The 71,922-nt window shown below is 39.3% G+C and overlaps 4 protein-coding genes and 2 pseudogenes across 5 annotated transcripts; 2 read left to right on the top strand and 4 right to left on the bottom strand.

The window, feature by feature from the left end:
* The first annotated feature begins 24,894 nt into the window (after window positions 1-24,894).
* LOC143613455 (enoyl-[acyl-carrier-protein] reductase, mitochondrial-like) lies at window positions 24,895-28,208 on the top strand. Its single transcript, XM_077087152.1, has 10 exons — window positions 24,895-25,100; window positions 25,188-25,285; window positions 26,369-26,500; window positions 26,597-26,740; window positions 26,828-26,930; window positions 27,025-27,124; window positions 27,213-27,289; window positions 27,363-27,441; window positions 27,584-27,702; window positions 27,797-28,208. Exons 1-10 carry the CDS (start codon window positions 25,021-25,023, stop codon window positions 27,888-27,890), a joined length of 1,026 nt encoding a protein of 341 aa, XP_076943267.1. The 5' UTR covers window positions 24,895-25,020; the 3' UTR covers window positions 27,891-28,208.
* Window positions 28,209-29,402: 1,194 nt separating this feature from the next.
* LOC143613454 (enoyl-[acyl-carrier-protein] reductase, mitochondrial-like) lies at window positions 29,403-32,262 on the top strand. Its single transcript, XM_077087151.1, has 10 exons — window positions 29,403-29,660; window positions 29,746-29,843; window positions 30,615-30,746; window positions 30,849-30,992; window positions 31,080-31,182; window positions 31,262-31,361; window positions 31,436-31,512; window positions 31,590-31,668; window positions 31,743-31,861; window positions 31,974-32,262. The coding sequence occupies exons 1-10, from the start codon at window positions 29,491-29,493 to the stop codon at window positions 32,065-32,067; spliced, it is 1,116 nt and encodes a 371-aa protein (XP_076943266.1). The 5' UTR covers window positions 29,403-29,490; the 3' UTR covers window positions 32,068-32,262.
* Window positions 32,263-35,014: 2,752 nt separating this feature from the next.
* LOC143613464 (mitogen-activated protein kinase homolog NTF6-like) lies at window positions 35,015-37,610 on the bottom strand. 2 transcript variants are annotated; one of them, XM_077087157.1, is made up of 7 exons: window positions 37,391-37,610; window positions 36,508-36,637; window positions 36,287-36,424; window positions 35,870-36,202; window positions 35,610-35,793; window positions 35,287-35,514; window positions 35,015-35,220 (listed from the first exon to the last, which is right to left on the bottom strand). In XM_077087157.1, the coding sequence occupies exons 1-6, from the start codon at window positions 37,561-37,563 to the stop codon at window positions 35,330-35,332; spliced, it is 1,143 nt and encodes a 380-aa protein (XP_076943272.1). In that variant the 5' UTR covers window positions 37,564-37,610; the 3' UTR covers window positions 35,015-35,220; window positions 35,287-35,329. The 2 variants fall into 2 exon arrangements, with proteins under 2 accessions (XP_076943272.1, XP_076943271.1); XM_077087156.1 differs by having other exon boundaries at window positions 35,015-35,514.
* A 1,170-nt stretch (window positions 37,611-38,780) lies between these two features.
* LOC143613460 (serpin-ZX-like) lies at window positions 38,781-41,350 on the bottom strand (annotated as a pseudogene).
* Window positions 41,351-42,606: 1,256 nt separating this feature from the next.
* On the bottom strand, window positions 42,607-43,820 carry LOC143613458 (F-box protein AUF2-like). The gene has a single exon (XM_077087154.1). It carries the CDS (start codon window positions 43,801-43,803, stop codon window positions 42,817-42,819), a length of 987 nt encoding a protein of 328 aa, XP_076943269.1. The 5' UTR covers window positions 43,804-43,820; the 3' UTR covers window positions 42,607-42,816.
* A 24,508-nt stretch (window positions 43,821-68,328) lies between these two features.
* Window positions 68,329-69,571, bottom strand: LOC143613462 (vacuolar iron transporter homolog 2 pseudogene; annotated as a pseudogene).
* Window positions 69,572-71,922: the final 2,351 nt, after the last annotated feature.

The following is a 71,922-nucleotide window of genomic DNA, read 5'->3' as shown; positions in this document are numbered from 1 at the left end:
ATATGAATGTGTATGGTACGAGTCATCGTCCTCCACGACCTTATATCCTTCATGCGGGTCATAGACCCAACTCCACGTCATCCTGAGTTACCTACACACATAAGACACAAAAATACCAAGCGTAAAACTGACAAAAATAAAGTAGAATTAAAAGTAAACAAAACACTAAACTAGCACTTTGCGCGTTGATTCCCAGGCAACGGCGCCATTTTGATCGATGTCAAAAGGTCAATCAAAAATATTTATAAAATACCGTTACTAGCTAGGGCAAGTAAGGTGTCGAATCCACAGGGAATAAGTGGAAAGTGCAAGTGGAACTCAATTTCTATTATAAAAATACTTAATAGTGGACAAACGATGTCAAGAGGTTTAAAAGAGTAGTTTGTAAACAATGATGTGAAAATAACCAAACTCCAGGGTTCGGGTTTTGCAGCAAGTTAAGGAATTGATAAACTTCTTTGGACGGTTTCTTATAAAATATGTAAATCAAAAGACTTAACGATTGACTGTGTTGATCGTCAGAACTGAATCCGAACAATTGACACGGCTAAATGAAAATCTATTTGATAATCGTTTTTACTTATTGAAACACAAAATCAATAATATGGTTAACGATAAACGGGTCCATGATGAAAGAACTTAATCCTAATTGTTGATGACCACAAATCAATAAACTGACAAAAGATTAAGTAATCAATTAATAAAAACAGTTTAAGCACAAAAGCAAACACAAAGAATTGATCAACCGAATGATTGATCAATTACAAATCCAAAGTTAAAGTATAGAATAACAAAACCTAACAAGCAACTCAACCCTACACCTGGAGATAGTTATAAAGCCTTTAGCCTAGCATCTCGATCTTCATACTCTTGATGATCGTGTTGGAGAAAGAGTTCATGGATCAATCGTGTGATTAGGGTGTGTATTGGTGGTGTAAGATAGCCTCCAAGAAGTCCCAAAACTGATAATGATTGAATGAATTCGACTTTCGGGTTTTATGGCTTTAAATATAGAAGAAAACACCAAAATCCCCTTTCCCGTCAGACCCAACCGTAAGCTACGGTTGGGCAACCGTAAGCTACGGCTGAGCCGTAAGCTACGGTTGTTGGCTTCTGCTTTACGCCTCCATGCCATGCAAATACCGTTTTCATCATAAATCTCCATTTCAACTCCGTTTTCCTCCCCGTTTACGGCCACGTCTTCGTATTTCAATTCTCTATCCTATAACAGATCATTACTTTCATTTCCACTCCATCATGAATGCTCCAAATTCGCTCCTTTAAGCTCCGTTATGCTCCGCACACCTGTAAACATAAAACCTATCAAAGTATTTGTGTTCGATACATATAACAAGTAAAACACACAATATAAAATACTTAAAGCATGTTCTTTCATCCTTACATCACAAGGTATTTTGCATATATTTATATTTTGATTTTGTGATTCTTTTAAAAATATAATTATTGTTGAGCACCATCGATGTTCATTTGTTAGTTGCTTACTTTGATTATTTGAACCCTATATCGAATCTACTATAGTTGTTTCTTTAGTTGTTTAAATTCTACACTTATTTATACCTGTTAACAAGATTTTTGTGTATTTTGACAATGGACAACCTAGGCAACTGTAGAAATCTGATCATCCTGGTCTTCACAATAAATGCAGGACTAATGTTTGACTTTTGCATCATTTAAAGTTTAATTACATGGAAATTTCAATGTTTAGTTGTTTAGTTTTCTTATTGGTTTGTGTATAATAATATTGAATAGCATATAATGCACTTGCAGATTTTGATAAAAACTGCTTGACTCCGGTGACAAAAACTTATTGTAGTTCCTTAAATAAACTTTTTCTTCTTCCATGGGAGGTAATCCATCAAGATTGCATCCAGTCTTCGTCCTTCACTTTGGTTTGAACACCTTAGTATTCATAGTAAAGTGGTTTGTTTATTAATGTAACACTTACATTGTAAAAAAATGGATGGTGCTTTAGATCATATGCTTATTTTTCATTTTGCAAATTGACAAAATAACTGACCCAGTGGAATAATTGTGCCTGCTGCAGAGTACTACAAATTCGGGGTGGCCGATGTTTTAAACAATTGATGGTTCAAAACTGAAGTTTGTTATTAGTTATTTTGTGTCTGAGATTTTCAAATAAAGTCATGAAATATTTGAGTCTTTTTATGTTTGGTTTTTGGTATTATGGTAAGGATTAATTAAGATTGATTTACTTTCTTTAGTTAGTCGCATGAGGATTAATTAATATATGAATGTAGAAACAGGATCAAATACATTTTATTCTTATCATGAAAACTATAAGAACCAATTTGCTGTTATCATTATGTTTATTTTTATAGGTGTTTGCTGTTATTTTTTTCGTATTTGCTAATTTTCGATTATCAGATGTTATAAGTATTGTTATACGTATTTGCTGATTTATATTTTCTTGTTATTATAAGATTTTTTTTCTTTTGTTGTTATAATTGTTGTTATTATTTTGTTCTTGATTTTAATTCTTTTGTTGTAATTTTTAGGTTTTTTTCTTTGTTATTATAAATCATTGTTTATGTAGATTGGTATTATTTCTTACGTTCTCATTTTTTTATAAATTAGTATTATTTCCTACGTTCTCATGTTAAGATTAAAATGTACATGAACATTCCCCTATGAATGTAACAATATATATCAAATTATGTTTTGATTATATTATTGTAAAGGTGGCAAATATATAAGGTAAGTGTTCTTGATATACAACTTGAATATGAATGCAAATGAATTAACCGAAACAAAATGAATATGTGCATGTGATTCAATATCATTTAGTTCGTTTAAACTTGAATATGGATGCAAATGAATGAACTGAAACAAAATGAATATGTACATGTCATTCGATTTTATTTAGTTCGTTTATCCAAAATTTGTTGCCTTTAGGGTGTAAAAGACGTACTTTGGTAATTTAATTTTTTCTGATTTTCTCCATAGAATATGATACGCTTAACGTTTGCCTCAAATTTCTTTTATTAAATGTGTTGAGAGCCAATTTTGGTTTGTTTTGTTTCATTGGTTGGTCAGTTTCAAAAACAAATAAAAAATTTCAACCATAGTGAATGACTGAACAATATGTTTTTTTGCCGCTGATAGCGTAAACCAACCAAAGACCGTAAGGTTTGATTATATGTATCTTCGTTTGGTTAGACATTATCAATTTAGATTTTCATCATGTGTTATGTTTCACTCTTTGTAGCAAACGGGTCAGACATTTTAATAGGGATTCATGATAGGCAGAAATCACCCATAAAATTATAACAATAGTTACTCATAATCTATATGTACATAAAAATACCTATTAAATATTTCATTATGTATCATTTTCTTATTTATTGATTTATAACTAACAAAATTTTAATTGTTTCAACTCATGTAATACACAGGTTCTAAAACTAGTATAATAATATTTTAAAAAACATTTTGGATATCTGAATATCCATCCAAAATCACTATCCTAATTCAAAAATTCGAATATCAGAAATTTTCAAATAATTCATATTCAGATTTTTTTAACACTTCTAGAATACCCTGTTCGACCCGACTTAACATTTATCTTGTATACTTCTCAATAATTTCCAATAAGTTGTCCAAATTAATTGTCAAATAACCTATACAAACTAGTGTTTTACCCGTCCGGTGGACGGGAATATTAACGTAGGAATGTGATTAATTAATGTAGTCTCAATACTTTAAAACCAATTTACGATCTAACATCATATTAATCAAAAAGAGTTTGTATTCTAAACAATAAATATACGAGTTAACTAGCCCAAAGTCACCCACCACGGGTTGATCAACGTTTTCGGGTCACATTGCTCGTATAGATATAAGAAACCACATGCACCACCAGCCGCAATTCCTTTACGCATGTTCCAATCTAGTGTCGGTTAACCTGAAATTTAAACATTAATGTTTGAAAAGGAATCATACAAATACCATATGTTTAATCAACCCGAACCCATTTTAGCCATAACGAACGTGATATTTTTTCAAAGTGGCCCGTTTTGATCCGAACCAAATTGTAGCTTTTTTAATGTGGCTTGTTTTGACCCAAACCAAATGACTTTTTTTAAGTGGCTCGAATTGACCTGAACCAAACTGATTTTTTTATGTAGCCCACTTTGACCCGAACAAATTTTATTTTTTTTAAGTGGCTTGTTTGCAAACTTATTTCACTCGAACCCGTTTTGACCTTGCACCCAATCCGACCTTCCTATTTTGACCCAAACCTATTTTTTTAAGTGACTCTTTGACATGAACTAAATTGTTTTTTTAAGTGACCCATTTTGACTTAAACTCATTTTGACTTGAACTCATTTTGACTTGAACCTGCTTGGCCAAACCGAGTCCGACCGGAACTCGTTTCGACACATCACCCAACCCATTCACTATAGGGGTCTGCTAATATTATTTAGGGGTACTAATCGGACCAATTATCAGGTGTTTAAATCGGTATGAAGGTGCTTACTTTATTACTAATTATGCATTCTAGTTGTTCAAAGGTTAAGAACAATCAAAAAAAGAAAAACTTTCAGATAGTAAAACCTATTAAAGTTACATCCGTTTATAGATACATTTTGTGTGCTTATTATAAAGAAATTCATGTTTAAAACCATGTGGTGGCGTTGATAGCCGAAAGACAAGGGCACATGCACCAATCAGCCGGTGTCCCGATGATTGAGTGTTATGTGCCTTATGTCCAAGGCTTGATGCAAAACTACTATCGAGCCGGGGGTCTCACCGGAAGCAGTCTCTATATCCCTATGGGATAGAGGTAAGGCTGTCTACATCTTACCTTCCTCAAACCCTACCATAGCATTGCTATTGGTGGGATATACTGAGTACGATGATGATGATGATGTTTAAAACCAAATATAAGGGATTCCTTGCATATGAATAAACAGTAAGTATGTGCAACTTGTGAGACCGGATTGAACATCTAGCAGCCATTGTAAATGTAAACAATATTCATAATCTTAGTTCCTTGATTATTTATTGTAAATAAAAACATGATATCAAGTAACCCGGTGCCGGTATACGGACAACTCTGTGCCAATACACGCACGCGTAAGTAGCATTGAATGCGTGATCGGTGCCGATAAGCCCACAACACGCGTAACACGGCATCAGACGCATAACCGGTGCCGGGACCCACGTAACGTGGTAATCACCAAAGTAAATATTAGTTTCATCAAAAACTAAACACCAGAAGCAATGTACTTTCCTCTTTCTCACAGGGACTGCACAACAGCACATGTACCAAACTAAAATCCATGGTAAATATTATCATAATGCTAGTCAATATATATAGTTATAAAAACACAAACATCATATGAGTAACCCGGGCAATAATCAAAGAATATGATAGATCATTTGAAAGATACTATGTTTTCAGGGTATACACTGCCTAAACATTAATAAATAAAAAAGGTCTGGGCTTTATCTACATCTTTTATTTTTCAATCGCATATCATTATCAAAAACATGGTATACACATCCAATATTTCATAGAGAGTAAAAACTTACTGAAGAAACACTAACCGGACCCCGGGCAGATTACTGGTAACCTGGGGGTTAGATAGATGTTTCCCACGAGGGGTTAGACCCAGAGAAGATGGTTCTTCTGATAACCTGCAAAACAGACACCGTGAGCTTGTCACTGAGAAGGGGGGGGGGGGTTCCTCCTTGTGACCACCCTCCGGCGTGAGAATCAGACTAGATTGCTCTTTAAATATAAGTGTATATTAAGAGATTGCTAGAGCAGATATCAGGTATAATATGACGATACAAGATAAGATGAGATGATCATACCATTTGTGGTATTTATAGCCGAAGGTAGGTTTCCAAGGAGGTATGGCCGGCTGCAACAGTGTTCCTGTTCCACCAACAGTGGCCTACGCACGTGCCCTGCTTGTAGTTGGTGGGTAGGCAGCGGCTGATAGTGACCAGGCCTGCTGTGTACTATTCCTTTTCCACCAACTGCCGGCTATGCACGTGGTACGGCAGTAGTTGGTGAGTAGGCAGCGGCTAATAGTGACATACAGTACAGGAGCATGCTGCTCGCCATACTGTTGTCAATAAGCTGTCGTATCTTTAGTCAGATCTTTTTCCCATACCTCGTCAGGTACAGTACAGAAGATCTTCCCGTATCGTACGGACTGGCTTATTTGGGCGGGAGTATTCCCCCTCCCGCCCTTGTGCGGGATTGTTCCCGGCTTTGCTCATTCCTTCAGGTGACACTGAATGATTGAGAGCTAAGTGCCTTGTGCGTGTAGCCTTGCTGCGTGGGTGGCCTTCCCTGATGGCTTGTATCCGAAGCTGCGGGAACAGGCGGAGTCCTTCACCATCGGGAGGCATTTCCTGCGGGAACAGCTTGCGTACTGCGCGTAAGGACGTCACGTCTCTGAGCATGGTTGGTCCTGCGGATCCAGTTGGTTTCTGCGCAGACGTCCCTCTTCAAGGTGAGTCTTGCGGGTCCAACTGGGCTCTGCTGGGACCTACCTCTTCAAGTCCCCCCAGTCCAATGTTCTTCTCATGAGTGTTTAATAAAGTGAGGTGAACTTTTGGACTTAAGCAAAGGGTTTTGAAAAGGGTTTTTTAAGGTTTTCCATGGGGATTCCTCCCGCGGAAGTCCTTGTCACTTGCAGAAATTCCCGAGTTTCCTGCTTGGTCTTTGGGTATGATGCGGGTAGGTCTGTAACCTCCTCGCAAGTCAGGAGCGTTGAGTCCCACTTGTGTGGATTCTCCATGAGGTTTTGGTAGTTTTGAACATAGTGATCAATTATGTTAAAACCACCAATTCCATCCTGGAGCTTCAAACAACGTAGTTCTCGACGTTCCCGCTATGCGGGGATGTCATTTCCGTTTCCGCAAGCATTGCCCAGAAGATCCTTCTTGGTTTCAATTCCCAGCGGAGCGCTAGGTATGTGAAGGGTTTTGCCTTAACACTGTACCCGCGCTCGTCTTACGGTTACTTTACTTCCAAGGTATTCCTGGCGTCAATTCCCTGCGGGTACTAGGTATGTGAAGGGTTTTGCCTTTACACTGTACCCGCACCCGTCTTATAGTTACTTGGTTGCCGAGGTATACTTGGCTTCAATTCCCTGCGGGTGCTAGGTATGTGAAGGGTTTTGCCTTAACACTGTACCCGCATCCGTCTTACGGTTACTTGTTTGCCAAGGTTTTCTTGGCTTCAATTCCCTGCGGGTGCTAGGTATGTGAAGGGTTTTGCCTTAACACTGTACCCGCATCCGTCTTACGGTTACTTGTTTGCCAAGGTTTACTTGGCTTCAATTCCCTGCGGGTGCTAGGTATGTGAAGGGTTTTGCCTTAACACTGTACCCGCATCCGTCTTACGGTTACTTGTTTGCCAAGGTTTACTTGGCTTCAATTCCCAGCGGGTGCTAGGTATGTGAAGGGTTTTGCCTTAACACTGTACCCGCATCCGTCTTACGGTTACTTGTTTGCCAAGGTAAGGGGTATTTTCCCGCTTTTTTGAATTTTGAATTTTGAAATTCGAAGAGTTGGTGGAAAGATAAGAACAGTCCAAACCTCTGAAACGTCGTGCGACGGTTTCTTCTGACTGTGTCAGGACGTGCAGGAAGTTATGGTGACGTGACAGTACATGGTCATTCCAGACGCTTTTTCAGGCGCGTGGGCGCGATTTTTCGGGCGCGTGGACGCGAAATTAATGGTATGCGTCCTGTCAACAGCTGTTGCCAGCTTGCTTTTTGCCACGTGTCATAGTTTCATTGCACCTTCGTTTTCTCTCTCTTCCGCATTAATTTCATCGCATTAATTGCGATTAGTATATAAAGGGGGAGAGGGTTCTTTGTAATCCACACTTTCACTCTTCTCTTTATCTTCTTTGCGATTTCCGGCGAATACTCACCTTTTCAGGCAAGCATTCTCCCGAAATCGTTTTCTTCTTCTTTTACAAGATGTCTCGTGATCTCGAATCTACAGCTGATGACAAGAGTACTGCTGGCGAGTGCCAGTGTGCTCTGCCTGGCGATCTGTATCGGTACGTCGTCAGGAAGTTCATGCTCGAGTCTCTCGAGCCTGAGTTTCCTGAACCCCATCAGACGGTGTACGATGCCCCCAGAGGCAAGATCGGGGTTTATGCTGCATTCTTTGTTTATGGGAATCTTAGGTTCCCATTGACAAAGTTTGTTTACCGTGTCCTTGAGAGGCACGGTGTTCATTTGACCGAGTTGCACCCCATGGCGATCGCCAAGATTCGCCACTTCGAGTGGGTGTGCCGGATTTTGGGCATTGAGCCCTATGTTGACCGCCTGATGACCTTCTACACTTGGAGGTGCATCCAGGGGTGGTACACGTTGATAACCCGGATCAAGGGTTTGAAGATTTGCGCAACCGAGCGCAGTCTTCGCGCGTGGAAGCGGGAGTTCTTCTACATCTCCGCTCGCGCCATCCCCCTTGCCATGAAGTTTAAGAATGGGCAAGTACTTCCCAGCCTTCACGCCTCCAACTACGAGGAGGCGGAATGGTTTTCGAAGATATCCCGAGTCCAATCTCCGGTTTACCGGTTTGCGGAGTCCGGGATGGTGATGCTGGGGATGAGCCGGGTGTGGAAGGCTGCGGATGCGCATAAGGTCCCAATCGTCCTCGAATACGGTTCGAACTCTGTTCCTTACGGTATGCTTTGTATCTTTTTGTTGATTTTGAATTTCTTCTAACTTCTTTCCTGTTTATTTCAGAGGGGAACGACTTGCAGTCGCTCCTGAACCCGCGGGAGGCTGACGGTCCCGCTCGGATGGGTACTCGCGCTCTAGACGAGAACGAGTTGCCCATCCTAGAACAAACGGCGGATCGGTTCGTGGAGGTCTATCCGCTAGGCCATGAGATCCTTAGCGCCCGTCGACCAGGTAAGGCGCTATTCGACCCTCGACCCCTCAATGTTGAAACCTCTGCTGGAATTCCTCTAATCGTATGTTCTGATGAGGAATCCGCAGATGGTCCTCCGTTGGTGCGGAAGAAGAAGGCTGCCGGCGGGAAGAGGAAGGAGAAGGTGGCCTCCACTGCCGATCCAGCGCCTCGGTCTGATTCGGAGACCGAGAGCGAAGAGGTGGCGGGGAATCCCGGTGGTGATAAGACCACCGCTCCGGAGGTTGCGACTGTCACCTCCGGAGAGCCCAAGAAGACGACGGTGAGCGGCGCAAAGAGGCCGGCTCCATCGGGTTCGTCCCCGCCTCTCCGTACCTTTAGGCTCAAGAAAACCCGTAAGTACAACTTCCTTTAGCTTTTATCTTCATAGTTTAATATCGTTAACACTTATCTTCTTTACGCAGGCGTGGATGTTGACGCATTCCAGGGTGGAGTGCAGAGTAGTACTTCTCCGCCAATGACGGTAGGCTTGGTCAGCCTACCTGAGGCGACGACCCAGGCGCCTGCGCCTGCTTCCGCTGGTTCAGTTGCTCACTCCTTTGAGCCGACTGTTCCAGCTGTGATGACGTCACCGCCGGCTGTGAGTGCTATTTTTACAGCATCCTTCACCGAGCCGGCGGTTACTATTGCTGCGGATTCCGCGGCGGCGACCGCGGCGGCTGCTACCATGCCCCCGTCATCGACAACGACGGCCGATCCATCAGGTACGCATGGGGCTTCTCGCCAATCTCTGCCACCTTCCCATCTGCCTGACCTCTTGGATGGATTTCCCTTGGGTTCAGGTGATGGGTTCGGCGGCTATCGGCCTGTTATTGACCCTACAGGTGCGTAGGGTTCTTTTGGCCCTTTTCATATTTTTTCTTTATCATTTTTTCCTAACTGCTTTATGTTTTTTGCAGTGTCGGATTCCAATGAAGTGTATGTTCCACGATGGAACATTCGCCGAGGAACAACCCTTCGCACCCCTGTGGAGTGCGTGGAGTGGGCTCGTCACGCTGCTCCTAGTGGTGCGTTGGGGGAAGCCATGGCTAGCTACCAGGAGGGTAGGCTAAGCAATGAGCTTCGGGTTCTCCTGGCCCGGATGCAGCCGCGCGTCGAGCTGCTTTGTCGTGAAAACGACAAGTTAAAAGCAGCTCGCGTTAAAGAAGTAGCTCAGGCGCGGGCTGTCCGGGAGGAGAACCAAAAACTTACCGCAGTGGCTGCGGAGAAGGAGAAGGCCTTCAAGGCCCTCGAGGTTGAAGTTCAGGCCCGGCTCGAGGCCCGTTCCAAGGCTGCCCAAGCTGTTAATGAACAGCTTCGGCTGGCTAAGGAAACTGCAAGGAACGCAACCGAGAGGGCCACCAAGGCTGAAGCTGTTGCTGAGCCTCTACGCGTGGAGAATGAGGAGCTTAAAGCCAAATTAGAGGCTCTCCAGCAGGCTCATGATGCCTTGGCGATGGAAGATGCCAAAAAGCTCCAAGAAATCCTGGACTAGAGGGGGGTGCTTGACCATGCTGAGCGTAAGCTAAAGGGCGTCGAAGAGGCTGCGGCTAAAGAAGTGTTGCTTGCCAACCTCAACAAGAGTGAAGCCGATCGCGCCCGTAACGAAGCTCAAGCTGCCCTCCAAGAGGCTCTGGTTGCCAAGGAATGGCTTCTTCGAGAAGCGTTGTCTCAGGTATGTTTAATTTCGTTATATCTTTACGCTTTTCTTTGTAAATAGAAAAGGTTTTGACACTTGTATATTTTCTTGTAGGTTGTGCATCGGGTCTTCTCAGAGACCTCTTATGATGATGCTATGAGCGCAGCCCTCAACGCTTCTCACGAGGATGGGGAAAAGGTCGGCTTCCTGCTTGGTCTAGGGTTCGTTGAGAAAGGCATCCCGCCTTCCAACTTCCCTTTGTACAATGTTGATACTGAAGCTGTTTATGACCAAGCAGTGAATCAGTACGCCGCGTTCCCGCATCCGGTGGTGGAGAATGTGAATGAAGTTGCTGCTGCTGATGATGGGCTAGCTATCCTTAAAGCTTTCCTTGAACTGCCACGCTCTACTGACGGTGCTGGTCCAAGTGGAAGTGGCCCTGAAGCCTGATCCTGAAGATCCCTTCCCACTGCTAGGATAGATTTAGCTTGTATAGATTTATTTTCTTGAAGGCGGGTAGTTACCCGGCCATTCTTGTAATGAATCATTGTGAAATATAAATCTTTGTGCGGGTAAGGCCGCTACTTTCTCTGGATTCCTTGCTTTATAAACGTTATATGACTTGCATACTTTAGTTTAAATTAGCAATTTTCCAAGTATTTAGAATAAGTTAACCTTTGAACGTGGTAGATAATAGGTGTGAAGTTTTGCTTCCTCTTTCGTGATTGTGCGGGTAGGACCGTCACTTGCACTTAGTAGGATGGCTAAACTTTACCCATATCTGACCTGCGTGTAGGTTTTCCTCATCTTTTCTTGAGGATAAGTTAACCTTTGAACGTGGTAGATAATAGGTGTGAAGTTTTGCTTCCTCTTTCGTGATTGTGCGGGTAGGACCGTCACTTGCACTTAGTAGGATGGCTAAACTTTACCTGCGTCTAACCTGCGTGTAGGTTTTCCTCATCTTTTCTGAGGATAAGTTAACCTTTGAACGTGGTAGATAATAGGTGTGAAGTTTTGCTTCCTCTTTCGTGATTGTGCGGGTAGGACCGTCACTTGCACTTAGTAGGATGGCTAAACTTTACCTTTATCTGACCTGCGTGTAGGTTTTCCTCATCCTTTTGTTAGAAATTCTGTTTTGAACCGTTCGACGCGCGGTTGTCAATAGGTTAGTGTTCAGTTCCCTTTTTCATGATTCATTCGGATAGACCGGCACTTTCATTTAATGGGAGGACTGAACTTTTCCCCTTCAACTGACCTGCGTGAAGGTTTGTCGTTTTTTGGGTTTATGCGGGTTTTGCCGCCTTCCCCACGCAACGACTTTCCACGTATTTATGCGGTGAAAACCGGCATATCCGTGTTGAATAAATTAACCGTTCGACGCGCGGTTGTCAATAGGTTAGTGTTCAGTTCCCTTTTTCATGATTCATGCGGATAGACCGGCACTTTCATTTAATGGGAGGACTGAACTTTTCCCCTTCAACTGACCTGCGTGAAGGTTTGTCGTTTTTTGGGTTTATGCGGGTTTTGCCGCCTTCCCCACGCAACGACTTTCCACGTATTTATGCGGTGAAAACCGGCATATCCGTGTTGAATAAATTAACCGTTCGACGCGCGGTTGTCAATAGGTTAGTGTTCAGTTCCCTTTTTCATGATTCATGCGGATAGACCGGCACTTTCATTTAATGGGAGGACTGAACTTTTCCCCTTCAACTGACCTGCGTGAAGGTTTGTCGTTTTTTGGGTTTATGCGGGTTTTGCCGCCTTCCCCACGCAACGACTTTCACACTTATGTATGCGGTGAAAACCGGCATTAGTGTTGATAGTTCATAAAAGTATAAATGTAAAATCATCAGCGTCGATGTTTTAAGGAGAATCATTTCCATTAGAAGTGGCTCTTGGCCTTTTCTTTACATATTTGGAATTGATTTACATGCAAACTGTGTAATTGAGCTCCCTTCCATGTTGGGATGGGAGTGCCATTGAGCCGATACGCACCTGGTTCGGGAACTCGTTCTTTACGCAGCATGTAGTCTCCACATTGAAGCTGGAATTTTATTCGTGTTTTCCCCAGCTGGGGTTCTACACGCATCAGCCTGCTCAGCGTTCATTGCGCCACGAGGTGCGCGAGCGTCCCATCTCTGACAAATGATTCGACCATGTCCTTTACGTCTATGCATTCTTCGGTGTTGTGGCCTTTTGTCCTGTGAAAGTCACAGTATTTGCTCCGATCAGCATTGTGGTGATGTCGGATTATTTGAGGCTTTGGCCATGGGAGCTCCTCGGTGGCGAATATCTCGGTGACGCTTTTGGTGAGCGGCGTCCATCTGGAGTTCTTGTTTGACTGTACGTTATCCCTTCCGCCTAACCGATTTTGCAAGCCGGATGAGGTGTCAAAGTTTACCCTTGACTGCCAAATGCCTAGCTTTCGCTTTTTGTTTAATCGGGCGGTAAGGACGTTGTCTTCCCTTGTTTTCTGGGTGTAGAGGTTTGTGCTCTGTGGGAGATCTCTACCCAGTTGCTTCTCCGTTTCCGCAAAGCGTTTTGCTGCTGTCATGATGGCATCCCATGTGGATGGCATGCCATCTTTACCCGTTAAGGTGCGGATGAGCTCTGGGTCGTTCGCGCCCTGGATGAAAGCAGCGCGAACAAGATCTTCGCTAATGTTACCCAGACTTAACTTCTTCGAGTTGAAGCGAGTGATTAAGTCTAGCAAAGATTCATCTTTTTCTCGAATGCACTTGAGGATTGTCCATTGCTCCTCGGTATACTTTCTTTGCTGGCTGAAGTGTTGGCTAAACTTCTGTTGGAAGTCAGCCCAGTCGTAGATGTGGTTGACCGGTAGACGATCGAACCACGCTCTAGCAGCCCCGACAAGCGTCATTTGGAACATGTAACACCACGTGGGTTCCGTCCAACTACTGACGGTTGCCCCCGCTATGAATCTGTTCAAATGATCATCTGGGTCGGATATACCATCATATGTGCCTATGCTGGACATTTGTTTGGCACTTTTTGGGGCAATTGCTTCTGCAATGTCCCTTGCAAATTTGGACGTTCCTGCATTTGCAACATTTGGTCTGAATGTTTTGGAGAAGTCACGTGGACTTCCACCTGTGCTTTTTGGTTTGAAGGCTTGTCCAAAATGCCTTCTCGGTTGGGAATCCGTTTCCTTACGCTTCCCTTTTGCCCTATGGCGAGGGTTCGCGTCGGAGTCGGATTCCTCCGAGTCATTGTCCAAGTATTCTTCGAATTCGTCGGCCTGTTGGACGGAACGCAAGCGTTCGTCCAACTCAGCTTGGAATTCCTTTTGACGTGCCTCCGCCCATGCCTTAACTTCATCGAGAGTTTGGCGGGGGAGTCTTGTTCGTTTTTCAAACTGGGTATCAGTGAATCCCAGTGGGCGATTATTTATTGCACTTGCCCCAGCTTGGGTAACTGGGGTAGTGTTCGTAAAATTTACTTCACTTGCCCCGGCTTGGGTAGCCGGGGTAGTGTTTGTAAAAACTGTGTTGCCGGTATTCCCCCCAGTAGCTGGGGTTGTGGTTACCGGAGTTTCTTTAACCATCTTAGAAGTTTGAAAAAACTGGAGAAAAATGTTCTAGCTTTATGCACGGATGGCGCCAATGAAGAAACACTAACCGGACCCCGGGCAGATTACTGGTAACCTGGGGGTTAGATAGATGTTTCCCACAAGGGGTTAGACCCAGAGAAGATGGTTCTTCTGATAACCTGCAAAACAGACACCGTGAGCTTGTCACTGAGAAGGGGGGGTTCCTCCTTGTGACCACCCTCCGGCGTGAGAATCAGACTAGATTGCTCTTTAAATATAAGTGTATATTAAGAGATTGCTAGAGCAGATATCATGTATAATATGACGATACAAGATAAGATGAGATGATCATACCATTTGTGGTATTTATAGCCGAATGTAGGTTTCCAAGGAGGTATGGCCGGCTGCAACAGTGTTCCTGTTCCACCAACAGTGGCCTACGCACGTGCCCTGCTTGTAGTTGGTGGGTAGGCAGCGGCTGATAGTGACCAGGCCTGCTGTGTACTATTCCTTTTCCACCAACTGCCGGCTATGCACGTGGTATGGCAGTAGTTGGTGAGTAGGCAGCGGCTAATAGTGACATACAGTACAGGAGCATGCTGCTCGCCATACTGTTGTCAATAAGCTGTCGTATCTTTAGTCAGATCTTTTTCCCATACCTCGTCAGGTACAGTACAGAAGATCTTCCCGTATCGTACGGACTGGCTTATTTGGACGGGAGTATTCCCCCTCCCGCCCTTGTGCGGGATTGTTCCCGGCTTTGCTCATTCCTTCAGGTGACACTGAATGATTGAGAGCTAAGTGCCTTGTGCGTGTAGCCTTGCTGCGCGGGTGGCCTTCCCTGATGGCTTGTATCCGAAGCTGCGGGAACAGGCGGAGTCCTTCACCATCGGGAGGCATTTCCTGCGGGAACAGCTTGCGTACTGCGCGTAAGGACGTCACGTCTCTGAGCATGGTTGGTCCTGCGGATCCAGTTGGTTTCTGCGCAGACGTCCCTTTTCAAGGTGAGTCTTGCGGGTCCAACTGGGCTCTGCTGGGACCTACCTCTTCACTTACCAACAGACATCCAATCTGGAGGGCGAATAGTGAATTTCCCTTGGTTTTTGAAAGTCACAACCAACCATATTGGGACTTGAGTAGGTGTTTGTGTTCGAAACAAACCAAAATCACCCTGCCAATAATATTAAAAGAAGTCATCCAAATTATAACATGTTAGGTTATCTGTAACTATATAAAAGAAGTAAGAAGTTACTAACTAAAATCATGAAATACCTTAATAAGAACACCACTTCTAGGAAAGGATGCCTCCTGCCCCCTTTTCTGGCACAATCACAATCTGCAAAGAATATAATATTTTCTTTAAACCATCAAAGAAGATTGAAATTTGAAATTCAAAAATATTAAGCCCACTGATTCAATTAATGAATAATTAATATATAAGGAACAAAATAACACCATATATGGATGGAGCCAGTTTCATATGGTTAAAGTCGATTATGGAACTGAAGTAGAAAGAAAACCACCAATTTTAAGATTTCAGATTAAGATAAGAGGGATGATCGTACCTAATGTGCTTCAAGGAATCCAAATCATGTGGATCGATTACGTACGGTTTTGAACTCCTGTGACAATAGCTTCTTCCTCCTAATTATCACCTGGAAATTGATATTCAAAATCAAAGATATAATCAGACAAAACCAAAACCAAAATTAAAAACCTTTAACCATAAATCATCATCATCGTACTCAGTATATCCCATCAATAGCAAAGCTATGGTAGGGTATGAGGATGTAGACAGCCTTACCTCTACCCTTTAGGAATAGAGAGGCTGCTTCCGGTGAGACCCCCAGCTCAATAGTAGTTTTGCATCAAGCCTTGGACATAAGACACATAACACTCAACCATCGGGGCACCGCCGATTAGTGCATGCACCCTTGTCTTTCGGCTATCAACGCCACCACATGATGCCTGATTAACCTTCCGCCGCTTTTAACGTTATTTTCATGAGATTAGTAAAATAACGTCAAAATTAGTGCAATTTCACTTTAACCATAAATAAAACGATTAAACAATAAACCTATTACGTGCGAGATGGTGGGAAGAGAGAGCGACGATTCATAGAGCTATGATGTCGAATGCCATTAATCTTAATTAATTGTGCAGGAACTTCTTATGTGAGCGAGAGTAGAAAACCGTCTTGAACTGCACACACGTTGGAAGCACACGATTGAAGAAGATAAAAAAAGATGCTTGAATCACGGGGAGAGTGGGGATGGATGGAGAATAAACTGCCTGCAAACTGCATATTAATATTAATGGTCAGAATTACATCAGATATTTTCTATGAATTAGATTGAAGTTCACTCTTCTCTGACCATATAATATATAATAGTATTGCATACACCTGAGAACATTTAATGCCATGAGGTCTTTATGAGTAGTATGTTCCATACCACTTGTATTGAAGTAAGTGACGTCTAAATTAAGAATGTCAATTGGCGGTGTCCTAATAACACCACACATATATACCCCAACCACTTATTAAAACAGTAGGTTACTTATGTTATCGTGTAGCACACGTATTAGAATAAAAAAAATAATTAATAACATAATGTAAAATACAAATATGACAGAATAAATTACACATGATATAATATGAAAATAAAAAGTTATTAGCTATTCATAAATCTCTAAATATTTCTTTGTACACAATACTTGTAGTTTTATTTGTAACTTTATTTTCTACATAAAAAAATATTAGTATCACATTGTTTCTGTTTATAACTCTAAATAATGCAACACATAACTATCGTGAGTTAAAATAAATTGTCTCACAAACAAATCAACCATCTATAATATTTGACCTTAGCTTTTATCCAAAACAAAAATAAAGTGAAAATTTCATACTTAGAAATTAATCATTTTATCTAAAGGTATAAGATTTTTTTAAGAATAAAAATGTGAGTTTCAATATTACTTTCGGATATGATTTCGGCTTCTATAGCATGGTTATCATATTGTATTTTCACATATAGTTTAGTTTCATTGCATATTCCAATTTTCTAGTTAATATGTTAAGCAACATTATTTCAACGTCAACTTTTAGGACTGATCTATAACTTGACAACCTTCGATTTTAAGGTCATTTAAAACATCAGGAAACTAATACTTTCTTTTAATGTATCATTTTATGACTGCTAGAGCATGGATAGTGAACGCTTGCTAGTTTCTTGAGCGACCACATTTTTCGGTGCAAGTATAACTCGCTCACTAAAGAAAACTGTATTTTTAAAATCTTCAATAATAGAATAATATACAAAGTCAAATTTATCATATGATTAATAGTGTGCTAATGTCTAATATGTGTATTCCAAAGATAAGTGATTTTATCCACTTGAAAAAACCAAAACATGTAGTCTAGTGTTTATATTTTTGTGGATTTTTAAGATTATGAACTTAACATAAATGATGGGTTGATTAAATAGTTAACTAAAAATAAGTTGTAAATGGCTACTTTTTTAAACCAACATGTGGACCGAAACTCATTTTAATCATAAACTGTATTGACTTGAACCATGTTTGATATTTTAATCGGCTAAAGAAACCTGCTCGTTTAAGTTAACACAAACACTAAGAATACATTAATAGTAAATTTGTCTTTTCAGGGTTTGAAGAAAAAAGACTTTTAATTTAGTAAATAATCATATATATTTAATAAGTTAAAGATTATTGAAATTTAATTTTAAAATTAATCTTGCTTCTTCATCCAATAATATCATTTCTTATAAAACCTTAATTAATATAATATATTTAAAACCTTAATTTTTAAAATCATTATTCAATATCAACGTAAAAATTTGTTACTTAAAAAACCTAATATTAATAACTAATATAATATATTTATATAAAACTAAAAAGCATATTTATGTTGGTATTTAATTGTTTAAATCAGGAAAGTATTATTAAAAAGAGAAAAAGAAAGATTAAAAAGTAAAAAAATAAAATACAAAATTATTAATAGCAAAGAATATTAAAATGAGAAAATGCAAGATTAAAAAGTAAAATAAAAATGAAATACAAAATTATTAATAAGAAAGAGAATTGTGAAAGATATTTAATATGAGTGAGATGAAGGAAAATTTTTGTAAGGATCAATTTGGTGATGACATGTGGCAATTATTAAATATTATTTATTATATAGTATAGATTTTCAACCAATCTTTCATCCTCATTTATATAATTACCCTGTTAAATTAAATCATAATTTTTTATATATTTATCATTATCGTTTTTTTCTCCTCTACTCACAATCAATTCAACAAATATTAAAAAATAAATATGGGCAAACTTTATTTCCCCAAATTTACAAAATAATCACTATCTTTTTTCTCTATTCACCCTATAATTTACACTCACAATCACTCAAAACTCATCTTATAATTTTGCAAATCCCCCTCACATAAATTTACGGGATAGGATGAGAATGCTCTTAGGCCCTTTAATTATATGGTCAAGTTATTCTTCAAGTAACAAAAATGAGAATGATGAAAAAAATGTATGGTTTACAAAGTCCTCTCAAAAAAATAATAAAAAACTAATTAAAAAATCATAATTCAAAATATAAATAAAAGACAAAAAAAATATATAGAAACTAAGATATTTCTCTGGTAAGTCCTCGTTAAAAAAACACAATTGTGAGGAGAAAAATCATTATTTCTTTTTATTTATCATTGTGTTTTTTGTTTATTTTCAAAATTAATTGTGTTTTCTTTCCTTGACATTGTATCATTTTTCCTTGATATTGTGTTTTATTATTCAACATTATGTTATATTTTTTCTATACATTGTGGTTATATTTTACGATTTATTGTGTCTTTTTTTATTTATCATTGTGTTTTTTGTTTATTTTTGTCATTGTGTTTTTTTTCTCAACGTTGTGTCTTTTTTTAAAGAAAAAGACAGGGAAATATTATAGATTTTTTTATAGTTTTTCACTTTTATTATTTTTTATTTATATTTTGAGTTATCATTTTTCAACTAAATCTTTTAAGAGTTTTTTTAGTCAGAAATGTTTCTCACACTCTTTAGTTTTTTTACCAAAATGGATAAATGGAAAAATTATTTACAAAAATAGGTTATTTGAAAAGGATTTACTAAATTAGGTAATTTCTGAAAATCTCATTTTTCTTACTCATAATATCATTGGATAAACATATTTTTTTAAAATCTAAATTAAGAATTTAAATCGACCAAAAAGTTAAATTAAAAAAAATGCATTTTTATCTTTCATCACGCTTTTCTCTTAATTTAACATAAAATGTTTCGAAATCCTCTGAATTATTAAAAAATTGTTTTGAAAGAAAATTTGTGCATAAGAAAACATGGTATCTGATAAATTTCACAAACTTTTTATTAACCATTAAAAACACCATCTAAAAAAGTTATCTAATATTTTAAACTAATAAAGAGAATATCTCCACTCGAAAAAAAAACTACAAGGTTGAATGGTACTTAAAAAAGCTCAACAAGTCAACTCAAATGTCTACCGTGCAGAACCAAGCCTTGTTTGCATACGAGTTTTTTTAGCCAGTCTTTTTCCAAGCTAACTTCAAGCTAGACGGGGCTACAAACTTTTTAAACAACCTTATAATTTTCCGAGGAGCGCTTTCCTCTTTAATAAGTTACAAAACGTTTTTTTTATATCCATGTGTCACTCCACATTCGTTTATCATCCTCATTGATCGATCGAACTGAGCCGACTCAGCTTATTTACATACGATTTTCTTCGAGTCGAGCTTTTTTCAAGCGATACTCAAACGAGCAGCTAGCTTTTTACACATCCTTTTAGTTTTTTTTCTAGCCAAGTATTTCTGTTAATTAGTTTTAAAGCGTTTTTATGTAGGTTTTTTTTCGTAGAGAGAGAACGTAATAAACGAAAAGAAATACTAACGAAAATTCAAATGAAAATAAATGCCAACAATTCAAATAAATAGTGAGATAATCACTTATTGAATATATTTGTTTCAATTTTTACGGATTTTTATAGTAAAATAAATATTTATAAAATTAACTATGTCCAACGAGATTATACTTTGCGTATTTTGACTTATTTGAAGCCATTTTCTTTAATAATTTACAGCTCAACGACATAAAAAAGTAAAAATAAATAAATTTTTATTTTAAAATTCAATTGGTCCATCTCAATTTAGATTAAAAAAATTACTTAGAAAATATAGTTATCCAATAATATTATGAGTGAGAAAAATGAGATTTTTAAAAATCAACTAAGTAAATACTTTTTAAATCACCTATTTTAATAAATATTTTTTTCACCCGCCCCATTTTGATTAAAAAAAAAGCCATTGTTGTCATCCATTTCCTTAATTAGATTGCCATAAGATCATCTTTTATGAGGTGATTTAGGGTTGGTGTGGGTTGGGAACACCGTGAAGGGGTGATTTAGGCTTGGGCGGTGAGCAGTCATATGACCGTTAATTACAAAAATTAGATTAAGTTATTTAAACCCAAAAATCCATCTTCTCCATCACACATTTTCTCATCCAAAACACTTTCTCTTCCAAAAAATTTTCAACATTTCATAACATTGAACCCCAATAAAAACCCGAACTCTGATGCTAGACTATCGTGATCTAGTTAAAAAAAATAATAATCAAGTGTTCTAATTACCTTAAACTAGTTAGGGAAATAAGGGTGTCGAACCGCGAGGAGTACACATGTGGTCAGTGTAGCATGCAATAAATTTCTAGCATTATGAAGTAAGCAATTAAGAGTGTTGATAACACTAGCAATGATTTGATTTTAGAATAAAGTAATTAATTCAACAAGTTTTAAATAGTTAACAAGAACAAGCCACACCCGGGGTTCAAGCATGTAACAAATAACAATCTCATGTAATGTAACAGATTAATTATTAACAACTGAATCTGGTTAACCAAGTAGTAAAACCTTAGGTATCAACAAATGTAAACACACGACACTGGTAACCAAAGGTTCCTTGCCAGTGTGACTCAATTAAGGACGAATGTATGCTTTATTATATTTAAACTAATCAGTAAACCGTATGAGACACGTACAACAACTGGCAAACTAATCGTTCTGATTGAAATAAACATAAACCGACTGAATGTACAATAATACCAAATATCAATGTTCATAGATCGATAATCAACAATTACAAATAGTCAGTTCTAAGAAATGAGAAAAACTGTAAAAGTACAACACTATGCATTCCGGGTATGACTCGAGAAGATTAGCCGCTCATCTTCGTCAATAAATCTTCAATTATGGTGAAACACATCAGAGGGTTGATCTCTGGATGACTGGAATAGTGGAAAATCGTCTTTTTGTCTCCTGGGACGAGATAAGTGTTAAGGGTTCGCCCAATGGATGTTTTAAACGAAACCCTAATTTTCCGGTAATTTCAAGCCATCGCGTACAGCGTTGACATATAACATGGTCCATCGCGTATCGCGATGGACAAAAAAGTCAACAGTTTCATACGCGACGGACCTCTTCCAACCCCGTCGTGTAGTGCGACGGGCTTCCTCACCAACCAACTTCATAATATGTCTCGTTTTGCGTGCTGGTCATCCCAGGTCTTCATTCTATGCTCTTTCAGGACCAAATTAAATGCATTAGCGCCCTGTGATATTGTGATATGAAACATAATAAATGTGTACGAAGTACCAAAATCCGTACAATAAACAATTAAAACTATACAATTAACGTGCTAATATATGCACATAATACCTAGCCATCAAACTCGATCCCAAACCCGAACCCCTGGATCCGGCTCAAATGTGGTGAGTAGTGTGCTTGTAAACAGCAACGACCCTACTAACCCTTTTTATGGCAACCAAAAAGGTATTGTTGACCCATAATGCCACCCCCGCAAACGTCGCAAACGTTCTCTGATATGTTATTACGACCGGTAATGCCATATATGTCTTTGCAATTACCGGAAACCGAAGTATCCGAACCACAAGTATCTCATACCACGTCAAAAGCAAAACGAAGTAATAAAAAAACCTTAAGGTGAAACAACCAAATTTAAAGGTGATGAAGGAAGTGGAAAACGGATAAGGAGGATGTGCTGGCATGTGCGTGGATTGTGTGACATTCGTCATTTTCGGTTTGATTCATGTTTGTATTTGTACGGTAGACCCGACCCGTTTTGTTTACCAGATCCTTTGATATTAGTAAAATAGTGTATTTTCAGTTATAATCATGTTTCATACTTGTCCTTTCTTTTAAGGCCCTTAACGGTGTTTAAAACGCTTATTCTATGCTCAAAACGACCTAAAACGAACTACAAGGACCAAAGTTGCCAAAAACCAACCAAGATAAATCCCATAAATATTTTACCAACTATAAAATATACTATTTGTCCAGATTTCTTTTAATTATTATAATTCTTTTAATTAATTTATTTAAATTAAAGGTCTTACTTTAATTCAAAAGCCAACCAACCAACTTTAATGCATATAATTCTATTGGTGGAGATTGGTGGCAACACCCTAACTATTTCTCTATAAATACTAACTCATTCCCACCCATTTTCAGCTGCTCACACTTCACACTCTCTCTAATTTTTGTATTGCAAGGTTTATTTCCCTTTTGTAGTCCGAGAAAGTATATGAATCGGTCGCTTGAAACACAACTTGTGTTTTTAAACGAGTGATTCAGATTAAGGCGGGTTGCTTGGTTTATTTAATCCGAGGCTTGGTTTGAGACCAAGTCCAATACCAATCTCCCTTTTACATGGAAAATAAATACAAAACATTAGCCAAGAGTGATCAAGCAAAAATATATCACATCTAAGGTATGAAAACAACCAAAGGATTTTGATCAGTTTTGGACAGAATCTGTCATTGATTTGAATAATACTTAAAAATTATAAAAATCTTCCGTCCACTTAATAGGGTCTTATGAACATCTTTCATGTAGAAACTTTCCCTAAATTATGACTCGAGATAGGCTGAAACAGCCGACTTTCTCAATTGGTATAGATCTACATACTAAAACTAAAACAGTAATTGTGAAGCCATACGAAAGAATTAAAACGAATTTAAATAACCATTGAAACCACAAATCAATGAAGTTCATCATAGTCTTTGGCCTTGCACCATTCCAATTCTTTATGACTAAGTTATGGTCCAATATTTGATGACCAAATTCTGTCCAGAATTGAAACACCATTAGAACCTATGTTCTTGATGTTTTAAAATGGTTTTTGGTGAAAAACAATTATGTCACTCATTGTGTGATGTTAGTACATATTTACCATCTTATTACACAAATCCTCATGGTCAAATAACCAACAAACAAATTCAAATAAAAATCAGAAACTTTAAACGAGTAAAAATCCTAAATCGAGTCAAACTAGCTTTTAATAAGCAAGGGCGTACCTTAGGATGGCATAAACAACACATAATTCAACCATTGTTGAAGAAGGGAAACAAAGAAATAAAATAATATAACATAAACAAACAGAAGACATGAGTTTTAATTACCCAAATCAGATTAAAAAGCAAGAAATAGCATATATTTGACTTTAAAAGTTAAACCGTCAAGAATAAAAGGGAAATAAACCTTGCAATTCAAAAATTAGAGAGGGTATGAAGTGTGAGCAGCTGAAAATGGGTGGGAATAAGTTAGTATTTATAGAGAATTGGTTAGGGTGTTGTCACCAATCTCCACCAATAGAATTATATGCATTAAAGTTGGTTGGTTAGCTTTTGAATTAAAGTAAAACATTTAATTTAAATAAATTAATTAAAAGAATTATAATAATTAAAAGAAATCTGGACAAATAGTATATTTTATAGTTGGTAAAATATTTATGGGATTTATCTTGGTTGGTTTTTGGCAACTTTGGTCCTTGTAGTTCGTTTTAGGTCGTTTTGAGCATAGAATAAGCGTTTTAAGCACCGTTAAGGCCTTAAAAGAAATGACAATTATGAAACATGAGTATAACTTAAAATACACTATTTTACTAATATCAAAGGATCCGGTAAACAAAACGGGTTGGGTTTACCGTACAAATGCAAATATGAATCAAACCGAAAATGACGAATGTCACATATTGACTCATCTGGAGACTCGATTCAAGGTAAATTATAAAAAAAAAATTATTTAAATATGTTACATATATTATTTATTTGGCGACTACTATTAGCTTTTTATTTCCATCGAAGGTGACGGTAAACCTTCCACTCGTTTTTAGGCGAGTATACATGATAAGTTCTATGAGACAATGGGTCGAGGTGAATACCACAACGAAGAAACCGTCTAAAGAAAATGGAAGTCAATGTAAACAAAAATAACCAACTTCGTCAATTTGTATGACCGTTGTGAAACAAGCGGTAGAAAATTTGGCCTGAGCGATGCCAACGTGATGGAGTTTGCCTTAAAACAATACCGAGCCGAAAATAATGTTGATTTTAATATGTTGGAAGCTTGGAGGTAGTGCATAAGCTCACCAAAGTGGGCGACCTTCCTGCTACCTTTTTTCGTGACCATCCGCACAGCCAAAGACAATGTCTACTTCGGCCGATCAAGCATCTTCTCAAGCAACGACGGAAGAGGACAAGGACGACGACGAGTATTGGTTTTATTTTAGTTAATTAAGTAGGTTATTATGTTTTTAATTGGGTTGTAAGCTTTTATGTTCATTTTAGTTTAATTATTGTTATTTTCTTTCTAAATTTATTGTAAAAAAGAGTTTAATGCCCTCGGGGCATGGTAAAGAAAAAGTGAAAAACACTAAGATACACCACTTGTACAGTTTTACCACCTTTTAAGTATACGTTTCACTTTGAGCAAAACGTCGACACTCACGCATATCCTCCTCCGCCTTCATCATACATCCGGCATGGTTAACGCATCCCTCGTGTCACCGCCGTCTAAAGCCATCTTCTACGAGACCCACGGTCCTCCAGATACTGTCACCAAGTGAAGTCATATTCTTTCTTATTTATATATCTATCTTGCAATGTTCATATTACAAAAGCTGAGTTTGTTTGTTAAACTTGTATGCAGAATAATCGAACTTCCGCCTGTTGAGATCAACGCAAATGACGTGTGTGTTAAAATGCTCGCTGCTCCCATCAATCCATCAGATATTAATAGAATTGAAGGTTTGTAATTAAATCTATTAATCAATCATTTGGTATGTAATAACATGCCATTGTTGAGATAAACAATCATAGTTGCCTCATTCCTGCCATGTAATAACATGTGTCCTTTGTCTACATGAATCACGTTGTAGGCTACTTGCATAAAAAGGGTTGAGCGTGGTTCGGATCGGCTCACTTTTTTAGGTGAAACAGAAACCCAAGTCACCGGTTTTTTGACTATACAAACCGATTGGTTTTTCAGTTTTCGGTTATTTTCAGTTTCGGCTTGGTTATAGTTGGGTTTTTATTTTCAATTATGTGTAGACATTGGCAAAAAAAAAAAAGAATTTATAAATGAAAATGATGATTTTAAGCTTGTAACGTATTAGAGTATCCCATATACAATGAATTCAAAAAACAAAAATACGCACACTTTACATGGAACCATACGAATACAAAGTTGCTAGAACAGTAGAGAGTTTAAAATTCAACAAAGTTTTTAATCAAAAAGCACTAAAAGTTTAGTCTTAATCTTCCTTCATCTATTTCATCTTCAAAGTTTAGTCCTAGTCTTCATTATCTTCATAATCCTTATCACCATCAATTGGTTTGGTTTTTTTAAAAATGGATAACTGAACCGAAACTGAAAATTCGGTTTCTCAAAAAAGCAAAAAACTAACCGTTGGTTAATGCTTCTGTTCGGTTTTTTTGGTTAATTCGGTTTTCTGCTCACCCCTATGCATAATTACACCCCTATTTAAAATATTAAAGCCTAATAATTTCAGTGTTATTTGGCATGTTATTGTTGGGTTCGTAGGCCTTGGTTAGGCGCCGGGTTTTAGTTGAGATCGCAGAAGAGGAGACAGGTGCAGGATTGCAGGCGCCCGCCGGCCCTGTTCCCTGTATATATCATGTTATGCACATGTAAACGTTATCACTTAATAAAATAATACCTAGTTGCCACATTAAATCCTCGTTTTCATTTCATGTGTGTGTGCTCAGTGTCATGTGTGCTTGATCCTAACAGCTGTAGTTAAATTAATGTTCATACTTGCATATGCTTGTTGAGATATATGTACATCAGTCTTATATGTTGTCCTGCAGGTGTGTACCCTGTGAGGCCACCGATGCCTGCTGTTGCGGGATATGAGGGTGTAGGTGAAGTCCACTCTGTAGGGTCAGCAGTACAAGGTCTTTCTCCAGGTGATTTGGTTATGACGTATCCACCATCACCCGGTAAACTCTTCCTATCATAAGTTTAGATACAAATTGTCTGTTAATTTGTTATGTCATGATTTTATGACCATAAGTTGAAAAGTTATATCATCTTAGGAACATGGCAGACACATGTTGTTAAAGATAAAAGTTCGTGGCATAAGTTGGATAGAGGTACACCAGTGGAATATGCTGCCACAGTTACTATCAACCCGTTGACTGCCTTGAGGATGATGGAGGATTACATGGACCTCAAATCAGGTGCTACAATTTTTTCTGACATTAAATTTCCAATTTCTAGTGTACTTTTAAGTTTTATAAAATGAATTCTAGTTTATTTATGAATAGGGGATGTAATTGTGCAAAATGGAGCGACGAGTATGGTCGGGCAATGCATCATCCAGCTTGCTAAACTACGTGGCATTCATACCATTAATATTATAAGGGACAGGTTAATAAACTATCTTCCATTTTGCTGATGTGAAGTTTAATTGAAGTTGAACTGTTTCTTTAACTGGTCTATGGATTTTGCTCACTAATTGTAGGAGCGGGTCGGATGAAGCAAAAGAGAAGCTTAAGAAACTTGGTGCTGATCAAGTGTATACTGAAAGCCAGATGGATGTTAAAAATATCAAGAGTCTATTGGTGTGTTCTTAATAGAAACTGACTATGATGCATATAACTGTCAAACACACTAGCGTGCTCACGCTAACATTTATTGTTCATGTTTCAGGGCAAACTGCCTGAACCTCTTCTTGGGTTTAATTGTGTTGGTGGTAATGCAGCTTCTTTGGTTCTCAAGCTATTAAGGTGAGATTTGGTTTTATATATTTAGTTCATTCCAAAGGTGTTCATTTATTTAGAGTACTATTTATGGTTTTAGGCATGGTGGGACGATGGTAACGTATGGCGGTATGGCTAAGAAGCCTATAACTGTATCAACTTCATACTTCATATTTAAAGTATGTAACCCATTTATAATACCTTTCTCTAGCGCTTGCTGATTGTTAGAATAATTCTGTTTTTTATTTGGTTACTTATTTGATTTATTTTAAATAAATGTTCTTTGTTTATTAAGTGTGCACATGTTTATCCTTATTGCAGGAGCTATCCTTGAAAGGATTTTGGTTGCACAAATGGATAAGTTCAGTTAAAACAGAAGTGTGCAGAGAAACACTAGATTACCTTTTGGGCTTAATTCGCGAAGGAAATCTGAAATACGAGTAAGCCATTTATCTATTTTCCTTGAATTGAATGGTATGTGTATTTTTGTCTTTTGTTAGATATTGATGCTCAAAGATGTTGATTAATATGCAGCATGGAGGTTACTCCTTTCAGTGAGTTTCACACAGCGTTAGATAAGGCGCTTGGAAAGCATGGGAGCCAACCAAAGCAAGTCATTAAGTTCTAATATTACGCCCATCCCTCAACAACTTAAGTTACTACAGTTCTAAAACAATATTTCAAATGTCATGTAGCCATTTGAAGTTAGTCAAATAAAGCATCTGGGTCATGCCAGTCCGTAGCTAGGGCGAGTTTTCATTTAATTTTGTCTATTTGTTGTTGTTTATTAAGAAGCCGATCTTCAATGATGAATTAAAAGAACTCCAAGTAAGGGTTTGAACTAGATAGAGATTGTTGTAAATGGATAGAACACAATTGATAATCAAATATTGAATTGAACTGATCCCATGGTTTTACAAGGATTCTGATTCTATATATACCTATTGAAGCGGTTTGAAGGAATCGATGCAACAATTCAATTACACGCTTAATCAAACGATGTTAACATATAATGTTGTAGCACCATTCAATGCATGATTGCCTTCTAATAGTATAGCAGGTAAACCTTTACTTCAAACTTCATATTGGTATCACATCCAATATCCTTAGCTATCATATCCCGTGCATTATTTATAGTTGCTTCAACATATCCTCTGTTTAGTTATACCATCATGCATAGATCATAGAAATCCATTTCCTTACCATTGCTAGAGTATGGCGGGTTCGGTCTTTCAAAGTAGGATTTGAGATAGGTATTATGATGTCATTCAATAAACTCAAAAAACATATTGATGCCATTGCCCATTGGTGTACTTTTAAATAAGAGTATAAACCTACAAAAGTGTTAAGAAGATATACATGGTACATGGGGTGTTCTTCCTTTTCATATCTAGGCTTGCTTAAAGATCAAGTGCATCAAAATAGTTTGCTAAGTACTCATTTCTTGTTTTCCCAAACGAGCCCGACCCGTTTGAACTTTCATCGTTCATCTCGATCATCTTTATTTTCCGTGTTATGACAAACATCTCCATCAAATATCATCTTAAAGCCTTGTTTTGTAAGCTTCAAACTTAACATGTATTTTATCCAAGCTAGGAACACAGTATACACCTTTTATTAGTGTGTTTGTTCCATCAAGATTCACTTCCACGTCTCGCATTCCTTTTATAAAAAACTTTTATCTTCATATTTGCAATTTTAACAATGAACATTCGATCCCAAGGTTCTTAACTATTTTGTAGTATCGTGGAGAATGAAGAATACATAAGATCTGGTCCGTGTTGTGGGGTCATAGTTGATCTCATTAGTTCAAGACTTATTCACTTAATGAAATTCTACTATTGTCTCACTCCACTGTGTGTTACTTCAACTCCTAAGATATTTCATAATAACACTTATATACATAACAAATCCAATATATGATCATGCTGTTAAGGATCACCTTAACTGTGTTTTTATGGAGGATAGTTGGAGAAAAGACAATCAAATCTTTGACTAGACAATTATGTTTTTGTCTAATTAATCTTGGATGGCTATAAAGCCTTTAAACACCTTGGATTTGAAAGACATTCGGTTCAACTCCTAGACTAGGTCAGCCTACGAAAAATAGAAAAAAATAATTCTCATCTCAAACCAAAAAATAAAAAGTTAAAATAAAAGAAAAAATGTGAAACAGAGAGAAGGCAAAAGGTGAGCAAGCATCAAACCCTGAAGATCGGCAGCAAGCAATGGCGTGTACGAGGTTTATGACTCTCAGAACCATCCATGAAACATCGACATACAGTCGTCTTCATCGAACATCATCGGCCAATGTTAGGGCATCATTTTCCACCCTCATGTCACCGCCCTCTAAAGCCGTCTTCTACGAGAGCCACGGTCCTCCAGATACTGTCACCAAGTGAAGTCATATTATTTCTTATTTATATATCTATTAATGTTTGATGATTAACAAAAGCTGAGTTTGTTGTTAAACTTGTGTGCAGAATAATCGAACTTCCGCCTGTTGAGATTAAAGCAAATGACGTGTGTGTTAAAATGCTCGCTGCTCCCATTAATCCATTCGATATTAATAGAATTGAAGGTTTGTAATTCAATCTTTTAATTGATCAATTGGTTGTTGCTGTACTTATATTAGCCCTAAATCTTCATAATACATAGTGTCTAAACTGAACATGTTTATATTCCATTAAAAGAGTTTGTTAAAAATTTTGTATAGTTAAAACTTATATGAACTTTTGGCAGCTTTTGTTTCACTACGTTTGTGATATTTATCATGTTCCTAAACAGGTAGTCTGATAGAAACAAGAAATCTAAATCACTGGAACTAAGATAACTAGCCACATTCGAGATAGGCTTGATCTCCGATTAGCCAATTCGAGATGGCAAATCTCCAAATACATGATAAACCTTAGTTTTAATTAACAATAAACATAGATATCCCTAACCTTAATCTCTACACTATTATAACAAGAAGAAAGGTAAAAACCGCCCCATGATTTGCTCCTCTATTTTTGGTAACTGAATAATTGAGTTGACCCATTTTTGGTAACTGTTTAATTGTGTTGACTGCTTTGTGGGTACGTATCATAGTCTAGTGTAACCTGTTTTTAAATAGGTTCGTTTTTGTGTTTTGAAAAATGACACGATTGGTTATCGTGTCGTGTTTATGTCTACCACCATAGCTAATCGTGTCTTATCATGTCATGTTTGACCTGCTATGTCAGCTCTAATTACACGTATGCTAGTTGAATGATTACAGGTTTTGTAAATAATCCATGTATTAATCACATTTTCCTATTTAAAAGATTGAAAGCCTAATAATTTTAGTAATAGCTTGGTTATTGTGTTGTAGGTGTGTACCCTGTGAGGCCACCGGTGCCTGCTGTTGGGGGATATGAAGGTGTAGGTGAAGTCCACTCTGTAGGGTCAGCAGTACATGGTCTTTCTGTAGGTGATTTGGTTATGGCGTCTCCACCGTCACCTGGTAAACACTTTTTGTCATAAGATTTTATGTAAATGGTTTGTTAATTGTATCGGTTATAGCTTATTTTATGTTTTTATGACCACAAATTGTATTTTTGCTTAGGAACGTGGCAGACACATGTCGTTAAAGATAAAAGTTTATGGCATAAGTTTGATAGAGATACACCAGTGGAATATGCTGCAACTGTTACTATTAACCCTTTGACTGCCTTGAGGATGGTAGAGGACTATGTTGACCTCAAATCAGGTACTACAAGTTCTAGTGATACTAAATTTACAAATTCCATGGCGCTTTTAAGTTTTTCCTAATGCGTTATAGTTTGTTCATGAATAGGAGATGCGATTGTGCAAAATGGAGCAACCAGTATGGTTGGACAATGTGTTATCCAGCTGGCTAAACTACGTGGCATTCATTCCATTAATATTATAAGGGACAGGTTAATAAACCATCTTCCGTTTTAGTCTACCTTTAATTGAACTGTTTTTAACTGGTTTATGGATTTTAATTACTTGTAGGAGCGGGTCAGATGAAGCGAAAGAGAAGCTTAAGAAACTTGGTGCTGATGAAGTGTTTACTGAGAGCCAGCTGGATGTTAAAAATGTCAAGAGTCTTTTGGTATGTTCTTAATAGAATCTGATTAAATACGTCACGCACACGTGTGCTCACGCTCACACTTGTTTATGTTTTAGGGTAATATACCTGAACCTGTTCTAGGGTTTAACTGTGTTGGTGGTAATGCTGCTTCTTTGGTGCTCAAATTCTTAAGGTGAGGTTTGGTTTTACATAATTAAATCACTCGCTTTAAAGGTGTTAGTTCGTTTAGAATATTATTAATGGTTTCAGGCAGGGTGGGACGATGGTGACTTATGGTGGTATGGCTAAGAAACCTGTAACTGTATCAACTTCGGCCTTCATTTTTAAAGTATGTAACTAGTTTTGATCATCCATTGACATGCTGGTTATTAAATTTTATTTTAATTAGTAGCTATTTTGCAGGAGCTTTCGTTGAAAGGATTTTGGTTGCAAAAATGGTTAAGTTCAGGTAAAACAGAAGAGTGCAGAGAAATGGTCGATTACCTTTTGGGTTTAGTTCGTGAAGGGAAATTGAAATACGAGTAAGAATTATTTATGTATCTGTGTGTTCTTTTCTTTAGAAAATTAGAAACCGAATGATGTGTATTTTTGTGTTTCATTAGTTATTGATGCTCAAAAATGTTGATTTTGCAGTATGGAGCTTACTCCTTTCAGTGAATTTCACACAGCATTAGATAAGGCGCTTGGAAAGCATGGGAGCCAACTTAAGCAAGTCATTAAGTTCTAATGTGTACAATGTATACAAAATGATGTGTTTTCTTGATAATGTTTACAAAAGAATAATAGAAGGCATAGTTCATGCATGTGGATTTGTGATGTTCAAAACATTCATCACTGCATTTTTAAAGTTTTCTGGCAGGCAGTAAAAAGAGTGAACCTAGAGAATTAGATAGTACAATTTTAAATGTTGTAATAATTAAGTTTTATTCATTTTCAATGTGTTTGGTTTATGTTAAAGGGATAGACGTGCACAAATTGGGTAGGAAATGGCACCGGTTCCAGTCAGGAACCGGTTCGGTTCCCGACCCGAGCCGATGCCCAGAAATGCTAACTTTTAGGAACCGGGACCGGTTATTACGTAAAAACCGGTTCTACCGGTTTTTTTTGAAATTCAAATATTCTAGCCGTTAGAAACCAGTTCCAACCGTTGAGGCTTGTACGGCAAGCAAATCACGAGCCATGGCGGATAGAATGGGAAATTCGTTTTGTTTTCCTTTCCACCAAGCCAACAAATCAATAGAGTGAATTTCGTCGACCGTTGCGCCCTCAACATAGTTTGCTCCACTATATCGACCAAGTTCGCTAGTTGGTGTGTTTCCTCATTGCCTCTTAGATGCCGATTCACGAACCGCATTCATCAAGTTTATAAGTGGGTCATTGCACGGCCTACTAGTTGTTTTTTTCACAAAAGACGATTTCGTGCTTGGACCATACATTTGAAAATAATGGTCATAAAGGTCTTGAAGATTTTTGTTGAACTTTTCCTTCGCTTCCGTCGACAACTTCGGGTCGATCTCGTGCATACCCAAGTTGTCGAATATTTCCTCAATCGTTGTCTCAACCCCATGAACATTCCAATAGGGGTTTAATGCGGCGGCACAAGTAAAGACCGGCGGTATGTTTTCAAAATATTTTAAGAACTTTTCCTTTATCACCGCAACAATATTCTTGAAGATTTTGTTCTTCTCCGCAAAGTTTTTAAAAGTGCAAGACATGTAGTACAATTTTGCAAAACCCAACAACTAGTAGGATAATAGACTCCCGATAACTTTGTTATTGAGTTTTTGAACACGTCAAGATACCCCAACAAAAAACCGACATTCACCCAAACACTTTCTGGAAGCATATCGGCCTCGCGTTCATCAACAAGATTGGTATGAAAAGATTGTAAAGTTTGGCGTTGGGCAAAAGCACACTTTAGCATATGACAAGTTGAGTTCCAATGGGTTGGAACGTCCCAATTTGGCCCAAAATACTTTCTTTCAACCGACTTGCAATAGTTCTTATATTCAAGATGTCTTCTTTAACCACTTTTGAAGACATCTTGTAACGTAAGTCTAAATAATTTTAAATCCTCACAAATGTTTTCATTGTCGAGACCTTTTTGAACAACCAAGTTGATGATATGTGCAACACATCGAACATGAAAAAAATCCCCGAAACAAGGTGGTGAATATTTAATGATAAATTTTTCGGCCGCCTTAGTATTGTTTGAAGCGTTGTCAAACGAAATCGAAAATATTTTATTTCTCAAGTTGAAAGTCGTTATAACTTCATCAAGTAATTCAAACAATTTTTCGGCGGTATGTGGGAACGGGAAGTTTTCAAAAGCGATGGTGCGTTTCATCAATTGCCATGTCACCGGATCAACCTAATGAGCGGTGACACATATGTATGATTCGAACAACCCGTGTGGTGCCGACCAAACATCGGTAGTTAAACTAACCATCACTTGTAAAGAATGAAAAAACTCAATTAACTCTTTTTTAGCACACTCCCACAACTTGATACAATGACGTCTTAAGGTAGTACGACTTACATGTGTGTATCGCGGTTGGAGAGTTTCTCGAATCAACGACGTCAAATCCGGGTCATCAAAGTGGTTAAACGGCAAACCTCGTTGAATAACGAACTTTGCCATTCTATCTTGAACTTGAGTCGTGTTGTAACGAAATAGTGTACCATCTTTACCCAAGTCAATTTGATCGGTCGCGCCAATCCCTTTCAACGCCTTGCAATATGGCTTCTCGATGTACTTTCTCAAAGTGGAGTTGGAATCGTGCTTTAATTGTGCTCCACATAGTTTGTAACGAGCCTTTTGATAACCTTCGTCATTCACAACCAAATCCCAATTCTTCCATATGTCTTGGTTGCGGTTATGGTTGACTACCGTAACAACATTTGGGTCCTCTGTAGCAGGAACGGGTTCAATAAAAACACTCTTCTTAGCCTTCTTGTTAGTTTTTTCGATGGGTGCTATAATAATATTTAGTTGGATGGTCGGGTAACGGGTTTGCTAAAGGAGAAGTATTTTAGTTTGTTTTTGAATTTGGTGGTGAAACAAGTAATGGAAAACAACTTATATATAGTTTTTGGGCTACAAAAACCGGTTCCAACGGCTATATTACCACGGACCAACGGCTCTTTTGTTTCTCAAAAACCGGTTCCAACGGCTATATTACCGTTGGAACCGGTTCCAACGGCTAGTTTGACCTGTGTTTGACTTTAAAAAAAAAAACCGCCGGAACCGGTTTTTTCGGGTAGGACCGAACCGGGTACAAATAGGAACTGGGTAGGAACCGGGTTGGAACCGATGGGGAAATACAAATAGGGGAACCGGGTATGATTTTCGGATACAAAAATACCCAAACCGGGTATTGGGTCCATCGGGTAGGAACTGGAACCGGTTCCGGGTCGGTTCCATCGGGTAGGTTCCGGAACCGGTTTTTTTTTCACGTCTATAAAGGGACACGTGAGTTTCGTTTTGATCTATCAATTTAATGTTGTTTTTACACAGTTATTAAAGGATGTATGTATCTGTTATTGAGTTTTGTTTTGATCATTCATTGCAAAGCACAGTTCGAATTTGAAACTTTTTATATGTGATGAGAAACTGGTTTTTGTCACACTAAAGTTGTTAATGCTAAAATATCGTAACGACCGCTTCAAAAATATCTTATAAATATAAACTAAAATAAAGCCAATCCAAAACCACTTGTTCAACTTCAAATACATGATCATTCAGACTATCCCATGCCGAAGAAAAGAACATAGATACTCCATATACATACAACTCTTAATGCACAAAATACAAGCCACTTAGCGACAATCTCGCAACTTTCCAAGAAGGAATTGACTGTCCTTATTATCCTTTGTTTCCCTTCACAAAATAAAATTGCTACTTTAGCTAAATTCCAACACAAACAGAACCGTATATAAATCATACCTGTCGGTCCTCACTGAACAAATCAACAAATTTTGAAATGAGATTACTCAGCCACTGCATTATCACTATCAGGATTGAAGTTCAAAGTTTCTTTCCAGATGAGGTCCCTCACATCCTCCTCACTTAGAGACGCTTGCTCAAAATCAAACACAAAAGGCGATGCACAAGTAGGCTCCTCATTTATCTCATGTAGACTTTGCAAGAAAGGATGATTAAGAGCATCTTCAACTATAATAATAATGTTACGAAAACATTTAAATCCGATATCAAAAACCAACATCATCTTTTTATAGTAACATTCAAATCAAAAAACAAATACTTACCACTTATTCGTTTAGATGGATCAAATACTAACATCTTCTCTGCAAGATCCAACACTAGAGGCGATATATTTGGAAACTTTTCTTGAAAAGTCTTAGTCGGAACATGAGGAAGCTGTTTGACATACTTCCGAGCATTATCACTTCTTAAAAATCCAAGATCTGAGTCATCTGGTGAACCCAGAAGCTGTATGCATTAAAGAGGCTTTAAACAATGAATCAAGAGATTGTATGCATTATAACTAAGTTCATAAAAACAGTACCTCGGTTATAAGAACCAATTGTTCTACATAATCTTTACCAGGAAACAGTGGTTCCCTCAAAGCAATTTCCATTAAAATGCAACCAACTGACCAGATATCAATGGCAGCAGTATACTCTGAGCAGTTAAGTAACAACTCAGGGGCTCTATACCACCTGGTCACAACATATTCAGTCATGAAATCCGTCTCAGATGTCGTCCTCGCAAGCCCAAAGTCACAAATCTTTAGGTCACAGTTTGCATTCAGAAGCAGGTTACTTGGCTTCAGATCACGGTGCAAAACATTTGCAGAGTGTACATACTTTAATCCACGTAATAGTTGATATAAAAAGTACTGTCAAAACAATGTAAACATCAGACACGTTAACAATTCATTTCACAGTGAATAAATAAATTGAATGCCAACAAACTCACTCACCTGACAGTGGTCATCTGTTAATGCCTGAGAAGAGCGAATGATCTGATGAAGATCGGTATCCAATAACTCGTACACAATGTAAACATCATGAAACTTCCTTTTATCTGGTGGTCGTATGATGTCCTTAATTTTGACAATCTACATAATATTTTTGTATTAGATTACTGAGATAGTAACACTTTGAAACAAAGAAATTGTAATCCATCTGGGAATGTACATACATTCTCATGATCCATATGACATAAGAGTTTGATTTCCCTTAAAGTCCTCTTGGCATCAATATTGTTATCAAATGCATTCCCTATTTTCTTGATTGCAACATCTTCCTTAGTTTCAGAATTTTTAGCACAGCTGCAATAGATAAACAGTAACACACTATTAAATTATGTTGTAAGGAATAAACAAATGAGGATACAATTAGTTCAGTAACAGTAACTTAACCAGCAACATATGATGATTTAGCAAACTTTCAAACTCGCTATTGAGCTTGTTGGAAACCAGGCCCGAAAACAACACTCGAGCAATCGGTTTTTGTAATCAAACACCATATCACGACTCTTTCTTTTATCCAATAAATTAGCCCTCTAATCACATCGACCCTAACCATCTAGTGATTCAAACAAGTAGATAACATGCAATTAAATCAAACTGCTAAACCGAAAAATTCACTAATAAATTAAACCTATCTCTTGACTCTTTTACATTTCACATCCTTCGATTTTCATATATTGACTAATTAAGATTAGCATTAACTTCCAATAGAGCTAACTTTTGATCATCAATATCGGAATTTGCTTTCAGTTGTCCAAATCGCCCGATTGAAGAAAACTCAACAAGTTTCACTTCAAACCTCTAATGTCAAACCCCTAATTTTCCAATTTTAAATAAACATATACTTAACACCAATTGAAATCTATACCAGTAATCAAAGATACCGATATCAATTCACAAGATCTAATCATACGAACTAATAACCGACCGTAAACTAACCTACACGTCCACCAAATGCTACTAATTCCAGCTCACAAAATCCAGCAACACATCACACTGATCTCGAATTCTCAACACATAAACTTAAACCACGAAACAAAGAGACGAACATACCAAACGATGCCGTACGCACCGCGTCCGACAGGTTGAATCGGCGGAACGTATTTGGAAGTGACCTCAAACAGGTTTCCAAGTACGGTGAAATGAATGTACTTGCCGCCGTAAGCCGGAACACCTTTTAACACCACTCCTTCACCGTCACATTTAGATTCATTGGCTTCTTCCATAATGAGATTGAAAATTAATGATTGGGTTTCAAAGGTGGGAAAGAGAGTGAGGGGGATTTTGAATTGGGACTGGTTAGTAATAAGCCTTTTGAATAAGTTACAAAGTTGGTCCCTATATTAATATTTGGTTTTCAAGTTAAACTATAAGATCTTTCTTTAATGAAAGTATGAATCGTGTTCGAACCATGTTAGTTACACGTTAGAGCACTTGCAATCGGGTGGTCGACGAATGGGGCCACGTCAACAATGTGACCCACCGCCACGAATATTTGGAATCAAAGTAACTAAAACGTTTGAAGAACCTGTTTTGAGGCAACAAAAAGGTATTCTCTAACATTTTCTTAAGACTGTGGCTTGCAAAGATGCCGACCAAGTTCTTTTCCTATGGAACCCAATTTACAATTGGAAAAGGAAGCATAGAACCGAAGGTTGATGGTCAACGATATCGTCATAGCCTTGGGTGTTTACTTTACTTTACATGCTACTAAGACCGAATATCACCCCTTCGTGAACATTGTGGGTCATTTTGTTGCTGATCCACGACAATACCACATGGATGCGATGTATCATGTCTTAAGATATCTCAAGGGTACGCTAGGGCAAGTTGTTCTCTTAAAATGTAATGATAGATAGGAGACCGCTTATAAGTCAGAAATATTTGACGATAAAGCACAAGAAAAAAGTAGCGAGCGTCCCATAACTGGCACAAAAGATAAGTCTCACATTGTGTGCTACAAATGTGGTAAGGTTGGACATTACTCCTACGAATGTCCAAATAGAAAACACAAGAATGGAAAGTCTCTCTTAGATGAAAGTGAAACAAATTGTGTGAAGCATAGTTGTGAGAAGCAAAGTGAAGTGTGTGAGAAACAAAGTGATGTCGTGAGAAGCAAGATCAAATGGAGCATTCAATGAAAGGAAGGAAGCCAAAAGTTTAAGGATTAAAGAGTAATGACGTGAAAAGACAAAGATAGAAGACCTGAATGATTGTGTTGATTAATATTTTTATCCTGTAATTATTTTTATAGCTTTTGTGTATATACTTTGTAAGAAACTTATAGTTGGTGTATCTTTGTTATGGTTATATTTTATTATCAATAACTTAGTTATGTAGCTTTGCTAATTGGTGATTATAATATAACGTATGTTGTTATGTATATTATTAAATTCTATCTTTTGTTGTATTTTTTTAACCACACTTGTATCACAAGGGTTTAACCTAGTATATAACTATAACATGTGCAATAAGCAATGAACACGACATAATATAGCAATACGTCCGCTTGAATTTGAATCAAATGGCCCAAGATGTAATAGCCTTACTCCAAAAACCACTTAGTATAATATTAACAAGCGAAAGAAATAAAAAAGTCCCCACCATAAACAAAAGATAGCGTATTAATGATACTAGAAATTTAAATTGTCATTTCAACCTACACAGGGTTCAACACCTGTCCCATAAATAAACAACACGGCACCAGATACATCTTCTCTTATCACAAACAAAAACGGATGATCCGCCACAAAATCAATCATCTTGGATTTCCATGATGAACGATCAAAGATCCCAGATGAAGTGAACGCAGCAGCTTCAGTACCTTCTTCACAAACCTCCACAATAGATTTATGAGAAATGCTTGAAACATAAAGGTTTTCACCAGCACACATGTCAGCCACTTTGGTAAAATCATCACAATCATTGTTGAAAGGCAACACAAACCCTAATTCCTTCAACAAACGAGTAACTTCAAAATCGAATGAGATCTTAAATTTTGGTATCAAAAACTGTCCGACTTTTACTTCTCGGTGTGGAATGTGACGATCTAAAAAGTCATATGTGGAATCGATTTTCTCTAATAAAGATTGAAGGCCGTCTTTGGCATGTGGCAGGAAAATGTACATTGTGAATTGACGTTTATCTAGACCACGCAGATAGGGAAGACCCAAAACTTTGAAATCATCATATTCATTCACAAATTGTCTTTCATCACTAGTCATGAAGGGAACTTTAACTCTGTTGCCATGGAGGAGGTGGTCCAGGCTCCTTTGAAGTATACAACATTTGCAAAAATGAGCCTAGTGAACTCGTTAATTGAATTAGCATCAATGACTTCTTCTATAAGGCCATTTGTTTGATTTTCCGCCCATAAATTCACTTTATTGACTACCTCAAGTGCCTTCATTAACCAATAATATGTTAGCTATATGAAATACAAGTCTTATAAATAAGATAGTGTAATAGCTTTAATAAAAGAAAAAAAAAATCCAAACCCTTACAAGCCTGAAATTTGTGAAAAAAAATAACTAAAATTTATATCATAATAAGAGCATAGAATGAATAACTAACATGAACCTTGAAGCTAAACCTAGCAAATATAATCTATAAGTTACCACATAAAAGCTGCATAAAACTTTGGTTAGGCAGGCCGACCCAATAGCTTTATCGAGTAACTCTAGGGCTTAGTGCCTCATATAAATAAGGCCCTTGGTGGTTGTTTTGTTTTTATATATTTATTTTTAAGAAAAATATTTATATATATATTGAAGAAAATTAATTAAGATACAATTAATAAGGGTAAAGTTAAAATACAAAGGGAAACAAAAATGATAAGTGTGAGAAAAATTTGTGGCTGCATAAAAAACCCCTCAATAAAAAATAAATCAAATATCATAACTCAAAAACGAAAAAACCAAAAAAAAAAAAAAACTGACAAAAAGACATAATGTCGAGAAAAAGACACAATACCGAAAATGAACAAACAACACAATGATAAATCAAAAAAGACACAACAGGTCGCAAAATTTAACACAATATCGAACAAAATATAATACAATAATGTCAAGGAAAAAGATACAATCAATGACGGAAATAAACATAAAACACAATGATAAATAAAAAGACACAATGATGTTTTTTCCTCAACATTGCGTCTTTTTCGAGTTTTTTTTTAGAACGAGGAAAACGACGAAAACATTTTTGCGTTTTTACAATTTTTTTTAGTTTTTGAGTTATGCTTTTTATTATTAATTTTTCATTATTCATTTTAGGTTTTTTTTCTAGAAATCATTCGTATCCTTCTCATTTTTGTTCCCCTTTTGACGCATAATATAATACTAAGAATGTTTAATATTGTCGTCCCCATACCCGTATAAGGAATAGGGTTTTATTTAGGTTAATATAATAAACACTACATGACATAATTAAAACTCACCTTAGTCTTGAAATCGACTTGTTCACAAGTCGCTTTATAAGCCGTGTCCACAACCTGTTTGAAAGAAGGTTTAAGAGAAAGGGTTTTCTCAACCCAAAGCCCGTTTGCAAAACACAATCGAGGTCCGCCATTTGGGCTACCGTCGACTAAAGTAGTCGACATGGGCTGCGAATAAAGAGAGTTTAGTTCATTAGTGTCATTTGTTTTAAGGAAAGCAAGGAACTGGTCAAGTGTTCGGCCTGTGGAACCAGCGGCTGCCAAGCTCAGGACGGCCTGGATCGAAAGGGGTGAGAAAACAACGTTGGAGTCGTGGTTCTAGGAGAGAAGGCGGGTGGCGAGTGTGGTTGAGACGTGCGTTTGATTGCTGACTGATTGGTGAAAGTCAGCCCTTGATGTTTCTGGGAGGGAACATAGAAGACGATGTTGTGGTCGGAAGGTATTAAAAACCGCCATTGCGTAACGCGGTTGGATCAGAGGTTTAAGGTTGTTGAAGGTTGAAGGGCGGAAGATAGAAGCCATTGTTAAGACTTGAAGAAGAAGAAGAAATTACGACAATGAATAATTAGAGAGGGTGATTTTTTATGTATTTGTACGCAAAATCATAATTTTCAATATCATCTAAAAAATCAAAAATTTCGTTTCCTTATCGGTTAATCACCTACTTTTAATAAAAACAAATCGAATATTATCTAAAATTGTATTCCATGAATTAAACAAAATAATTAATATGAACTCACCCTTGATCCATCGTTCATGATTATTTTTGTTGAACGGCCAACAAACAGAATTGCCTAGGTACTCCGTATGGGCATCCCCCAATGGCAAAAGGCCACCGCCAGCATGCCTAACCCAGCCGCACAGAGCCCTTCAACGCCTCCAAGTTATCTCCAGTTCCGGGAAAAACCCACCTACCCGAAGGCCCACTGGTGGTAAAATCTGGGCACCCTCAGGGTCGAAATGGACATCACACGGATCTCAATCTTCCGTCATTGAGCCACCCATGTTCCCACCAAAGTGTTGTTAACAGGGTTTGAACTTGGGTCTCCATTAAGAAACCAAAGTTGCTTACCCACTTATACACCAATCAGATATAAACAAGAAAAGCACGAAACACAAAAAGATTTCAAATCGGAACTCATTAACACAAGATAAATTAATAAGTTTCAGTATGTTCAGGGTCATAAACCTCCATTGCCTTATAAGTTTTTCTCATATAAATCTTTTAGTTTCTGCAGATGGCTTCTCATCCTCTCTGCAGTTACAAAATGATCCTTATTATACAAGAGAGTGCAATTACAAAATGATCCTTATTATACAAGAGAGTTGCTCGCAGCCTGCACGATCAAATTTGACATGCGTTCAAAAGTTCATAATTACAATATTTCCTGCTCTTCCATTCAATAATTGTGTTTCTCTAATCATGAAAACGAGAGTTATTCATGAGTACTCTTAGTTTTAAGATTTTTGATCGGTTCTCCGTTCCCCACTTCAAAGGTTTTCAGGATTACAATGACCGCCCTATCATTGTACCCAAGATCAATCCTCAAGGGTTCGGTCTATCGAGATAAACAAAAGCGACAGAGGTGCCGGAACAATAAGGCTTGTAACAATTAGCGATAGTAAGTAATTGTCTCGTTAGGCCTGGTAAAACGGCTGGGTTAGGTTTGCAGAGTAACATGTCAAAACGGGTCCCAGTTTATTTACTTAAAGCATGACGGCGTTGATGCAAGCAACTTCATCTTTGAGACTACATATCAAGATTGCACCTGCTAATGAGGGAGGAAGCATATGCAAGCAGATCAAGCCTATATTAAATAGATATTTATCTTATTTTTGTCTACTTTTTAACAAAATTTCAATCCAAATCTACCCAAATAGACCATTACAAGATATGGGTGACACTTGACACAAAGTCTTGCAAAGTTTGCTTTATAATGCATTCAAAGAGTACTAATCTTTAACAACCAATGCACATTACAGTTAAATAAAAAACATTCAATTGATAACTTACAATAAAACGATTACCAGTTTCATCATCACACTACAGCAGCCTCTTCATTTTATCCTTATGCTTCTCCAAAATCTCCATCACCGCTTCACTATACGCAGCCTCCACTTTATCATCAAACCCATCATCACCGTCCACGAAACAATCATCTCCATCCTGAACATCATTCATCCGCATCACAACAAAAGTCACCCCCTTCATAACACACCCCGAAACCGGCATTTCCAACACAGGGACATAACACTGGCTAACATTAACCGGCACCTCAATCCGATTCATCTCCGGCTTCACATCCTCAGGAGCCGAACGTACCCACCCCCGCACCTCATCAAGCCTCACCCCATTCAAACCAACCGTCCCTCTCTTCCCGGAGTCCATAATCAACACTTTTTCCAAATTCGGAAGCTCCTTGATGAAATACAACAGCATCCTATGCCTCACAATCACATCTTTTAAACACTGAAACGCGATGTGAACTTTCCGCTTAAACAAATCCGTAAAATCCAAGTCTTGTTCTTGATCAATATTTTCACAATTTGTATCGGAAACCGAATTGGGCGAAAGAAACACAAACGATTCGATTCGGGTGCCTAACGAAACCTTCCACTTAAACAAAGAGCTATTATTAACACCCTTGTGGGTAGAAGACGGAAGCTCAATAGACAACGATTTGACATTTCTAAACTTAGTTAAAAACGAAACAGCCGATCGAAACGAATGGCCGTAAAAGGAAGAGATTATGGGTGGAAGTGGTCTGGCAGAAGGAAGAACCATACGGCGGATGAGGTGAATGGGTTTAAAAACGACGCCGTTTATTAAAGACCAGAATCCGGTGTTGGTGTTTAAGAGAGGTGCGGTGAAGGAGATGGTGTGGAGTTGAAGGACGATGGAGGCGAATCGTTTGGAAACGAGGTGGCAGAAGCAGAGGGTTTTGAGGTCGGGTTGTTTGGTTAGGATTTGGAGGATGAGTTCGTCTGGTAAGCGGTTCAGTGAAGATGGGTCTTCTTCGGTGGTGTTCATTTTTGGGATCTGGAGATTACTTTCTCAAAATTCATAAATATTAATATATTATTTTACTATATCTATATCTATGTTACATATAAAACATATTAGAAGGACAAACTGTCATTTGGTCACCGGAAATAAACGCCGTTATAATTAACTTTAGGTTATCGTCTGCAACCTTTCAGTCCTCCTCAGGCATCGTTCATTCAATTTCCTACCTTTAATTGTAATGAGTATGACGTTCCCTTTAATCCTGTAGTTACACAACGTCCCTTCAATCCTTCGGTTACAGAATCCTACATGCCATCTCTTCGATTATACGGAACCGAATTAATTACTTGGTTATACAATTAGTGTCTTCAAAACCGATTTTCTCTCCCAACCGTATACAAATAGCGACAATTCGGTCTAATTTTTTCTCCCAAATGTTTCTTTTGTTCTATTACGCCCTGCTTACGGTGCGCGCATATAATGTATATATATGTGAACCCTCGGGTGGGCAAAAGTAAAATTGCACTAATTTTGAGGTTATTTTACTAATCTCGTGAAAATAACGTTAAAAGTGGCGGAAGGTTAATCAGGCATCATGTGGTGGCGTTGATAGCCGAAAGACAAGGGCACATGCACCAATCAGCCGGTGTCCCGATGATTGAGTGCTATGTGCCTTATGTCCAAGGCCTGATGCAAAACTACTATCGAGCCGGGGGTCTCACCGGAAGCAGCCTCTCTATCCCTATGGGATAGAGGTAAGGCTGTCTACATCTTACCCTCCTCAGACCCTACCATGGCATTGCTATTGGTGGGATATACTGAGTACGATGATGATTTCTTTTGTTCTATTGCCGGCAACCAAATTCCTTTCAATTTTCGTAGGTATGTATTTTATTCTAATTTTATTGAAACATGTTTCTCAATAAGTTGTTCTTTTGTTGATATCTAGCGTTCATTGTTGGGAGATTCAACTATTGTATTTAATCACATGGGTTTTGGTGGCAGCATGAATTGGTCTGATATATCTTGATATTGGTCATTGCAATTCAAGGTTGATATGGCACAAAATGATGAAGAGGTTTTTATGGAATTATGTTTTGGTTTTGGATTTTCTACAAAGATAGAATATAATTTATGTTAATTTATGAGATCTGCAATTTTATTTGAAATTAAACTACTACAAAGATAGCCGATGTAAAACGATTTTGTATTCTTTTAGATTGATCAAGTGTTCTGGTAATAATTTTGTCTTTGTTGTTTCTAATCGGGCCTACTATCCTTGTTCCTGTTTATTTTAATCAATCAAATATCAGGGTTCTATCATTTTACTGACTTTCTGTATATGGTTTTAGTTGTGTTTCTTGATTATCGGGGTATACACCATTCAAATTTGAAAGTGAGCCGAAGGGCAAGTTATCTTTTCATGAGGGTTGTGAAACTTCTAAAGTCAAAGCTTATGCCTTTCATTGAAAGAGTTTTGCAGGTATTGAAAACTCAATTTTTTTTATTTTAATATGAACTATATGATAGTTTCCTTTTTTGGTGCAACGTTTGTACGATACGATTGTAACATCTGGCAAAAATTTTCGATGTAATCATGTTTATCCATCCTAATATCGTTTTATTAATAAAATATCTCTTTATTAAGGTTCAATATCTTGCAAAGTCAACAAAAAGTCCAAATTTCGGCACAAAATGAGAAAAACGTGCAAAAACCTCGGGCAGCGAACCAGAAAGTAAATAAATCATTAGATGGATTAAATAATCCCAAAAATTCAAAATATATACAAAAACGTGTGACAATATGAAAACATAATTTAGGAAGGCTCGAATCGCGAAAACTGAAAAATAAGTAAGCACGAGCTAGTACAGGACCCGAAAAGGACCCCCCACAAACTGTTTCCAAGAAAATGGTTTTTATGGTCCATACTGTCAGGAATTTAATTTCATTCAAAGTCTGATAAAAATTATTAGAAACGGGATCCGTTTGGATATTTAAATCATGTAATACGTTAAACGATTAGCCGGGATTAACAAGATTATAACCAAACCCTTCACATACCCCCTTCTCTCCTAGCCGCTCCCCCCCCCCCCCCCCTCCACCTGACACCCTCACCTCTCAAGTTCTCCAATCCTATTCCTCCAACTAAACTCCCTAACCATTGTTCTTCTAGAAGGTTGATACAAGTTAACCCACCATTAATCCACCTTTCACTCTACAAGCCAACTCATAAGTCTACTCCACTCCTCCCTCTCCCTTCATATAGCTCGTCCGAACACCCCTCCCAACACACTCAAAATCAAATTCAAACATAAACACACACACACACTAATCAAAATCAAGAAACATGAAGGTTTAAATCAAGAAGTTAGAAGATTAAGCTATTAGAGAGATATTAGGAAGGAGGCACACCACTCTCACTTACTCTTAACATCAATATCTTCATCTTTCAAATCCCTAAAGAACAAGTAAGTTTTAAATTATGATTGATTACTAGATTTAGATGCATAAGAGTTGTTGTTCTTGAGATTGTTTGAAGCTTGAAAGTTTGAAAATAGGGATGAGTATGTATGTATGTGTAAGAGGGTGGATCAATCTCATTTACACATGCATACATTCATCCTAAAGATCCTACATTGGTTAAGTTTGATATTAGGTGATTGTTAGTATCTTGAATACTTGAGATGAACTTGAATAAACTTGATGTTAGGGTTTATTGTTAGGATGGGATGTGAATTATTGATCATTAACTTGTTAGTAAGGACATAAATTATTGAAGATTGTTGTTAGAGATGAACAAAACAGGAATATGTTCATAATTGAAAATTTGAGGATTTTTGGTTTTGGGATTAATTAAGGGGTTTTGGATGGATTGTTGAATCAAAAAGTGTAATGGAATAATCTAATTGAAAGTAAGATAGGATATATGCTAGAATCAATAGTTGAAACTTGAAGACTAACAAAGATTGTTAAAGTTGCTAAATAGGAAACTTTAATTTAAGAAAAGTTGAAATTTTGATTTTTATGTGAATACTTGAGATGAATGTAATCAATATGTGATTAATATCAACTTTAAACTAAATAGATTAGTTAACACATTAATTGAATTAGCAAACAACTTACTAGATATAGAAACTTTGTTGAATGATGAATTTTAAGAACAAAATTGAAATGGAACACTTAGGATGCATAAACCCTATCAAACTAATTGAATGAATTGAACTTAGAATTGTACTTAACCAAAGTTGAAAGATTGAATTGGTTAGGATTACCAAATATTAAAAGTTGCTATAATAGGAAACTTTGTTAAAACAACACTTAGAAAATTCATAAAAATCCATGAACTAGAGATTTGAGTGATTGATTAGAGATTTATAAAGATAGAAATGATGTAAAGTGACTAATTGTAAAGAATAGAATCACCCAAAAGTTCATACTTGACTTTGTTGAAAAAGGACAATACTTAGAATCATGAAATTAGATTCTTCTAAAATTGAATAAGAACCGTATATTGAAAAGTAAAATTTTAGCTTATTATGAACTTATAAATTTGGTTAAAGATCTGGACTCATAGGATATATAATAATATTTGCACATATAAAAATAACAAGCTTAATTATTAATGTTATTAATAAACCTAGAATATGAACTAGGAACTTAAAACTCGATTAAACGTGTCTTGTGAAATTATATGATCAAAACTGGAATTTATGGTTAATTATGTGTTATTATATGTGCGATTAATTCATAAGATGATTAGTGTAGGCTTGTTCAACTTATTTGACTCGTCGGTTTCGTTAACGGTCAAAAAATCGGCTTTTTAAACGGTACCGACACAACTCTTAGGGACTGTTTTAGAACAGCCCCTAAAGTTGCAAACATAAGTTAATATATGGGAAAAGGAAAATATGATAAAACTTAGTCCTAAACGGTTCGTGTCGCAAAAACCGACACGAAAATGTTAAAAAGTTGCTATTTTAAGAAAATATTAACGAAAATGAAAATAATATATTTTTACAAGGTAATTTATAAAACATGATTAATATATGTATAACAAGTATTTCTCATGACTTAAAAGTTACATTTTGTACGAAAAACCAAAACAAGTCGTTTTTAAACATAAAACCGACAAAACCGGCAAAACCGACAAGAGCTATGAGAAAAAAAATATTTATATTTTCTTAAAACTTTCTAGCAACTGAAACTTAAAATATATGATTACATTTATATATTTTAAGTGTTTATTAATTGACTTAGTTATTTAAATAATAGTTAACGGAAAACCGAACTATGTGTACTCGTTAACTAAATAGAAATTTATTTGCCTATGTGCTTGCGTGGACACTAGATTAGAATTAATAAACTAAAAATGATTTTATAAAAACTAAAACCAAGTTTTTATTAATAAAACATGTACTAATATAGGACGCGAGATTTTGGAACGAAAGGCTACAAACCGTGAGTTTCACTATCGAACCTCATCGTTTTTAACTGGAATTGTTTTTAAATGTTATTATAATTGTTTTTGGGGAAAAACATATTCTTTATTACATATCGATTTCATTGATATTTTAAAGGCATTTTATTTTACAAACTGTGTCAAACGCGGGATGAGTCTAGTTGGCTAGATAACGGTTAACCCTAGAAAGGGGCACAAAAATATGGGTAGACCTATCGGGGTGACGCCCCCCTACTTCCATCACGTTGGGTTAGAAGTAGGCGTATTTTGAGTCTGGTATGTATCAGGTTATCAACTATGATAGTCATATGTAATGTTGTATTCTTTGCTCGTCTACAACAACACAATTTGTTTAAGAAGTAAAAATGTGTACTATTTTTGTGATGTAATGACGGTAGATCATTACACACGGGTTTGTGTTATAATGGCGGAAGACCACTATGCGCGGGATATTTTAATATAATTCGTGGTGTAGTGACGATTACACACGAATTGATATTGGATATAATGACAAAAGATCATTATATGGATGTTGTTTTCGATTATATATATATATATATATATATATATATATAGAGAGAGAGAGAGAGAGAGAGAGAGAGAGACTATTTTTATTATAAAGGCAAACTCACCAACACATCGTGTTGACCGTTATTTTAATATGCTTTTCAGGTAAGTGAAGGTTTCGAGGAGGCATGGAAATAAGGGCGGGTCGTTTTTGAATAATGTTGAAATAAGACCGTGTGATGATACGTGTATAAAACTCTGATGTTGTAATATATATATATGGGAGGGATATTTTGAGAACCATGTTGAGTTTTAAGAACTTAAGAACTCAATTCTAGGCCACACATTTAATTAAATGGATTGGAATATGTGGTTGAGATTAAATCTGACAAAAAAGTCAAAGTATGAGAGAGAATAAATATATAAGTGGTTATACTAACTTTTACGTCCGTTACACATGTGTAAAAAGTCGACTCGGTGCGTAAAAAATTCTGTAGTTTTTTTACGTGTATGTAACTTATATATATTACGCATGTGTAAAAAAAATTCGAAAAAAAATCGTTACGCTGAGTTCTTTCGAGTTCTTAAAACTCAAAGTGGTTCTCAAAAGAAATCAATCATATATATATATATATATATATATTCTTCAGTAAAAGATAATCTTTTATTATTAATTATTCTATTGTTATTGGCTATCGGCATCTGTCATAACCCGAATGACATAAGTTAAGTCTTCCGTTGTTTTAAGTTAAAATTTGCGGGGTGTGACAACGGTTTCTCAATTCACAAACATGGGTTATGCTTCTAAAGGGCTTCTGGGATATGAAGACGGTAGTCGCATTTTTGAGGCTATCAGTTTGTTAAAGGGCATGGAAGATGTCCACTAGAAAAACAATCGGAGTACTTGTCAATTGTCATCCCTACTTACGCCTCTTTGTCAGCAGGTTTACTCTACGTTTATTTGTGACTCATAAAGCCCAACTTAATCATGCGATAAAATGTAGCAGTGGGTTAACTAATGCAAGCTATATGCATGTAGAATGACCACTTGCAACCTCGTTCATAACCTTAACTAAGTTTTTTATGTGCAATTTAAATATTTAGGGTGAAACTCATATCTTCTAATTATAGTCGATTTGTTTAAGTCCGGGTAATGTCCCAGACAAACTGAAATTAAAACCAGTTTAACTTCTTTATCACAGGTTAAAAGGTTTTGTAGTCAAACATTGACTATTTCTGGGGCTCAATATTTTGGACATATTCTATGCTAAAAGTTGAAATTGTAGTTAATAAAACTCAAAACTGAAGAGACGTGGATCGACTCACTAGTAGACGATCTACTTTCCTCGGGTGTGATTATGCTATTCCACCGATGGTTTTCTTGGATCTGGGTTCTTCCACCTGCAAAATGAACAGCACCGTCAACTTACCCCTCAGAAAGGGACAGAGGGGTCCTCTTTGGGGTAACCCTCCGGTGTGAGAATAAGTATTTGTAGGAGAAGATAATAATATGAGAGTAAGGAAATCTGGAGAGTATTGCTTAATGTAGCTGAATACTGTGTGATTGAGTGTGTTACTGGATAACTGAGTGTGTCTTCCTTGTGGAGTTGATGTGGTATTTATAGTGCTAGGGTTTCCACTGATTGGGCTCAGCCTTGTTGGCCTCCTCCAATTGATTTGCGCCACGTGTCCTTGGGGACACCTGGTGCTTTTTCATTGGTTATAATCACGTGGTAGCACATGGGTTTTGCTGAGTTGTCCACCTTTCATTGGCAGCTGTCAACATCAGCATATTCTTATTCCTTGAAAAGATACCTTCTGGAAGGTTGTCTGACGTGCACAATCAAGGTTGCCCTAATCCTGATTTGGATAAGGACGAGGTTGATTATGTGCATGTGTGATGCACGCCTATCCTGAGGACGCGCGAGGTCTTCTCTTTATTCTCACGCGCAGATGTGATATGCACAAGCATGTGATATGCGCCACGCGCGGATGCGCCACACGCTGTGTTATGCGTGAGCATATGCGATGCGTGAGCATATGTGATATGCGTGAGCATGTGTGATGCCTGAGCATGTGATATGCGTGAGCATATGTTATATGCGCCATGCGCATAGGTTTTGGCTTTGTGCCTTCATAATGTCTTAATTTCAAGACTCTTGTCTATATCTTGTGGGTTGACCCGCCTCGCTCGGTGTTGAGGCGGGTACATACCTCTTCAAGCCCCCCCAGTCTAATGTGTGTCTTGTCTCGCGCGAGCGAGGTAAGATAGATATTAGACTTAATAGTTTGCTCTTTTAATAGGGTTTTGTCTTTTTCTTCTTATTACTCATCATTGCGCGAAATTCTATCCTTTTGGTTGAAAACGAATCGTCTATGTACGTGATGGAGACGTGTCAGACCTTTCGTGTGCTCGAGGTGCTACAGTTGCCTTTCATGTCCCCTCACATAGTGTCAGGAACACGTGTCGCGCTCGCGTTGGTCCGTACCTGCGAGTGGTGGCGCGTGAACTCTGGTGACAGCTGTATCGTTTCTTTTCGTGTCCCCTCACACAGTGTCAGGGACACGTGTCGCGCTCGCGTTGGCTTACACCTGCGAGTGGTGGCGCGTGGAGTCCGATCAGTACCAAAATTTCTCTCTCCTGGGCCTATAAAAGCCAGCCCCTTAAGAGCTTTTATTCTTCATCTTCCTTATTTATTCAAAGCTTTCATGTCTTTCATTCTTTTCCGATTACCGTTTTCTGCTTCCAGATCTCTGTTCTTTTAGAGGCTTCCTCCGTTCGTTTTTACAGTTGTATGTCTGATAGTTCAGACAACACAATCTCCCCCAACAGTCGCCGTGTTAAATCGCTAGTAATGTCAACTTTGAAGAAGACCGGCAAGGGGAAGAAGGCTGCTGAGGCCTCATCGGAGGAGGTAGGGAGGACCAAGGCCGTGAAGAGGTGGGATGAGATCCCCTGCAAACTGAGGCAGGCTGATTTTGACAGCCTTATCGCCTCTCAGGGTTTTCTCCCTGAGTTTGGCTGCATGCTGCCGGCGGCCGGGCAGACGGCGGCGGACCCGCCCACCGGCTATATATCCCTTTATAGCCATTTTTTCACCCACTGCAACCTTCGTCTCCCGATGACAAGGTTTGTGGGTGCGCTGCTTAAATTTTATGGGATTCATATATCCCAAGTCCATCCGTTTGGACTCGTGCGCATGACTCACTTTGAGTTCATGTGCAAATCCCAGCGCGAGGAGCCCACCCTCGGCGCTTTCAGTTTTTTTACAAGCCCAAGATCCAAGATTCTTGGTTCTCATTTATTCCTCGCAGTCAGAAGGTCAAGTGCTGCACTGTTTCATTCAAGAGCCTTCATGACTGGTCTGAGAGATTTTTCTATATAAGGGCTGGTGTGATCCCCATCCGCATGACCATGCGCGCGATCTCTTCTACGCCTGCGGATGTGGGTGTCCTCAAGAACCCAACTGGCGCCTGGGTTAATAAGTTGACCGCTGAACCATCCCCCGCCAAGAACATTTGTGAGGAGGCGCTGGTGGGGGTTGGTATGAGCAGGAGGAGGGCGGACAGCGCAACTGAGCCCGTTATCCAAGTTGACGGCTTGTGTAAGTTAATCTCATTGCTTTACTTCTGCGCGAATATAATTCGTTTTGCTGATATCATTTGACTTGTTTTGTGCAGTCACCAAGGAGTATATCCACGCCGCCTATGATGAGCATATGGAGGGTGGCTCCGTCGCGCTCGGCGCTGGGGAGGTTGGTTTCCCCGATCGCTTTGATGACATGTTCATCCCTGTTGATCTGGGATTTCTTTTTGACAGCGATGCGCCTGGTAAGCCTTTGTACTTTTGTTTATGCCTTTATAATACCAAATTTGGCTAACATTTCCGTTGCACGTATTGTAGATGCGCTCGAAAACTACGAGCTGGAGCTCGCGGAAGAGGAGGAGGAGGAGGAAGCGCCCCAACTAAAGCGTAAAGCTAAGGGGAAAACTGGAGCAGGGGCCAGTAAGAAACAGAAGAAAGATGATGCCCCTGTTATTCAGGATCCTCCTACTCAGGCGAAGGGACCTGAGAAAACCGAGGTGTTTACCACCAAGTTTTCCCTGTCTTCCCTGCCTCAAAAAGTGGGCAGACCTCCTGTCCACTTGAGGTATGGTGCCACTACCTCCTCCCTTCGCGCGGCGGAAAAGGGAAGCGGTGTTGCGCCTTCGATAGGTATACTTTGCTTATCCTTTGGTTATCTTTTATGATTCTATGAGCGCCATTCTGATAGAATTACTAATGAATCTTTGCTCACTCAAATGTTTGTAGAGCCGGCGACCCTGGTGGACCAACCTCAGGCGCAACAAGGTGCCGAGCCTGCGCCGGAGGTCGCTTCGAAGTCCCCTATTTTACCCTCCAAAAAGGGGAGAATGGACTTCATGGCGATGTTTGCCTCGCGAACGGAGTTGCGCCAAGGTATGTACTGCCCTTTTATTTTCTGACTTTTTTCTTTTAGATCAAGTCATGAATCATTTCTTTTTGTTGATTTTTCATAGAGGTCATTGCCGGCGTACAAGCTGCTGGCGGCACTCCTGGCGCCGGTGCCAGTGCCGCTGGTTCTGCTCCTGCTCCTGCAAGTGCTGAATCTCCCCTCATCGGGATTACTAAGGAGCAGGAGGCCGTTTTACGCGCCGACCTGGCGGCGTCGAGACCTCCCTCACCTCCTCCTGCGCACAGCCCTCCTCGCGAGACTGATTTTGTTTCTAGGTCGCAGGAGAAAAGGCCTGTTTCATAGGAGGATGAGGAGTTTGAAGTTGAGGACTCCGACGGTGGCCGCGCCAGCCCTTCAGCGCCACGAGATTTTCCTGCGCAGCCTTCTCGTGGAGCTGGCGCTGACTTTTCTGCTTCATCCCCGCGGGTATAGGTTCTTTTTGCTCCGCTGTGCGGACTTCCATATTAATGTTTTGATGACTTAGATCATTACTTTGTGTTTGCAGGAAGCCGATCACATTTACCGCCCGAGATGGAATATTACTGAAGACAGCACATTTCAGTCCATGGGTGTGTGTGCGGAATTCTGGGCTCATTCTGTGCCTCCAGCTGAAAGGAGGTTTCAGGAGGGCCGCGCTCGCGATGACTTGCTCAACGATCATCTGTTTGCTGGGTCGGCCTTCTTTGCTGCCTCCCAAGAGCTTCGCTATGATTACGTCAAGGTACGTGATGCTCTTGCGGAAGCCAAGCAAGAGGCTAAAGTGTCTGCTTGGCATCTTTCTGATGCTCGAGAGAGAGCTGAGAAGCTCCAAGCAGAGCTCAGTGAGAACAGAGCAAGTGCTAACACCGCCTTCGTGAAGCGCGGTCATGAGCTACAGGCTGCGAGGGAGAAGCTACAGGCGGCCGAGGCGGACGCTGCCAAGTACGCGCGTAGAGTGCGCGACTTGGAGCTGGACGCGGAGGCGCGTGACCAAGCTCTTGTCCAGTCTATAACTGACAAATCATCACTGGAGAGTGAGGTTGCCCGCCTGAAGAAGGAGCTGGCGGCCGCGCAGGCCGAGAAAGATGTAGCCTTGGCGACGGCAGCGTCTAGCCAGGAAGCAGTCGAGCTTGCGCGAGCTGAAAAAGAAGAAGCCTTGGCGGCAGCAGCGTCCGACAAAGAGGAGCTAAAACAGACTAAGGAAACTGTTGGGTTATTAAACTCTCAGATTCCTGCTCTTGAGACGTCTGTTGCTTCCCTCGCGCAGGATCGCCATTGGCTAATCTCACAGGGTGTGACTCGTTGCGCTTTCGCGATGAAATACTCAGACGAGTTTCAGGCCCTTGTGATGGATTGCAACGCTGCCGCGCGCTTGGTTGGTCGAGCTGAAGGGTTTAAGGATGGCTATGAATATGGGATGCTAAAGAAGAACCCATCCGATTACCCTTATCAGAGCGACGTTGCCTGCGCGGACATGGCCGCGATGGGGGAGAAGTATTTGAATACTCCTATTCCCAACCTTGGGCAGGTATTTTACCCCTTAATGATATTACCCTGACTTATTTTCCAAGTCTTTTTTGTACTTATATTTTTCCATATGATTTGCAGATATCCGCGCTTGCTGACCAGCCCGACCTCGGCGCGCTAAAGAAATTACTTGACGAGTGCGAAGGGGCTGGTGGCGGCGATGATGGCGCGGGGAATGCTGCTCCTGCTAGCGGCTCTGGCGTGGCCAAATGATCCGCTCCTGACACTGTTGTGCTAGAAGACTCCATTCAGGATGAACAACTTGACTATGGTCAGTTTGGAGATGACGAGGAGCAGGCTGCGCCAGATGCTGAGGGCGGTGATGAGGATTATGAAGAGGCTGACGTCGACGTGGAGACTTGAGAAGCCCTTCATGTTTTTTATTTTTATTTGTAGTTTGTATCTCATCATCTTGTAAACTTGTAAATTTCAATGCTTTGGAATGAAATTTTGTTTTTCCCTTCTTTGCATCTTGCGCATTCCCTGTTCATCTTTTTATATCGCATGTTTGCTTGTTGAAAATAAGATATGCTTGCACGTTGAAATAAGAACAAGGTTATAAGGAAATTATTATACTTAATCCTTGTCATATTGTAAGTGATTTTGCCATATCTTGATTATGTTGACACGTGCCTTGGCGTTTTCATTATTCCTCTTTTGCGCGACGTTATCGCGCATTCATTATATGGAATTATGAGTTTTTTAGCCTTTACGTGTCAATGTGTTACTCAGATATCCACTACAATTTCATGCGCGACCCCAACCTGAGACCTTAACAACTATGTTTTGGCATTTGCTTTGCCTTAGTTGTGTTTAGGTATTTTATGGTCAGGCTGCACAGCATGTAAGATGGATGTTATGAGTGATTTGAGCTAAGGCTCACATTATTGGGCTAAGGCCCTGAGCTAAGGCTCATATTATTGGGCTAAGGCCCTGACGTTTTAGAGTTAAGACTCGTTAACGCGCTTTTGAGCTTGAAGCTCGCGCATGTATGTTTTACTTCGTTTTATTTTGTTTTGATGTCAATACAATGTTGTCATATTGCTCAAAATTAATAAAGGGAAGTGTGAAACATGTATGCAAAAGGTAATAGAATCCACATTAAGAGAAGATAGCGCGTATCATTATTCATAATGGCTTAAAAAGCCTTGATTACAAACTTGACAATTTTTACATGAAACATTTTCTCAGCTGTGCCGCGTTCCATGCGCGCGGGATCTTCTTTCCATTCAAATCTTTTAAAGCGTATGCGCCTTTTCCCAATTCTTCCGAGACTTGATAAGGTCCCTCCCAATTGGGGGACATTTTTCCCGGGGGTATCGCGCGGCTAGCTTCATTGTTTCGAAGGACAAAATCATTTTTCTTGAAGTGGCATTCTTTCACGCGCTGGTTGTAATATTTTTCCAGTTTTTTCTTGTATTTGGCTTCACTGATGATAGCCGCCTCTCTGCGCCCTTCAAGTAAGTTGAGATCCAACCTTCTTTCGCGCTCGTTATCAATCTTGTTCATCATGAGCACTCTATGGGATGGGCATCCAATTTCTGCTGGAATCATTGCCTCCGTACCATAGGTTAGGCTGAACGGGGATTCGCCATTGCTGGTTTTACTTAATGTCCTGTGTGCCCACAGGACATTGGGTAGCTCTTCGACCCAAGAATGGGATTCTCCCTCCAACCTTTTCTTCAGCCCATTTAACAAGCTTTGGTTCGCGCGTTCCACTTGTCCATTCCCCTGAGGGTGATAAACTGAAGTGAAAATTTGGTTGATGCGCAATTCCTTGAGCCAGCTGGATATCTTCTTGTCAGTGAATTGCTTGCCATTATCGCTCACAATTTCCATTGGCAAGCCAAAACGGCATATGATGTGGCTCCAAATAAACTGCTTCATCGCTTCGGCTGTGATTTTTGCTAGTGGCTTGGCTTCAACCCATTTTGTGAAATAGTCTACTGCCACTACCAAAACTTTTACTCGCCCTTGCGCTTGCGGAAGGGGACCCACAATGTCGATTGCCCATTTGTGGAAAGGCCATGCGGAGGTCACTGGAATCAAGTTGTTATTTGGCCGCATGGTGTTTGGCGCATAGCTCTGACATGCTTTGCATTTTTGGATCTCTTTTAGAGCGTCCAAGTACATGCCTGGCCAATAGTAACCTGCGTCATTGCCTTGGCAACCACCATGCGCGGGCCAGCATGTATTCCACAGATTCCTTCGTGTATCTCTCTGATCACATAGCTTGCTTCCTCAGCATCTAGGCATTTCATGAGCGGCCCAAGATAAGAGCGTCGATATAATGTGCCATCAAGCAGTTCATAGTTCTGCGATTTGTGCCTTATCTTCCTCGCTTGTGCGCAATTGTTCGGTACCTTTCCCTCCTTCAAGAATTCCATTATTGGAGTTATCCATGATGAAGGGGTTGTATGAGTTACAAGGACAGACTTCGCTACCACCGACGGTTTGCTCATTACTTCTACCCTGACATCTTTGCCAAAGTGGTCGAAGCTGGTTGATGCCATCTTGCTCAGCGCGTCAGCAGATTTGTTTTCACTACGCGGAATATGAATGATTCTGAAGCAGTCAAATTGCTCGATGAGCTTTTTCGCCTGCTCTAGATATAGAGGCATGGTGTTCTCCTTGGCATCATAAAGGCCATTGACCTGTGCTGCTACCAAATATGAATCAACATGGGCCTCTAGCTTTTTAACTCCGAATTTGTGCGCGATGCGCAGGCCAGCCAGCAGGGCTTCATACTCAGCCTCATTGTTGGTGCTCTTGAAGTCCAACCTGATGGCGTAAGTATATTCATGATTCTCTGGATCCACCAGTTTAAGGCCTGCGTCGGATCCTTCGTTGTTTGAAGCTCCGTCAGTGAACAATCTCCAAACATTTTCTTCATCATTGGCTCGCCGAGGGTCTACCTCGCGCTGAGCCTCTTCAATTTTTCCTTCGGGAATTTCTGCAATGAAATCAGCCAAAACTTGCCCCTTTATTGCTGGACGGGGCTTATAGGCGATCGTGTGTTCACCTAATTCCAGGGCCCATTTTGTCAGCCTTCCTGAGAGCGCGGGGCGCCGCAAGACTTGCTGGATGTTGTAACCAGTTAGAACTTCAATAGGATGACCATTGAAATATCTATGAAGCTTGCGCGACGCGTGTGTTAGTGATAAAACTAACTTTTCCATGATGGAGTAGCGCGTCTCAGGATCTGTCAGCACCCGACTCACATAGTATATTGGCGTTTGGATTCCCTTGCGATCCACCAACAATACTGCGCCGATGGCGCGCTCTCCTGCTGATAGGTACAATGTCAAAGTTTCACCAGGAAGTGGAGCTGTGAGCACGGGCAGATTTATCAAACATTCTTTAATCTCACTGAAAGCTTGCTCGGCCTCAGGAGTCCATTTGAACTGGCTTTTCTTTAAGCAGTTTCTCAATGTATTGACAAATGGGGTAGATTTGCTTGCATGGTTCGCTAGGAACCTGTTGATTGATACCAATCTACCATTCAGCTTCTGGACTTCTTTCATGGTGGATGGCGAAGGCATGTCAAGGATGGCCTCCACCTTCTCAGGGTTCACCTTGAAACCATCCTTGGTGACCATTACACCCAGAAATTTTCCCTCTTGCACGCCGAAAGTGCATTTGCTCGGATTGAGCTTCATGTTAACTTCCTTTAGGCGCTCGAGGGTTTCCTCGATGTCTTTGAGCATTTGTTTTTCCTCCCTGCTTTTGATCACCAAATCATCCACATAGACTTCTAGGTTTCTTCCAATTTGCTTGTTGAAAACGGCATCCATAAGTCTTTGGTAGGTGGCGCCCGCATTCTTCAAACCAAAGGGCATTTTTGTGTAACAAAAAACACCCTTGTCGGTTCTGAAGGCGGTCTTGTCCTCATCTTGTGGTGCCATTTGAATCTGGTGATAGCCCTTGTAGGCATCCAGGAAACATTTGAGCTTGAATGGCGCCACGGAGTCCACCTTTGCGTCGATGTTTGGGAGGGGGTAACAATCTTTTGGGCACGCTTTGTTGAGGTCCTTGAAGTCAATGCACATCCTCCACGACCCGTTACTTTTCTTTACCATCACAAAATTGGCTACCCACGTCTGGTATCGTATCGGGCGGATGATGTTTGCGCGCAGTAAATCCTCAACCTGCTCATTCATGGCCCTCGCTTTCTCATCCCCCATGACTCTCTTCTTTTGAGCAATTGGCTCTACAGACTTGAACGTGTTGAGAGCATGTTGTGCCAGGTCTCGCGGAACTCCAGTCATATCAGAGTGTTGCCACACGAAGACTGACATATATGCTGTGAGCAATCTTTTCATTCTCAACCTCGTGTCGTCTGATATCGTAGCGCCAATTGTGATTTTTTGCTCCGGGAATTTCGGGTTGAGAATCCATTCCTCTGGCGCGTTGTCTGCCATTGGAAGTTTCATTCTCCCCTCCCGCGGAGTACTTGTCACTGCGCACAAATGATCTCGGTATACAAAAGTTACACCTGTTGGTGTTGGGAACCCCAACGCGCCGTGCGCTGGCGACGGTATGGCGTTAAATTGGGCAATCGTTCCTCTACCCAAGATCATATTGTGACAAGAAGTGGTGGGCAGGACCAAGAAGTTGACCACTTCGGCTCGCTTGTGTTTCTCATCCCCCATAGTTAGCTCAAATTGTATTTGATATAGGGGATGAATGATTTCATTTGAAACACCAGAGATTGGTGCATTCACAATTTCAAGCCTCGCTTGGTCTGCCGGATCCAGTTTTCTGAAACATTGCTCATACATGATGTCTGATTCGCTGCCAGTGTCCACCAGGACTTTTGACACTTCGTAATGAGCAATGTGTGTAGTGATAACAAGAGGACTGCTGATAGAAGGGCCTCCCCTAATTCTTGGGAAGATTACTTGTTGCTCGCGCCAATCTCCTTGGATTTGCGCGCTTCTCTTTCTTGATCTTTGCCCTTGCGTTCCTCCCTCGGCTACACAGATTCTTTTAAACTTTTTACTGGCAGAGGCTCCTTCCGGTTGTTCATTTTCAGGTCTTGAGTTCTTCACCAGGTGAGCCAGCTTGCCTGATTTCACATCTTTCTCAATTGCATCCTTCAAGTGGTGGCATGCATCAGTGTTGTGTCCTGTGGACTTGTGAAACTCACAGTACTTGCCACTGCTTGACGGTCCCTTGTAGTGTAGCGGCTTGGGGCTTTTGAACTGGACATTCTCAGTGCTCAACACTTGTGAAGGTGTTTTAGTGAGGGGAGTCCATATTCTTGGCAGAGGTCTGCTAGGATCTCTGCCGCCTTCCCTCTTATCACCTTCCCCGCGATTACGAATGTCTTTTTGGGGCTGAGGTGAGCTTGGTTGCGCCTGTTTTTCTACGGGAGAAAAACTGGTTGGTTGCAACCTGGACCATACAGTGGTCTGTTTGCCCCTTCTTTCGTTGCTGCGCGGTGTCTCAGCTTGATGCCCTCTTTCTCTTGCCCTATCTTGGGCAATTTGTTTTTCATTTCTCGTGAATACTCGCGATGCTTCCATTAGCTTGGCCCAAGTGGTGGGCATGCCATCTCTGCTTACGAGAGCTCGGCGGAGTTGATCACTGCGCGCGCCTTGTATAAAGGCCACGCGCAATAGTTGCTCAGTGATACCTCCGATTGCCAGAGACTCCTGATTGAAACGAGTGATGTAGTCTTCAATCGTTTCATCATTCCTGCGCACGCAGTGCATGATGTCATCAGGGTCGCGCGTGTGTTTGCGCTGTTGTACGAAGTGAGCTTGGAACTTTTCCAATAGTTCCTCGAACCCATCGATTTGCCATTAGGCAAGCTCTCGAACCAGACACGAGCCGCGCCCGTTAGGCATCGAGCAAACATGTGACACCATGTTGGCATCGTCCAACTTTCTAGGTTTCCCGTGTTGTAAAAACCTTGCAAGAAATCATCTGGATCTGTTGTGCCGTTATATTTGCCCAAACCACTTGGCATCTTGGTTTTGTGCTGAATGGGGGCCTTCGCGATGCGCTCAGTGAATTTTGAATGTTTCACTAAGATGGCTGGCCTGTACGGTGTGGTTACGTCCACTTGCCCTCTCACTGGTGGGCTGTATGGTGCGTGCAGATCCAAATCGGCTCTGGCTCCAGGCGCCATGTTCAATTGCGCGCGGGGCTGTGAGCCTCCTGCATGAGTATCTCGCGTCCTCCTGACGCTGTGCACTTCTTCATCACTAAACTCAGCGTGTTCAGTGTGAACAGAGTGACCCTCTTCCGGCGCGCGCCCCCTTCTTATTCCATGAACAGCTTGCTTATCAAACGCTTGCCTTTGCGTTTTTTGTTTGACCAGCTCATTGTACTTGTCTATTAGACGCCGTTGCTCGTTTATGAGCCATTCTTTAGGGTCATTTGTTTCATCTTCTGGACCCATTGGTCCTTTTTGTTTCGCGCCGGCAAGATTTTGTAACGTGAGATCGTCTGGAGGAGTTTCAGTCTGGCCATGAGGAGTTGTGATGAAGGGACGGTTACTGGTGGTGCGCGTAGAATCACGCGGCACCCTCAGAAACTGCTGTCCCTCATTAACATCCTCACGTTCAATAACCTCCAGAACTTGATCGACGTTACGAGCACCAGAAACCATGGTGAAAATTTGTTTTTTTATAGATCTGATGAGATCTTGTTGCCGTTGTAACAGTGGATGGCGCCAATGAAGAGACGTGGATCGACTCACTAGTAGACGATCTACTTTCCTCGGGTGTGATTATGCTATTCCACCGATGGTTTTCTTGGATCTGGGTTCTTCCACCTGCAAAATGAACAGCACCGTCAACTTACCCCTCAGAAAGGGACAGAGGGGTCCTCTTTGGGGTAACCCTCCGGTGTGAGAATAAGTATTTGTAGGAGAAGATAATAATATGAGAGTAAGGAAATCTGGAGAGTATTGCTTAATGTAGCTGAATACTGTGTGATTGAGTGTGTTACTGGATAACTGAGTGTGTCTTCCTTGTGGAGTTGATGTGGTATTTATAGTGCTAGGGTTTCCACTGATTGGGCTCAGCCTTGTTGGCCTCCTCCAATTGATTTGCGCCACGTGTCCTTGGGGACACCTGGTGCTTTTTCATTGGTTATAATCACGTGGTAGCACATGGGTTTTGCTGAGTTGTCCACCTTTCATTGGCAGCTGTCAACATCAGCATATTCTTATTCCTTGAAAAGATACCTTCTGGAAGACTGTCTGACGTGCACAATCAAGGTTGCCCTAATCCTGATTTGGATAAGGACGAGGTTGATTATGTGCATGTGTGATGCGCGCCTATCCTGAGGACGCGCGAGGTCTTCTCTTTATTCTCACGCGCAGATGTTTCATGCGCAGATGTGATATGCACAAGCATGTGATATGCGCCACGCGCGGATGCACCACGCGCTGTGTTATGCGTGAGCATATGCGATGCGTGAGCATGTGTGATGCCTGAGCATGTGATATGCGTGAGCATATGTTATATGCGCCATGCGCATAGGTTTTGGCTTTGTGCCTTCATAATGTCTTGATTTCAAGACTCTTGTCTATATCTTGTGGGTTGACCCGCCTCGCTCGGTGTTGAGGCGGGTACATACCTCTTCAAAAACATTCCTGAAATTTAAACCAACAAATTATTTTTAACCTATAATGAATGGGTTCTGTCAAATGCTCCAACATTTGATGTCAAACATCGACTATTTATTAAGGCTAATTTTTTAATTATACTCTTACATGTGTGCTTTTGATATGCAATAATACATAAAATGAGCAAAAGCCTTATGCCTGCATAGGTCTGTATGGGTTGGCTCATACCATGTTCTGGGTAGAATATGTTCGTGTTAAAACATGTCATTTAAAAAAACATCAAATTAGTTTGGGTCGATATGGGTAGTGACCAGCTTTAAAGTTATAAAAAATTGTTTTAAAGTTCGTAAAAAATGTGTTTCGGGTCTGTTTCAATGTGTTGTCTGCAGCAGTATGTCTCAAAATATGAAACATGATTTAGTGTCAAAATCGGGATTGACAGCTGAACGATTTGAGCGTACGCATTCTGAAAGTAAAAAAATAAATAAAACGGGAAAAAGTGTTTCAGATCAAGGGCAATTTGGTCATATAGAAAAATAGAAGATTCGAAAATATGTAAGTAATTTGATGTCTGAAGTTAGCAAATTATGGTCATTATTGATATAATGCACAATAATATTGATTTGGGTATTTTTGACTTCATGGTCAGAATTGACAACTTTAATCTATTCCTCATCACCGTTTTTTTTATAAAATATGTAATGAGGTATGTAATATGATCAATAGGAGACCGATTTTATTCACTAAAATTTTAAATTATGTTAATCTGCTTGTTTTAGATTAGAAGCAGTTTTGAGTAGTTTAAGATTGCATATTTCAAATAAGTTATTGTTTGGCAGATTTAAAGTTATTCTTCAGTTGACTTGTAAAGACGATGCATTGAAAAAGCTGAAGAACGAACACTCTGATAAAGACCCTGACGTTGCTGGTGCAAGTGGCAGTGAGCCGAAACAAGCTCAGGGATCTTCTGTTGCAGGTACGAGTACAAGTGGTGGTGATGGCAATGATAGACAGATGGTAATTTATCAAGATACTCCCAATGTCACGTCTATCAAGTCGATTAAAGCCAACACCATATTATTTATGGATTATGAGGTTGGGATTGTGATGAGTATTGCTAATGCCGATGAGATTGAAGAGGGTGAGTTTGTTGATCATGCCCTGGCTCGTAATAAAATATCTTTGTTGTTGGGTTTAAATGATGAAAAGTTGGACGTGTTGGAGGCTGAGGAAGATGTTGAGGTAATTAATGATGAGGGAGTCCAGTTTGATACGAGTGTTCCACATGGGAATATGCCGTTTAGCTATAAGGACGAGGAGATTGAGGATGTGACGACAGAGGAGTACCCTGATCTGTATACGCGTTCAAATGTTGATCAAGTTGTTCCTTTATTTACTGAAGAGCATGTCAAAGCTGCTGAAGATCATCTGGAGAGAATAACAAATAAGAAAGATCAAAGTATCAGCAAAGGGTTCAAGTTCGTTGGATCTTGATGCTGAGGGTTGGTTTAGCCCGCTGGCAATTCGCGTCTTAACGGGTTTAACAGGTAAGAGGCGACGCGCGTGACACAAATATAAAACTTGAATACGACTTGTTTAACTACTTTATATGCCATGACTATAAGACAGTTTTAAGTTTTCTGTACCAATAAGGGATAATGAGGGAGTCTGGCCTATTAATTTCAATTATTTAAGAAAATAGAAAAATCACATACCGCACTTTTTTGATTAACAGGTCTTATCGTGTCTTTAACAGGTACCCAATTGCCAGCCCTAGGTTTGGGGATCAAAACAAGTCCCTAACTTCGAAGATCATCGAAGCTTATAGGTATGTTGACCGAGAGCATCAGTTGGATGTCAATGCACGGGCCAAAGCTAATCAGAAGAGAACATTCAAGGTCGTGCCAATCGTCAAAGGTGATATCATTTCTTGGTTATATGATTCAGAGTTGCGGGTATGTATTATCAAGTGGGAGAACAAAGATCATGCTATCAGTACATTACTGATGTTCTCTCACTGCCGAGGTGGGATGTGCGGACACTCCCCAATTGGCCTTTCATCAACCGTGGTGGAAATCGATTAGCAGGATGGTTTCACCAACATCTGCTCTTTGAGGTCAACCACGGGTTAAAATTTTTAAAACCGCAGGTGCCAACCAGGAAGTACATTGATGAAGTTGATCCTCGTACTGGTTGGAGAAAGCTCGTGTTGAAGTTAAAGCTGCCAAAGACAATGAAGCGAGTGCCGGTGAAGACCTTTCTGCAAGATCTTCACTTGTCATTCAATCGGTGGTACTACGACAATAGAACGGGAGAGGCGGTAATTGTTTTGGGTATAGGTCTGAATACTAACTTTATACGAGTCATAGATCCTATGTGGCTTGTTAATTTATCAGAGACCGACAATAACGTTTTGTTCGAGAACAACATACTTTTTGCAAGACGTGAAGACTATGACCGCGCTATGCAATTCCAACGTGTTGTACGTGTGTGTAACGCGTTCGAGATTCAAAGTTATCGTGATTGGAAGACCGAGAGGTTCAAGTAATTTGAAGACAAAGAGCAAAAGACAAGGGGGTGTTTGTTAGATACGGTTTTGGTCGTCTCAAGTCTTTGTAATCATTTGTAATTTATTATTATTATAACGTAAGGGTATTTTGGTAATTACCGTACCATTCGTTAATTATGTATGCTCATTCGTTAAACATGTTTAACGAATGAGACTTTATTATAAGTGTCCATTCGTTAAGGATGTTTAATGAATGGACCTTAATCGTTATTATTATGTAACCATTCGTCATGGAATGTTGACGAATGGGGTATAGCGAATGAGTCATTCGCTATACCATTATGTGACTTATTGTAATGAAGACGAATGAAAACCATTCGTTATGGCAAGGGTAACGAATGGCATTCGTCTTCTATATATATATATATGTTGATTAGCTTGTTTACTTTAACAAGTGTGTTTAAAGTATTTATCCCAGGCTGTTACTCTACCAAATCATTTACTCACATACTTCGTTCTATAATCTATAACATACATGCGCATATCAAATAACTAGATCCGTAGATTGATCACTATGAATTGATCAGTCGTATTGAGCTCAAAATATGTTTTCATAGTGTTAACTCAGTCATTGGTATTGTTGTCCACCTAAAATTTTAAACAAAAGATTCAGAAATTTCAGTGATATTATTAAAGACTCGAGCAAACCAAGAACTTCAATTAAGGTTTTTACTTAGTCGAGCAAAGGTATTTTATTCGAGTAAGGTTAACTTCAAGAATAAGTGTCAAGCTTCGAGAAAGCTACTCTTCGCTGAGCAAAGTTGTTCTTAAGACGATCAAAGTTTTTGTTAGAGCAAACACTTGACATATCCTAGCTTAAACCATGTTTACAAGTGATTTAGTGGGTCGAGGAAAGATACAATAACAAGATCTCAAACGTACTTGTGAGAAGTTGAATGATTTATTATAAGGACTTCTACGAGCATAGTTCAATCTTGAGCAAACTACAGTACCCGAGTATATTATGTTTGCTGAAATAAGGTTGTATTTGTTTTTGCTTATAAGGTCTGCAAGGAGCCTATGTCTGCGGGCGCGCAGACATAACTCCTGAAGACTGTTTGTTTTAAATAAAAAAAAAGATCTGAAAACTGCTTTTATGGTCTTAAAAAATAAGCTTTTTCCAACATCTTCACACTTCTTAACATCATACCAAGTACCAACACCCAATGTCTAACACCACCACCACCCACCGTCCGCCACCACCACCGTCCGCCGTCCCCACCACCCACCACCACCGTTCGTCGCCACCACCACCCACCACCACCGCCACCACCCACCGTCCACCACCATCACCACCCACCGTCTGCCGCCACCACCATTGTCCACCACCACTACCCACCGTCCGCCACCACCACCGCCGACCACTCACTTCCACCACCGTTAACCACCCACCACCACCACCACCCCCGTCGACCACGACCACCGTCCACTACCACCACCACCCACCGTCCGTGGCCACCACCACCCGCCACCACCATCCACCACCACCCACCATTCGCCGCCACCACCACCATCAACCACTCACCACCACCACCGTTAACAACCCACCACCACCATCCATCACCACCACCACCACCCCCGTCGCCCACAACCACCACCATCCACCACCACCACCCACCTTCCGCCGCCACCACCATCTACCACCACCACCCCGCCACCACGACCACCACCCGCCACAACCATCCATCACCACCATAGTCCACCACCGTTCATCATCACCACCACCCATTGTCGGCCACCATCACCGTCCACCACCCACCATCACAACCGTCCATCACCATCACCATCACCACCACCCACCATTCACCACCTACCACAATCTTCTACCACCAGCTACTTCCATAGTTCGTACACCACTACCAATTATTTTAGCAGTTACAAACGTTAAATGACTTTTTTCTACTGTAATATATATGATAGGTAAATAGTTTTCAGCTTATGCAAACGATATCCAGTTTATAAAACAAACAGTATTATATTTTCAGATTGTAGACCTTCAGACCACATCTTCAGTTGCAGACATTAAATCAAATGAAATCAGATTGCAGACAATTTTTGTCTTAAAAAACAAACAACACCTAAGTCTTTATAAGACCATTAAAAACAACAACAATTTATATTTTTAATAACAAAAAAAAAATTTCAAGTAACCCGCGTAGCAGGCGGGCTAAAAGATCATATTAACATAAAGTGGATCACTATAAGAGACACAGACATATGCAGTAATACAAAAATGTGATTAATAACAGAAAAAGTTCCACAATTAAATTACAATACTAGATAGATCTAAACACTTACGATATCAGATGGACGTTACCGAACAGACATTACCAGACGTAATCGGCTGAATGTTACCGGACGTTCACTAACACTATCAAACGGACTTGGCCCTTGTATGTGTTTGTCCGTTAATCTTACCGTACAAAATTTTTATGTTTGATTCGTTTATTAAACGGATGAACGTAACGAACTTCTTGCAAAATGAACGACCGAACGTCTGCCTGGTTCGCTTACAGCCCTACCACCAAGTAGACATGTAAAAAAAAACAGGTATGGAAGTATGGAACCAGTTAACCGAAAACCGAACAGGACCGGTTCATATCTAAAACTGGTTTCAGTGAAACCGGTTCCCCAACTGAACTGGACTGTTGTAACACCCTTGGCAAACACAACATCGTCCCACTCTTAGGCTATCCCACATCGGCCGTGGACAAAAAAGATCCTTGGTTCATAAGTAATGTCCCGCCTCTTAACATCACCAACGCGTTTTGGGCTTAGTTGGTTGTGGAGCACATGAAAACTCCACGGTTAAGCGTGCTTAGGTGGAAGTAGTACTAGGATGGGTGACCACCTGGGAAGTCTCTATCTGGGTAACCAAAAACAAAGCCGTGAGTTCCCGGATGGGCAACCCATCGGGGGCAAAGCGGACAATATTGGTGGTACGAGAGGCCGGGGTGTTACAACTGTCGGTTCATATAGCGGTTCGCTCATTTCACAATCAAACCGATTTTTTTCTTTAAACCGGTTTTGACCATGCAAAACCTAAATCGGTTTGGTTTGGAAAAACCAATTTTGTACACCTCTATATAACTATATAACGGAGTTTTGAGATCAAACTTTCCTGTTGGGCTCACTATCTGTTGGAATGGGTCTGTTGTAGATATACCCTGTTAGTTTGGGGCTGAAATATTGCTAGAGGCCCTGCTAATGTTAGATAGTTAGTTTTGGTCTTTCATTGGAAAAACTTGTTATGTGTTTATTTTAGGGGAATTGGAGCGTGAACTGTGGTTTTTGTCTTTGTTGTTTCTTTTAAATTTGTTAAGAGTTTAAAATTTGCTCTTTTCGTCCTTAATGTTTCTTTTTCATTACAATTTTCGTCCTAAAAATATAAAATAAAAAGATGAAAAATCGTTGAAGCAAACTCAAGTGGCTTCAGCAGGGACTTTTATCAATTGCCCAGTTAGCATCCAGTATACGTCAGATGAAACAATATTAAAGGATAAATTCGGATGCTATCTTGAGACACAACAAACAATCTTATAAAAGTTTGTTAATGTGGAGCTAACCCACCTGAGAGATCTTAATAACACACATAGATGACATTACATGAAAAATACATAAAGACATTACAAAATAAGTTTTTTCGAGGTACATGATCGTCGCTCTTATAACATATATTGATTGGTTATATTAATATTTATAAATTATAACATCACAATCACTTGCCAAAACTTATTTTGCACATAATCAATCATGCTCGCCCATTTTCCTATCCGTAACACTATCCAATGGCTTCAATAAAGCATAAGTAACAGCCATGGAAACCCACCCTCCGATTAGTACCCGGGTGGCGGACGCCCTCACAGCCGACCCGCCCACCACCGCTCCAACCCCGCCAAACAATGTTAGTGCCAACGACGCAACCACGACAACTACCACAATTCTAGTAGTATAATCACTAACCACTATAGCCGCGGCCAAAGGAAACAAAGAACCACATAAAAACGCGGATGCCGATGCTACACACGCCTTATAAGGATCCGGCAACCGCTCTTTTAATTCACCATTTTTGGGTTGAACATTTTTTGGGTTTTCAACCTTTATTTCGTGTAAGTTTAAGTGTTCTGGTAATGGGTTCTCATGATTAACAGCAACCTCAATATCTCTTTGAGTTGAAACCGACACAAATTCACCAACAGCCATGCTGCATGCACCCGCAATGGCTCCGGCTAATCCGGAAAGAATCATGAACCATTGACCATCTTGAGCCGCACCCACACCCATCATCAAGGATGTGGTGGATAGTAAACCATCATTGGCTCCTAAAATGGCTGCACGAAGCCATTGAGCTCTCTGTAACCGATCCACTCGGTTTATTTGTTTCTTAACTGGATCCGGCGTCTGATCACCAAAAGCTTCAAGTGTTTCAGGAGAATTATGAACCATGTTTGAAGTATATATATGGTGATTGTAGGCGTGTGGCTATCGTGCTTATGACGCTCGTTACTGACAATAATATATATATAAGTTTGAGAACGGGTTGAAAAAGACTTGAATCTTAGGCGGTATCGAGCTAGATTCAATGGGGAAAAAGACTGGAAGAAAAACAAGAAAATAACCATGATTTGATTAATTAGATTTTGGAACAAAGGTGGTGTCTTGTTATGATTTTATATAATGCCCTAAGGCTATCTGGTGTGGTTTAACTGGTAAAAACTAGTTAAAACGTCACATTACTGTCATATAGATATAGGTAATGACGTTTTAACTAGTTCACCCGTTAACTAGGGTTTTGTGGGCTAAGAAGGTCTAACTAGCTAGTTACAAATGATAAGGGAAATAAGTATCAAAAGTTTGATGGTCCTACCTTTTCCGTGATTAACACTCTTTATTTTGTTAACATACACCCCTTAATGCCGGCCTCTTATGCCCAAGGGTATACCTTAATGTCTAGGGCGTCAAAGCTAGATTGGCAAGGGTTAACGAGTGGCATACCACTCCCTATAAGTTAAGGGGCGTTACATGTAAGGTGAATTAAAATGTTAATAGACTCTAAATCTTCTATACATATAATAATTTAAGATTCAATTTTGCATTTAGTAAAGAGAGGTTAGGGGGTTAAACAATTTCCTTAGGGTGAATTAAAGTGAAATGATGTAAATTATGTGACGTGATGCATGCGCGAAGTTAAGAAGCGTGAATGGTATGTATACCCATAACCTTAACACCCTAATACTAGTGCGCACTAAAATAAACCATATGATACTATTGGTCGTAGTATAGGTGGCATAGTGAGAATGTAGACCGAGTAGGGTATAAGTATAGAAATATTCTTTTAATGAACTTTCTGTCCAAATTTTAAAATAGTTTGTTGAAAACACCAAACAGTAAAGAAATTAATTAAATAAATAAATCAAATTTTAGTTTTTAAATTTGTAACTGATAAACCACTAAAAGCTTAGGTAGTGTTTGATACATAGATCAACAAACGAAATAGAATCGACCATTGCGAGGAATTGAAAAAATAGGTGTTTGATGATACAAAAGTGGTGTTTGATAGATCAATGAAATATAATCAATTTATTATACAAGTAATTTCATTCCATCAAGCCGTTCATTCGCACCCCTCGCTTTTTCTTCATTCAATTCTTCTTTCACCCTACTCTTTGATACCTCCGCGCCACCACTATCACAACCGCCGCTGCCACCACCACTACCAGTTTACCACCACTGTCGCCAGCATCGTCACCCCTGTCACCACCTCCACCACTGTTGTGACAGTCCTCATCACCACTGCCACCACCATTGTTATTGTCACGCCGCCACCATCGCTAACAACACCACCACCACTATCACCACCGTTGCCGTCACCAGTTTTATTTTCATAATTTTTTTATGAGGTTAAAGTATTTTTGTCATTTGTATTTCACATCGTCTTTTGCTATAGAACAAATAACATAGCGTAATGCTTAATTCCATTTTCATATATTAACCAAATGAAACATATGAGTGGTAATAATACACCTTATTCGGTTGTTTGTTCCGTTCCCTCTAGAACTCATTACTCTGTACCAAACAGACAGTTTATGTTTTTTTTTTGTTTTATATAATAACTCACAAACTTTTAAATTGATTTCAAATCCAGAGGTTAATCGTACTCTGGCAACTTTACGTAAGGCAGAGTTTGGTTTTTTTTGGGTGATAGTGGAAAAGTTGACAGATAAGTCACCCTTACTGCCACTCTACAGAACCGTACATGAGATTTTCACCTCATACGGCTCCTCGTTCAATTCTTTCGAAGTTATTCGATCCTTTTCCGCGTTCGAGAATCCCCTCCCTTCTTCCACTCCGTCCCGAAGAGTAACTAGGACCAATTTAGTCATGTTTTCATGTTCCAATTGAACACTTTCCGTTTTTGATTATTCTCAAAGGAGAAGATTACTTTTACCCATAAGTTACATCTTTTTTGTTTGTCACTACTTGGACTTTCGGATAATTAACACAACGATTTGTCAAAAATAAAGGAAAATCTCAATTAGATGAAGATGATTCCTAGGAATATAGACTTTTAGAGATCATGCCAAGGTATATTATTTGTTCCGTTGTGCGTCTTATTAAACGCCTCCATCATCTATTGACATTTAAAACAGCGGCAAATAATTCTAGTGATCAATAAGCAATATCAAGCCCATTTTGATCAATTACGGCTAGAGGTGCGCAAAAAAACCTGTACCCGGAACCGGTTTTTTTAATACCCAGGTATTCTATACCCGAAACCGGAACCGACCCTATCCGTAGGGTATGGATAGGGTATGCATTTTGAGCTCAATACCCATACTCGGAACCGTACCCGATTTATACCCGTAAATACCCGAAACCGGTCATACCCTATGCCCATACCCGGTTATACCCAATACCCGATACCAATTTTCTAATACCTAAAATAATACATGAGTTTTTATAGTATATTTTTATGTTTACTTCACAACTTTTATGTTTAAGTTTTTAAAAAATGCATATTATTAAGTAAATAATTTGTACTTA

Source organism: Bidens hawaiensis, unplaced genomic scaffold (genome assembly GCF_021521415.1).
Source record: "Bidens hawaiensis isolate Kalapana, Puna unplaced genomic scaffold, B.hawaiensis_p1.1 tig00037537_1, whole genome shotgun sequence".
NCBI lineage: Eukaryota > Viridiplantae > Streptophyta > Magnoliopsida > Asterales > Asteraceae > Bidens > Bidens hawaiensis.
This window is presented reverse-complemented; position numbering and strand designations above follow the sequence as displayed.

What these genes read in the sequence shown, in the direction of transcription:
- LOC143613455 (XM_077087152.1), top strand. Translation starts at nt 25,021, where the DNA reads ATGGTTAACGCATCCCTCGTGTCACCGCCGTCTAAAGCCATCTTCTAC. An exon ending in ATTAATATTATAAGGGACAG is followed by an intron (nt 26,931 to 27,024) that starts GTTAATAAACTA and finishes CACTAATTGTAG; the next exon opens with GAGCGGGTCGGATGAAGCAA. An exon ending in GAAGGAAATCTGAAATACGA is followed by an intron (nt 27,703 to 27,796) that starts GTAAGCCATTTA and finishes ATTAATATGCAG; the next exon opens with CATGGAGGTTACTCCTTTCA.
- LOC143613454 (XM_077087151.1), top strand. Translation starts at nt 29,491, where the DNA reads ATGGCGTGTACGAGGTTTATGACTCTCAGAACCATCCATGAAACATCG. An exon ending in CTATGTTGACCTCAAATCAG is followed by an intron (nt 30,993 to 31,079) that starts GTACTACAAGTT and finishes GTTCATGAATAG; the next exon opens with GAGATGCGATTGTGCAAAAT. An exon ending in AAAATGTCAAGAGTCTTTTG is followed by an intron (nt 31,362 to 31,435) that starts GTATGTTCTTAA and finishes TTTATGTTTTAG; the next exon opens with GGTAATATACCTGAACCTGT.
- LOC143613464 (XM_077087156.1), bottom strand. Translation starts at nt 37,563, where the DNA reads ATGGAAGAAGCCAATGAATCTAAATGTGACGGTGAAGGAGTGGTGTTA. An exon ending in TAACAGATGACCACTGTCAG is followed by an intron (nt 36,203 to 36,286) that starts GTGAGTGAGTTT and finishes TTGTTTTGACAG; the next exon opens with TACTTTTTATATCAACTATT. An exon ending in TCCATCTAAACGAATAAGTG is followed by an intron (nt 35,515 to 35,609) that starts GTAAGTATTTGT and finishes TTATTATTATAG; the next exon opens with TTGAAGATGCTCTTAATCAT.
- LOC143613458 (XM_077087154.1), bottom strand. Translation starts at nt 43,803, where the DNA reads ATGAACACCACCGAAGAAGACCCATCTTCACTGAACCGCTTACCAGAC.